The 72,089-nt window shown below is 41.6% G+C and overlaps 1 protein-coding gene and 2 pseudogenes across 1 annotated transcript; 2 read left to right on the top strand and 1 right to left on the bottom strand.

The window, feature by feature from the left end:
- The first annotated feature begins 7,545 nt into the window (after positions 1–7,545).
- On the top strand, positions 7,546–8,643 carry HTR1E (5-hydroxytryptamine receptor 1E). Its single transcript, XM_065889125.1, has one exon. The coding sequence runs from the start codon at positions 7,546–7,548 to the stop codon at positions 8,641–8,643; it is 1,098 nt and encodes a 365-aa protein (XP_065745197.1).
- A 27,850-nt stretch (positions 8,644–36,493) lies between these two features.
- Positions 36,494–43,001, top strand: LOC136131893 (N-alpha-acetyltransferase 40-like; annotated as a pseudogene).
- A 20,890-nt stretch (positions 43,002–63,891) lies between these two features.
- LOC136132114 (small ribosomal subunit protein uS5 pseudogene) lies at positions 63,892–64,775 on the bottom strand (annotated as a pseudogene).
- Positions 64,776–72,089: the final 7,314 nt, after the last annotated feature.

Raw genomic sequence — 72,089 nt, 5'->3', positions numbered from 1 at the left:
AGGAAAGCAACATCCTAACCTACCCCTTGATAGGAAGGGAAGTTCTTACTGTATACGCTGAGAGGTTCTACCTGGAGGAATGTGTATATTACTAGGAGCTCTTGCTCTATGGGGTTATATCGGGTTTCTGCCCCCTTTTAGAGCTGGGACAAATATCTTACGGGTATTCTGTTGTCTTTGCCACAGTGCCCAACGCATACCTTCCAGGGTTACAGGCACATCTAACACCAGTGGTAGCCCTGCTTGAGAGATGCCCAGAGCTTTAATCAGCTTCGCTAGTATTTTTGCCTTCTCAAAGGGGGGCTTGCTGCTCTGATCCATGTCCCACGCACGCCCTTTCTTTACCAGGCAGTATAGGGATGGCGGCACTGTGCCAGGTGGGGAGTAAAAACCTCCAAAACCTCCAAATCCCTATAAAAACTTGAATTCCTTTCATGTTCTTAGGGTTTGGATAGGTTTGTACATTATCAGTCAAAGCTTCTAGGACAATATACATCTTACCTAAACAAATGGCTCCCAAAAACTTGATGGCAGGGCCTGGGTCTTGAATTTTCTGTGGGTTCATTGTCCATCACCTCCACAGAGGTTCCAGCAAAGCCTGCAGAGTGTCCTGCAGCAAAGCCAAGTCCTCATGTGTTAACATTATATCATCAATGTAATGGGCCCATTCTGTTGATGTGGGGAGAACAACCAATCTGCAACGTCGAAGGGAACTTCCTGACTATAATGGTTTGCCCTCTGTAACCATCGGTGGGATCAGACAGCAGGGGCATTTCATCTATTTCAATGTCAATCACCATAACATCCTCTTCTTCATTCAAATTCCTTTCCCAGGGATTCCACCTCTTAGCATCCCAGTCCGGCTTTGTCCCACGCTTAGACCTTAATCGTAAGCAGCTTGTGCCCTCCTAGCTTTGCAAACCAGCACACTAAAGTCTCTAACTTCTTACTCTGCTCTCCCACTTTGTCTGCCAGCCCGGAAGCTAGCAGACTAGTGGACACTGCACACCCTTCTCCAACCTCAGCTCTTCTTCCAACTTCTACTTGAGCTTCCATCTCTAGCTGGGCATAGTGGCCAGTGAACTGCCCACAGTAGAGACTAGCCCACTGTCAGCCCTTCATTTCCCTTCTTTGGGGCAGTGCACCATGCAGAGTTCCTCAAACAAGCTCACTAAGCCAGCCAGGGTTCCAGGGTGTCCCCGGATTCATGTGGAGGACCACAAGCATCTAACATACAGGTCACCCTTCCCCACGTAGAGTCAATGGCCAATTCGGGATTTCCCCCACAGATGCCGCTTTCCCAAAACCCACTTCTCCAGTCTCCTGACTGGCTTACCAATTGTTGGTTTGCAAATTCAGGAACTTCCGGAGTGAAATCTGAAATTGGCCCCCATACACAGAGGGCAAGGAGAGGCCAAAGATAGAGGTAGACCACTCCAGATGGGTAGGTGGGAGGTTTACTAAGGAAGGGAACTTACATATGAGGCTGGTCTCAAGTGTTCACGATATGAATAGATCTCCACACCTGTCTACCAGAATCTTTAAAGTTTATATGGAGCCCTTAACTGGATCCAGTCATGTATACCGTCCAGATGGTCTCAATAACACCTTAATCTCTCAAGGCTGCATCCTTGAAAACAGCTCCCACTGTGGGAACTGTGAGCAGAACATGCATTCCAAGGATGAGGGATGGAGTGAGGAGCCTCCCATTGCTCTGGTCCAGCTCACGGGCAGTCATGTCCTCTGGATGACCTCTCCCAAGATAAACATAAAACCTAAAACTATTAAGCTTCTAAAGAAAATACAAAAAAAAGATCTTTGTGACTTTGAGGTTAGAAAAACCTTCTTTGGACACAGGAAGCTCTAATCGTAAAGAAAACATGGACCACAGACTTCATCAAAATTAAAGTTTTCTGCTTTATCAAAAGGCTACATAGAAAAATACAAAGGCAAACCACAGAGCAGAAGAAAATTTTCACAAAACACTGTTCTGACAAAAGAATTGTGTCCAGAATATATAAACATCTCCTGAAACTACGTACTCTATTTCACTTGAATTTTTACAATGATAATGTTTTCCTGTTATGAGTATAGTAACCTCATAATAACTACATGTCATGTCCCAGTCGTAATTAAAATAAATAAATAAGAAAAAGAGCATAAAGGACACCACACTCTGGAATCTCCTCTCCCTCTTCCTTTACGCCCACTGAAAGGTCAAATTGAGAAATGTACTACTATCCACCCTTCCTTTCCCCTGGACAGTAAAAGAAAAGTCTTTATGAAGGCTGAGGAAGTGGATTTAACAAACAGTTAGGGAGACAAAATTAGTAATATGAAGGCAAGTTGTCACACCTGAAATAACAAAAAGCAATTGGCACATACTGAGGGTTTTTTTTCATGATTTGAAGAAATTAGGGCAAAATGAAAACAATCAAAGAAGAGATGAAAGAATATTTATAGCAAGTTACCTAAAACCAATAGGAGACTAGATAAGAAGGTAAAATTAGAAAGGAGTTGAGTGTGCTCATAACTCTGGTGACTGGTGCTCTGACCATCACTGGGATAGTATAAATCAGAGGCTCTGAAGCATCTCGGTAAATGGAAGCAGCATACACTGAGCTGTTTGGTTTAGAGTGATTCTCTCCTATTCATAATCCTAATGAAAAAGTATTTAAATATGGCTTTGGACTGCATCGGTATTTTCCATGTCATAATTAGAGCAGAAACTGAAAGTTATAAACCCCCCAAGATGTTCCTGCATCAACTCCTGATAGGATATGACTGGTTTTAGCTACAATTACTGCAGTTAATTTTCCATTCCAGGGGACTAATGAAATTTGGTGTGTTGCTATCAGTATTTGCCTTGGTTCTACAGAATGTGTTTTGACTGAAGTGTTATTAGAGTCCCTCCCCCAGCACTATGTGAGAAGCTAAAGATGCTTAAGAGATTTTCAGGTGCTGTGTAACAAGCTCTGTTCTAATTAGAAATCATACTACCTCCTAAGGAGTTGGTAGTGATTATCAACTGTGTTATTTTCTTATAAAAGGAAGCCAAGACAATTGAGGTTGGGTCATTTCCTGAATATGGCTGTATCTCTGGCCCCTTCACCGCCCCCAGCATGATCCCTTAAATTGCTCAGGGAATTCTACTTACCTGGTGTCCCGAGGCCCCACTGACTGACTCGAGCCTCCTCCTTACGGCTTTCCTGCTTCCTCTTTTACATTTCACTCACTCCACAAATGCTCCCCATCCCAATACAAAGGATATTGAATGTAGCAGTAAAGAAAACTATGAACAGCCTGGTTTAAAAAGACAACCTCTCATCTTAAAAAGAAAACAACCCTGACTCCACATTTCCCTCCACATCCACCACCTTATTTTTCTGCTCCCCTTTTCAGTAAACTCCACCACGGCACCAGATGACTCTTGTCAAGGTCATGGATGTCACCCGGATTGCCCAGCCCATCCACAGTCTGTCAGCAGTGTTTACACAGTGGATCACGCTCTCTTACTTAATACACTTCCTTCACATGGTCGTGGCATGGAATTCTCTCTCCTCGTTCTCCTCCACCTCAGGAGCTTTTCTTGTCCTCTGATCTGCAGGTTCCTCCTTACCTACCTGATTTTTTTAAACAGTGAAGAGCTCCAAAGCCCAGTTACTCCACACTTGTTCAGTTTATCATCACCCCCCAGGGGATCTTACCCAGCCATCTGAAAGAATGTGTTACATGTGTTGCTATGGAACAAACTTCAAGATATATTGTTAAATGAAAACAGATGAAAGATGGCAAGTTGGATGTGTGCAGGAGTTTAGGGTGGCTGACAATACAAGGATAGAAAACTTCTACTCTGAGAGGCTCAGGCACAAATAAACCAGGAAGTCACATTAAAGAGCTGACAATGCAGTCCCCTCAAACCGTAATGTTTTTACTAATTTAACTAGAAATTAAATTTAATTTAAAGCTAAGAAGATGAATCAGGCATACATCCTACCCTCCAGAAATATACAGTCTGATGAGGGGAATGAAAAATAAATAGTTACAAAATAAGGAGCAAAATAGTGTCACCAGAGAAATTACAAGTAGGAGTTATGGGAGCTCAGCTAAATAGAGCAGCTTTTAAAAGCTCTATGAAGCTGAAATTATTCTGATTTTTTTTTACTGCACACTTTCAAAATTAATGCATTTCCTAATTGCCTCTATAATCAAATTGAAATTTCTAAAGTTTTCTGTCCCTTATTCATGCTACTGTATGCTCTTAATCTTACAATCGGAGTGGAAAAGCCTTTTTACTGAGAACTACTCAACCCCACAAACCTCAAGAACCCAAGAAACACATAGCTAAGGATTAATATTTGGAGAAAAAAACAACTTTATTTCATTTTATTAAACAGAAAGGGGTCAAAATGGAGAGATAAAGACATAAGACACCAGGAAAAATGTAGAGAAGTTGCCCCAAGCAGCTAGTAGATGGCTTAGCTGGGATCTGAACCCATGTCTGTCTGATTCCAGAGCCCATATTCTTTCAGTTTTATAGCCTGGTCTCAAATATACATGCACATTTAAACTGATTATAAAAGGAGGGAAAGGCACCAGCGGCGAAAAAAATATTCCATTTATAAGAAAGAAGGAATTGTTGATGGCACAAGTCCCCTGAAAGAACTAGAGAAACACAAGACATTCAAAAGTGGACTTCTGAAGTACATCCAGGGACTTCCCTGGCCATCCAGTGATTAAGACTCCGTGCTCCCACTGCAGGGGGCATGGATTCCATCCCTGGTTGGGGAAACTAAGATCCCACATGCAGTGCCATGCAGCCAAAAAAAGGAGGAAAAAAAGTAGGTACATCCACAGAAACACTGTAAAACATCATAGAAACAGGCAGAAGAAAGATACAGACTATCTTAAAAATAACTGCCTCATTTCTGATCTTTAGGGAAATCATCATTATTTTCTTTCATTTTCTGTGTCTAAAAGATAAATGATCCTCATTTACCCTCTTCTTGGTTTTTGCCCTATAAACAGGAGAAATTAAATTTAGAGCTAAATCTCATCCAGGCTGGAGATTTTGATTCCTGCCCACTGCCTTCCAATTTCCACTTTATCCAAAGACCTCTTACCCACCTTCACTCCCATTTCACATATGTCTCAGCTGCTCTTGCCCTCATCCTCCGCTGAAGTCAGTATGTCTGTTGGGCCTAATCCACAACAATCTATGTCCCTTCTTAAAACTGCTGAAACACCAGTATTTCTCTGAAGTTTTCCTGGACCTAATGTCATAGAGTCAAATCAGATTTGATCTGTGTTCTAACCAATAGTCATTAGCCATGAATATTCCTATGCAGATTTTGATTGACTTATTCTCATGAATATACATTTATATTTGACTTTATTTTTTTAAAATTCCTTACAGCTATGCATTCAGTAAATGTCACTGACTATCTCATTGACTGCCCAGCTTAATGACAGTGTTCCAGTAGACAGGTGACAAGACAGATAGGTAGTTAGAGAGATGATAGATAGATAGATGGATAGATAAACACAAATGTTAACCAAAACTAAACACATTTTAAAAAATATAGAGATCTTTGAGCTTGGTGATCATTCTGTTTCATAGTCAATTTACTGTATTACTCTGAGAACAATTTGCCATAAACATCAAAGTGACATTATATGCTTTTTTCTCTCTTTTCTCCAGAGAAAGGCACAGTGGGATACGTAAAATGTCAGAAATAATTAGACGAAATTGCACCATCCCATTGCGACACTAAAATATCTCTGAAGTTAAATATTTGCTGTGAAACTTTAAAATCTGGTTTGAAGGCTTCTTATTATAAACAATATAATTTTTCCTTTAATGTAATGGTCCCAGAATTTTTAAAGCGTGATATTATGTGAATATATGTTTCCAAGTGTAAAAAGCCTTATAAATTTAAATGAGGCAGTAATTTGGGTGGCAAGATAGAATTAAAATTTGATAATGTCTTCCTCATAAAGAGTTTGGGAATTTTTTTTTTTTTTCTTTTTTTTTTAACGCGGGCCTCTCACTGTTGTGGCCTCTTCCGTTGCGGAGCACAGGCTCCGGACGCGCAGCCTCAGCGGCCATGGCTCACGGGCCCAGCCGCTCCGCGGCATGTGGGATCTTCCCGGACCAGGGCACGAACCCGTGTCCCCTGCATCGGCAGGCGGACTGTCAACCACTGCACCACCAGGGAAGCCCGGGAATTTTTTTAAAATGTAGCATTTGAATAATAATGTAAAGATGAAGTTTATTAGTGAATATAACAAAAAAGAAACAGACTCACAGATATAGAGAACAAACTAGTGGTTACCAGTGGGGAGAGGGAAGGGAGGAGGGGCTGTATAGGGGTAGAGGATTAAGAAGTATACATAATAGATTGTATTACGTATAGAATCTATTATGTATAAAATAAGCTACAGGGCTTCCCTGGTGGCACAGCGGTTGAGAGTCCGCCTGCTGATGCAGGGGACACGGGTTCGTGCCCCGGTCCAGGAAGATCCCACATGCCACGGAGCGGCTGGGCCGGTGAGCCATGGCCGCTGAGCCTGCACCTCCGGAGCCTGTTGCTCCGCAGCGGGAGAGGCCACAACAGTGAGAGGCCCGCGTACCGCAAAAAAATAAAAATAAAATAAAATAAAAAATAAGCTACAAAGATATATTGTACAGCACAGGGACTATAGCCAATACTTTATAATAACAATAAATAGAGTATAACCTTTAAAAATTGTGACTCACGGGACTTCCCTGGAGGTCCAGTGGTTAAGACTCCACGCTTCCACTACAACGGGCACGGGTTCAATCCCTGGTCAGGGAAAAAAGATCCCACATGCCACACTGACAAAAAAAAAAAAAAAAATTGTGAATCACTATATTGTACACCTCTACATTATATAATATTGTATACCAGCTATACTTCAATTTTTAAAAAAGATGAAGATTACATTCAAATAATAAAAAAATTATATCAAAAATATGTAAAGATTTTATGAATACCAAAATACTGTCATTTTGTCTTCCAGGTAAAAGAATATGGCTTTTTAAAAAATATATCTTTATTGGAGTATAATTGCTTTACAATGGTGTGTTAGTTTCTGTTTTATAACAAAGTGAATCAGCTATACATATACATATATCCCCATATCTCCTCCTTCTTGCATCTCCCTCCCATCCTCCCTATCCCATCCCTCTAGGTGGTCACAAAGCACCAAGCTGATCTCCCTGTGCTATGTGGCTGCTTCCCACTAGCTATCTATTTTACATTTGCTAGTGTATGTATGTCCATGAAGAATATGGCTTTTTCATTCATTAACCAGTAGCATACTATTTTTCCAGGAAACCTCCATTCAGAAGAAATGCTGTGGTGCTTCCCTTTACCCACACGAAATGGAACCCAAGAGACTATGCAGCTGAAGAAAAAATTACCGCCTCCTTACAAATGAGAGATTTTCAAGTCTACATAGTTTCCAACTGCAGGAAAATAACCATCAGCTTCTCCACAGTGTAGATTAGAACAGGGGAAAATGAACATCACTAACTGTACCCCAGAAGCCAGTGTGGCTGTGAGACCCAAGACCATCACTGAGAAGATGCTCATTTCCATGACTCTGGTGATCATCACCGCCCTGACCATGCTGCTAAACTCAGCCGTGATCACGGCCATCTGCACCACCAAGAAGCTCCACCAGCCTGCCAACTACCTGATCTGTTCTCTGGCTGTGACGGACCTCCTGGTGGCCGTGCTCGTCATGCCCTTGAGCATCACATACATCGTCACGGACAGCTGGAAGCTGGGGTACTTCATCTGTGAGGTGTGGCTGAGTGTGGACATGACCTGCTGCACCTGCTCCATCCTTCATCTCTGTGTGATTGCCCTGGACAGGTACTGGGCCATCACCAACGCTATTGAGTATGCCAGGAAGAGGACCGCCAAGAGGGCCGGGCTGATGATCCTCACGGTCTGGACCATCTCCGTCTTCATCTCCATGCCCCCTCTGTTCTGGAGGAGCCACCGCCAACTCAGCCTGCCCCCTAGTCAGTGCACCATCCAGCACGACCACATCATCTACACCATTTACTCCACACTTGGGGCATTTTACATCCCCTTGACTTTGATACTGATTCTCTATTACCGGATTTACCATGCAGCCAAGAGCCTTTACCAGAAAAGAGGATCGAGCCGGCACTTAAGCAACAGAAGCACGGATAGCCAAAATTCGTTCGCCAGTTGTAAACTGACACAGACTTTCTGTGTGTCTGACTTCTCCACCTCAGACCCTCCCACAGAGTTTGAAAAGATCCACACCTCCATCAGGATCCCTCCCTTTGCCCATGACCTAGATACCCCGGGAGAACGCCAGCAAATCTCCAGTACCAGGGAGCGCAAGGCAGCACGCATCCTCGGACTGATTTTGGGTGCATTCATCTTGTCCTGGCTGCCATTCTTCATCAAAGAGCTGATTGTAGGTCTGAGCATCTACACCGTGTCCTCTGAAGTGGCCGATTTTTTGACATGGCTTGGTTATGTTAATTCTCTGATCAACCCTCTGCTCTACACAAGTTTTAATGAAGACTTCAAGCTGGCTTTTAAAAAGCTTATTCGGTGCCGAGAACATAGTTAGATTGTAAAAAGCTGGAAGGCATGACTTTTACCAGCCTCGTGAGTGCACAGGGGTAAGGGGTACAACTTATTAATTCTTGAACTTAGTTGGTTCAGGAGGTTTGTAAGTATGTGTGGTCTTGGTTTTTGTTTGTTTGTTTGTTTTCTGTTTTGTTTGAGGCTTGTTATTGGGTGTGCTGTTTTCTACCTCTGGTCTTATTTGTGGTATCTAATTGCAAATAAACACTATCATACAAAAACAGAAATTTCACAGCAGTAATAATAAGGTAAAATAGTAAATACTTTTCACTTTTTTAGCCATTTCAGTTAACCCTGCAATTAAAGAATACCAAAATAAATCTTCATTTGGAGAATTTCTTATTACTTATAAATCAAATATCTGATAACTTGCCCTGGTGTGTGGCATTAGTTCTGAGCATATGGATCCAAATGCTTACCAATTCCAGTGGAAACTGCATGACCACATAAAGCATTAAAAGAAAAAAAAGTGGTGTGCTGTCATCTACTGCTTGCAGACCTGATCTAAAGCCACTTATTATGATTACGTGGCCCACTCCTTTCCAACACAGATAGTACAGCTGGCATGTCTTCTTAGTTCATGATTAAATACACATCCTCATTCTCTAAACAGAACTTGGAATGAATGTACTGGCACTTTCCTAGGTCTTTGACTATGAATGTGAAACGTAAGCAAATAGTATTATAAAACAATCATGGAAATTGGTCATTTTGTTGCTATTTAACCTGACAGACATATTGGGCCTCCTCCAGTTCTAAGAAGTGTCCCAGCTAAGCCTCGAGTACACTCTCCCATTCTAGCAGGATTGAGGTGTGAGTACAAGTCAAATGTGGAGAACTTTTAAAGCAGTATTAAGCTGCTGAACCCATTAAGGGGTGCAGGGATCAAATGAGAGAATCCATTACCTGAAGAACTTTGTTGGAGACTGTTGCTCATTAAGTTACCAGCTGTGCACTTGGAAAAAAAATTAAAAATTGAAAATCTGTGTTTACAGCAAAGGCCATCCACTAGCAAATGAGTATGAAATTGTGTCTCCTGGAATCCAGGAGGCTGCAGGCGGGACCCAAGGCCACACAGTGCGTGGCCAACTTGGACTGATGGCTCTAGTCATATGGTGGAGCTCGTCACTAAGTCAAGAGTGATGACAGAAGGGACTGAAAGGGTGGAAGTTCTTGGACACTCCTCAGTAAGTGACTGTTCTAGACCTCTTCTCCTCATCTCCCATCCACAGCCTCTCCCACCTCTTCACTCCCCCCAGATCACGTCTCTTGTTTGTTTGTCAAGAAGACATTGCTTTGCCCCCTGCCCACTTCCACCTCCATGTTTTACCCCTTAGTTCTATCCCCTCTCAAATTTTCTGTAATCTTGCTACTTTCCTCTCTCTCTCTCTCTCTCTCTCCCTCCCTCCCACCATCCCTTCCTCTCCCCACTTTTCTTTAATCTCACCCATCAGTTTGCTCAAGTCTCTTAGACATTAGAACCAATGTCCTCCAGCCCTACTTCTCCTTCCGGCCCCTGCTCCATCTCTCTCCACACTCTCCCATCTGAGTCTCCCCAGTCATCAACCTGCTCGTTCTACCTCCACTTCTCCCCTTCCACTAACTTTTCTCTCCTTTGCCATCTGGGTATGCGCCCCCGCCAGTTCCCCCAAAACTGATCTCCCAAAGGGTATCGGTGACTTGCCAATGGGCAAATCCAGTGTCCTTTCCTCTGTCCTTATCTACTTCCCACTCTCATCAGTTAAAACAGCTAACTATCCCTTTCTTGTTTAAGCCCATGCCTTCCAGGATCCCTTTACTAACCTGGTTCTCCAGCTACCTTCTCATTCTTTGCCTCCTTTTCTTCATCCTAGGGGTTTATCCTCAGCTCTCACCTCCCATATATTCATACTCCACCCCAACCTCCATCATTTCCACAAATAGTTCCATGCCTGAGGCTCTAAAATGTGTGTCTCTAATTCTGATCTCTCTCTTTCTCAAACCCTAGACCCATGAATTATGTCTGGTGAACATCTCCCTACTAACACTCTATTGGTGCCTCAAACACAGCCTTTCTAAACTGAACTCATGGTAATTTCCCACACTCATACCTTCTCCTTTTCCACCTTCTCAATATCAGATAACAGGATTACCATGCTTTTTATCATTCACATTAGGTCAATGAGATTCTCTCTCTTTGTAGCTTGTCTCTCACATCCAGATAGTATAAAAGTCTTATCCATTTACCTCTGTAGCAATGTTTGTATATTCACCCCTCTTCTCCAATAACTTGGTCCTCTCCCCTGGACCAATCCTCTTATCTGATCCACCTACCTCTGGACCCCTCACCTGCAACTGTGCCCCTGCACACCTGCCACTCTGCCCCTGCACACCTGCCAGATACATTTTCCTAGAACAGTGGTTCTCAAAGCAACATCTCCAGACCAGCAGCGTCAGTATCACCTGGGAACTTGTTAGAAATGCAAAGTCTAGGGCCCCATTGAAGACCCACCATGTCAGAAATTCTAAGTGGGGGGGCATCCATCTCTATCTTAACAAGCCCTCTAGGAGATTCTGGTGCATGCTAAAGCCTGAGATTCAGTCTCCTAGAATGTCCTGTCGATTTCTAACTTCAGTGCACAAAATCCCTTAGTATTTTCCCACCAGTACAAAATAAATTAAAATTCCTAAATATAACATTCAAGGCTTCTTCACTATGTGGCCTCAAACCACATTTCCAGAATTAAGTCTCAGCACTTCTTCCCACCCACCTCATATTCCAGAAAACTCTGGAGATTTCCTGTGTTTTCTAAGCTCCTCTAACATTTGTCCCCACTGCTCCAGAAACCTGACCCCCTGGCTTCCCAGCTTTCTTCTCCCAGTCCTTCACCATGGAGTGCAAATGCAGTCTCTTCTGCGAAGCCTTCCTGAGGTCCTCCTTCCTTCTCTGTCATGTGAAAGTCCTCTCCCAGCTCTATGCTCCCGAAGAAGCTCACTGGGATCTCTATTGTTATATGCATACTATCTTGTAGTGCATTTGTTTGTATATTTCTTCTGTCTGCTATAGTAGATTGTGAGCTCCTTGAGGGCAGGAACTGTGTCTGTTTCATCTCTGTATCCCCAGGGCCTCCTACAGTGTTTTACACACAGTAGGCACTCAATAAATGTTCCCAGAAAAGAAATGTAAATGTGCAATGTTCTCTCAGTGAGAAAACCAAACTGTTAAAATCCTATGATGTAATAACACACTTCCTTTTTCTTTAAAACTTACCCTATCATTCCCATCTTTGTTCAAAAACTGCTAGGAATGCTTCCACATGGAAAGAAAATGGATTTCTCTCTCCACTGAATACATGAGTGTCCTTTACTGGTTAGGATTCAAGCTAAGCTGCTCTCAAAGGAGAGACCCCCAAGTATAGTAGTTCAAACAAGATAGTTTCTTTCTCTCTCACATGACATCAAGAGGTAGGAGGGCAGCCCAGAGTGAGCAGGAGACTCTGCTCCACGATGTCCTCCAGGGACTCAGGTCCTTCCATTTTGTGGCTCTGCCATCCCCTCAAGGCTTGTCCTCGTCTGCATGGCCAAAGCTGACTCACAATCACATCCACGTTCCAGTCCATAGAACGGAGGAGAAAGAAATGGAGAGCAAACAACTTCCTTTTAAGGAAGTCATGTGGAAATTGTACACATTTACCTCTCCTTATAGCCCATTGACAATAACTTGGTCACATGGCCACACCAAGCTGTAAAAGAGAATAAGGGGGTGAATCTCTAGTGGGCAACCATGTGCCTTGCTTAAAGTGAGAACTTTATAACAAAAGGAAGCAGGAGAGGATGGATACAAGGGGCTAATGAGCAGTCTTTTCCACAAGGGGATATTGGTTTCTGTATGTACAGCTCAAATATTACAAGGCAAGTCAGACAGCTGTCCAGCTAATGGTGATCTATGTACCAGGATGTTGAGATTTAAATTACAGGTGATTTAACTGAGATCGTGCCTATGCTGAAAATCTAGTATTTATCATAACTGTAATATCTATAATATCTAAAAACTATAAGGGCAACTCGCTTGCTTTCTTATCACCCCCCCATATGTCATTATTGAAAATTCTTGGCAATTATAAGAGTTTAAAATTTTTATTTTTTTTTATTTATTTATTTTATTATTATTTTTTTTTTTTGCGGTACGCGGGCCTCTCACTGTTGTGGCCTCTCCCGTTGCGAAGCACAGGCTCCGGACACGCAGGCTCAGCGGCCATGGCTCACGGGCCCAGCCACTCCGCGGCATGTGGGATCTTCCCGGACTGGGGCATGAACCTGTGTCCCCTGCATCGGCAGGCGGACTCTCAACCACTGCGCCACCAGGGAAGCCCAAGAGTTAAAAATTTTTAAGAGTCTAAAGAAATAAAAAACAAAGAAGCAGAAGCATAACTAATTTTCACTTACTCACTTTCACTAACTAGATAAATTTCATTCCTAATTTACTAGATAAATCTCATTTCTAATTTACTAGATAAATCCTAATTAAATATATTTTCTCATACCTACCCACCGCTGCCCTTAGCAAAGAATCTGCATATGTTTCCTAGTATAAATCAAACCTGTTGAAAAAAATTCTGTTGTTTGGTTTACTCATTTAACTGATAGGGCTAGCTGCTATTGACCACTATTGCCCCTTTAAATTAAAGCTTGAGTGAAGTAACAGTACCTTCCGATATGGTCAGTGTTTCTAGGGTAAACATTAGCAGATTAAAAGTAAAACCCAGGGGTGACATTTCAATCACCTCCATTAACTAATAAATTAGGACTTCCTGGTTTGTGTACTTGGTAAAAGAGTACTTGCACATGTCACTCCCTTGGAGACCTGGTAGAAGCTTTGGTTGTAACTGGTGTCAGTAAGTACCCCTAGTAGCATTGCTACTACTATCTGCTTTGAATAACTGTATAGGCCTTCCACACTTATGAACTTCAGTTTGCAAACTCTGATAATTGTGTACAAGGTCAGCTGCAGAGCAACATCCGGCAACTAACTCTGCTGGTTTCCTGTACAAGTCGTTTTAGTTTCGACCATCACGTTGGTCTTAGTCTACTCATGTGTGTTTGCTTATTTGCTTAATTTTTAAGGCCTTCTACACATAACTTCATTATGTACAGTATTTACAAAAACAGTGAGAACATTAGAAACAAAACAGCAAAAAGGAGTATATGACTACAACAGAAATACAAGTAAAGGTAATTTTTAAATTAAAAGTGATGAGACAGTGACAACCATTGTATACGAAATGGGATGAAATCTTTTTCAGTTTACAAGGGCCACCAAGAGCAACATGTGAAAAGGCACTGTGCCTAAAATTATCAACTATAATCAGCAGGAAATAAGGAAAAGTGATTAATGAGATGGGAACATGTCTGAGCATCACACAGTGGTTCTAAGAGGTATTTGGGAATGTCTGTGAGCACATTTAGTTATTTCAGTAGAGAACACCAGTGGCATTTTGTAGTAGGAGACAAGGAGGCTAAATCCTGCAATTAAAAAAAAGCCAGGACTTCCCTGGTGGTCCAGCGGTTAAGTCTCCACGCCCTCAGTGCAGGGGGCCTCCGTCCGATCCCTGGTCAGGGAACTAGATCCCACATGCTGCAACTAAAGATCCTGTGTGCTGCAACTAAGACCCGGTGCAGCCAAATAAATAAATAAATATTTTTTAAAAATAAAAGCCAGTCCCACTCAATAAAGAATTGCCCCACCCAGAATACCATTACCACCATTATCACCACCTGCTGAAAACCCCAGGTGTATCAGCATCAGCGTGGGGATACTCAGGGGTCTAATGTTAATTCCGGTGTTGGCTTGAGGATATTTGAGAACTTAAAGGCTATGCATGGTGAAAGTGCTGCCTATGAACTTTTATTGTAAACCATGGAGGGTTTCAAAGGCTCGAGACTAATTTGAATCTGCCAATATCAAAATGAGGGTCAGGCCAACACATACAGACACCACAATGGTTAGAGAGTTTCCTGTGACACTGGCAGAGGTCATTAAGAAAAGGGACCCAATAAAATGTCTATCATCAAAGAGGAGATATTGATGCTTCAAAGGACTAACTCATATCCTTACCTGCTGGAAATGTTTTTGAAAACTGAAGTCTCACCTAAGTCACCTCAGGCTTAGAATTAAAAGACAATCTTAGATACCTGTCAGTAGGAAGAAGAGCTATTTCAAATGGTAGAAAGGAAGATACTGGATGTTCCTGGGACCCTTAAATCATCCAGGATCCTTAAATTATCCTCCTTTTGCCCCATAAACCCTGGGGAATTCACAGCAGGCTTCAGCCTTGCCATAAAAAAGGGTTGAAATTATTCCCTTCATAACAGAAGGGAATCACTCTGAGGGGAGAATTGCTTCAGGAAAGTAATCTGTTGGCTCCCTGGAAGCTCCCAGCACCCAGCACAGAGGGTGGTACGTACTAGCATTCAATTTATATAATTTATATGTCTGCTGAATTTAATTGAAATGAACACACTGATTACAGACTTTAAGAAATTCAGAAGCAGAAGTATGTCCTGGGTAAGGAGGGTCCCTTCTCTATGCAGAAGAGGAATTGTCAAATATTTATAAAGAAAAGAAGGCATCAGGACAGTGATGATACGAAAGAAACAGCAACAAGAGGAGCTGGAAAATAATATCAGCAAAGTCTTAGGTACTCAAAGAATACTGACTGACCATCTGCCATGAGTGTGGGTAGATTATGGAAACTTTTCATTGAAAAAGAAAAAGGTATAACAGCAATGATATGAAGAAAGCAAGAATACAGCAATGGAAAGAGTAGAGGTCAGAAGATAATATTGGTGATGGTTTTGGGTCCACAAACACCAAGTGAGAATCTGGCATGAGTTTGGCATCTACTTAAGCACTGGGATCTCTGTAAGGAGAAAATAAAAGGGAAAAGAGGACAGAAAACCTAGGTGTAAGACTATGAGACCCTGGTCTTCAAGGCAGATTTGTAGTAAGCTGATTATATTTATTTTCTATTTGGATAAAATATAATTTTAGAGGGATTTATAAACATTGCCTTTGCTAAGAGGATGAGGGAAAAATGAGGCAGAGGAGAGCATTTTGCTCATCTGATTCTTGGGGAAAGTGAAGGTGATACCAGAAGCTCTGAAGAATGGAAAAGAATGAATGGTTCTTCAAAGAAAATGTATGAACAACATAGATACAAGAAACAAGGTCATATGGACATGTTTTTCCAGTTCATGTGGTATCAAATAGTCGTATGTCAAGGGATGATTTAGGAAATGCCAATTTATGAAGACATCCAAAGAAATGGCGATGGAAACAGTTCTCTGAGGAAAATTTAGACTTGTAAGCAGTCTAATAATAAACAGACCAGTGACCCCAAGTGTTTCTGTTTCATGGTTAAGCACTCAATAAGAAATTGTCGGAGGGGGGACCTTGAAGATGGCGGAAGAGTAAGACGCGGAGATCGCCTTCCTCCCCACGGATACACCAGAAATACATCTACACGTGGAACAACTCCTACAGAACACCTACTGAAGGCTGGCAGAAGACCTCAGACCTCCCAAAAGGCAAGAAACTCTCCACGTACCTGGGTAGGGCAAAAGAAAAAAAGAAAAAACAGAGACAAAAGAATAAGGACGGCACCTGCATCAGTGGGAGGGAGCAGTGAAGGAGGAAATGTTCCACACACTAGGAAGCACCTCCGCGGGCGGAGACTGCGGGAGGCGAAGGGGGGAGCTTCAGGACCGCGGAGTGGTGCACAGCGACGGGTGCGGAGGTCAAAGCGGGGAGACTCCCGCACAGAGGATCGGGGCCGACCGGCACTCACCAGCCCGAGAGGCTTGTCTGCTCGCCCGCCAGGGCGGGCAGGGCTGTGAGCTGAGGCTCGGGTTTAGGTTTCGGACGGAGTGCGGGGAGAGGACTGGGGTTGGCGGCTTGAACATAGCCTGAAGGGGTTAGTGCACCACGACTAGCCGGGAGGGAGTTCGGGGAAAAGCCTGCACCTGCCGAAGAGGCAAGAGACTTTTTCTTCCCTCTTTGTTTCCTGGTGCGCGAGGAGAGGGGTTTAAGAGCGCTGCTTAAAGGAACTCCAGAGACGGGCGCGAGCCGCGGCTAAAAGCGCGAACCCCAGAGACGGGCGCGAGCCGCGGCTGAAAGCGCGGACCCCAGAGAGGGGCGCGAGCCGCGGCTAAAAGCGCGAACCCCAGAGACGGTTGGGAGACGCTAAGGCTGCTGCTGCCGCCACCAAGGGGCCTGTGTGCGAGCACAGGTCACTCTCCGCGCCCCTATTCCGCGGAGCCTGTGCAGCCCGCCACTGCCAGGTTCCCGGGATCCAGGGACAACTTCCCCGGGAGAACTCACGGCGGGCCTCAGGCTGGTGCAACGTCACGCCGGCCTCTGCTGCAACGTCACGCCGCCTCTGACGCCGCAGGCCCGCCCCGCACGCAGTGCCCCTCCTTCCCCCCCCCCTCCCCGACCCCCGGCCTGAGTGAGCCGGAGCCCCCGAATCAGCGGCGCCTTTAACCCCGTCCTGTCTGAGCAAAAAACAGACGCCCTCCAGCGACCTACACGCAGAGGCAGGGCCAAATCCAAAGCTGGGCTCCTGTGAGCTGTGAGAACAAAGAAGAGAAAGGGAAATCTCTCCCAGCAGCCTCAGAAGCAGCGGATTAAAGCTCCACAATCAACTTGATGTACCTGCATCTGTGGAATACCTGAATAGACAAGGAATGATCCCAAATTGAAGAGGTGGAATTTAGGAGCGAGATCTGTGATTTTTTTCCCTTTTCCTCTTTTTGTCAATGTGTACGTGTATGCTTCTGTGTGAGATCTGGTCTGTATACTCTTGCTTCCACCATTTGTCCTAGGGCTCTATCCGTCCATGGTTTTTTTTTTTTTTCTTTAAATTTTTTTCTTAATAATTAATTTTAATTGTAATAACTTTATTATACTTTACCTTCATTCTTTCTTTCTTTCTTTCCTTCCTTCCTTCCCTCCTTTAGACAACGAATCAACCCAAATTGAGGAGGTGGTCTCTGAGAGCAAGATTTATGATTTTTCCCCCTTTACCTCTTTTTGTGAAGGTGTATGTGTATGCTTCTGTGTTAAGATTTTCTCTGTACAGCTTTGCTTCCAACATTTGTCCTAAGGTTCTATCCGTCCCTTTTTTTCTAAATATTTTTTAATTCAATAACTATATTATACTTTATTTTATTTTTACTGTATCTTCTTTCTTTCTGTCTTTTTTCCTTCTTTCCCTCATTCCTTCCTTCCTTCCTTCCTCCCTCCCTCCCCTCCTCCTTTCTTTCCCTCTTTGCTTCTTTCTTCCTTCCTTCCTTTCCTCCTTTCCTTCTTTCTTTACTCATACTTCTACTAATTCTCTCTACTTTTTCTCCCTTTTATTCTGAGCTGTGTGGATGAAAGGCTCTTGGTGCTCCAGCCAGAAGTCAGGGCTCTGCCTCTGAGGTAGGAGAGACAACTTCAGGACACTGGTCAACAAGAGACCTCCCAGCTCCACATAATATTAAATGGCAGAAATCTCCCAGAGACCTCCATCTTAACACCAGCACCCAGCTTCACTCAACGACCAGCAAGCCACAGTGCTGGACAACCTATGCCAAACAACTAGCAAAACAGGAACACAACCCCACCCATTAGCAGAGAGGCTGCCTAAAATCAGAATAAGGCCACAGACACCCCAGAACACACCACCAGACGTGAACCTGCCCATTAGAGAGACAAGATCCAGCCTCATCCACCACAACACAGGCACTAGTCCCCTCCACCAGGAAGCCTACACAGCCCACTGAAACAACCTTAGCCACTGGAGACAGACATCAAAAACAATGGGAACTACGAACGTGCAGCCTGCAAAAAGGAGACCCCAAACACAGTAAGATAAGCAAAATGAGAAGACAGAAAAACACACAGCAGATGAAGGAGCAAGATAAAAACGCACCAGACCTAACAAATGAAGAGGAAATAGGCAGTCTACCTGAAAAAGAATTCAGAATAATGATAGTAAGGATGATCCGAAATCTTGGAAGTAGAATGGACAAAATGCAAGAAACAGTTAACAAGGACCTAGAAGAAATAAAGATGAAACAAGCAACGATGAACAATGCAATAAATGAAATTAAAAGTACTCTAGATAGGATCAATAGCAGAAAAACTGAGGCAGAAGAACGGATAAGTGACCTGGAAGATAAAGTAGTGGAAATAACTACTGCAGAGCAGAATAAAGAAAAAAGAATGAAAAGAACTGAGAACAATCTCAGAGACCTCTGGGACAACATTAAACGCACCAACATTCGAATTATAGGGGTTCCAGAAGAAGAAGAGAAAAAGAAAGGGACTGAGAAAATATTTGAAGAGATTATAGTTGAAAACTTCCCTAATATGGGAAAGGAAATAGTTAATCAAGTCCAGGAAGCACAGAGAGTCCCATACAGGATAAATACAAGGAGAAATACGCCAAGACACATATTAATCAAACTGTCAAAAATTAAATACAAAGAAAGCATATTAAAAGCAGCAAGGGAAAAACAACAAATAACACACAAGGGAATCCCCATAAGGTTAACAGCTGATCTCTCAGCAGAAACCCTACAAGCCAGAAGGGAGTGGAAGGACATACTGAAAGTGATGAAGGAGAAAAACCTGCAACCAAGACTACTCTACCCAGCAAGGATCTCATTCAGATTTTGATGGAGAAATTAAAACCTTTACAGACAAGCAAAAGCTGAGAGAGTTCAGCACCACCAAACCAGCTTTACAACAAATGCTAAAGGAACTTCTCTAGACAAGAAACACAAGAGAAGGAAAAGACCTATAATAACGAACCCAAAACAATATAGAAAATGGGAATAGGAACATACATATCGATAATTACCTTAAATGTAAATGGACTAAATGCTCCCACCAAAAGACATAGATTGGCTGAATGGATACAAAAACAAGACCCTTATATATGCTGTCTACAAGAGACCCACTTCAGACCTAGAGACACATACAGACTGAAAGTAAGGGGATGGAAAAAGATATTCCATGCAAATGGAAGCCAAAAGAAAGCTGGAGTAGCAATTCTCATATCAGACAAAATAGACTTTAAAATAAGGACTACTAAAAGAGACAAAGAGGGACACTACATAATGATCAAGGGATCGATCCAAGAAGAAGATATAACAATTGTAAATATTTATGCACCCAACATAGGAGCACCTCAATACATAAGGCAAATACTAACAGCCATAAAAGGGGAGATCGACAGTAACACATTCATAGTAGGGGACTTTTAACACCCCATTTTCACCAATGGACAGATCATCCAAAATGAAAATAAATAAGGAAACACAAGCTTTAAATGATACATTAAACAAGATGGACTTAATTGATATTTATAGGACAGTCCATCCAAAAACAACAGAATACACATTTTTCTCAAGTGTTCATGGAACATTCTCCAGGATAGATCATATCTTGGGTCACAAATCAAGCCTTGGTAAATTTAAGAGAATTGAAATTGTATCAAGTATCTTTTCTGACCACAACGCCATGAGACTAGATATCAATTACAGGAAAAGATCTGTAAAATATACAAACACATGGAGGCTAAACAATACACTACTTAATAATGAAGTGATCACTGAAGAAATCAAAGAGGAAATAAAAAAATACCTAGAAACAAATGACAATGGAGACACAACGACCCAAAACCTATGGGATGCAGCAAAAGCAGTTCTAAGGGGGAATTTTATAGCAATACAAGCCCATCTTAAGAAGCAGGAAACATCTCGAATAAACAACCTAACCTAGCACCTCAAGCAATTAGAGAAAGAAGAACAAAAAAACCCCAAAGCTAGCAGAAGGAAAGAAATCATAAAAATCAGATCAGAAATAAATGAAAAAGAAATGAAGGAAACGATAGCAAAGATCAATAAAACTAAAAGCTGGTTCTTTGAGAAGATAAACAAAATAGATAAACCACTAGCCAGACTCACCAAGAAAAAAAGGGAGAAGACTCAAATTAATAGAATTAGAAATGAGAAAGGAGAAGTAACAACTGACACTGCAGAAATAAAAAGAACCATGAGAGATTACTACAAGCAACTCTATGCCAAAAAAATGGACAATCTGGAAGAAATGGACAAATTCTTAGAAATGCACAACCTGCCAAGACTGAATCAGGAAGAAATAGAAAATATGAACAGACCAATCACAAGCACTGAAATTGAAACTATGATTAAAAATCTTCCAACAAACAAAAGCCCAGGACCAGATGGCTTCACAGGTGAATTCTATCAAACGTTTAGAGGAGAGCTAACACCTATCCTTCTCGAACTCTTCCAAAATATAGCAGAGGGAGGAACACTCCCAAATTCCTTCTACGAGGCCACCATCACCTTGATACCAAAACCAGACAAGGATGTCACAAAGAAAGAAAACTACAGGCCAATATCACTGATGAACATAGATGCAAAAATCCTCAACAACATACTAGCAAACAGAATCCAACAGCACATTAAAAGGATCATACACCATGATCAAGTGGGGTTTATTCCAGGAACGCAAGGATTCTTCAATTTACGCAAATCTAACAATGTGATAAACCATATTAACAAATTGAAGGAGAAAAACCATATGATCATCTCAATAGATGCAGAGAAAGCTTTCGACAAAATTCAACACCCATTTATGATAAAAAACCCTGCAGAAAGTAGGCATAGAGGGAACTTTCCTCAACATAATAAAGGCCATATATGACAAGCCCACAGCAAACATCATCCTCAATGGTGAAAAACTGAAAGCATTTCCACTAAGATCAGGAGCAAGACAAGGTTGCCCACTCTCACCACTCTTATTCAACATAGTTTTGGAAGTTTTAGCCACAGCAATCAGAGAAGAAAAGGAAATAAAAGGAATCCAAATTGGAAAAGAAGAAGTAAAGCTGTCACTGTTTGCAGATGACATGATACTATACATAGAGAATCCTAAAGATGCTACCAGAAAACTACTAGAGCTAATCAATGAATTTGGTAAAGTAGCAGGATACAAAATTAATGCACAGAAATCTCTGGCATTCCTATATACTAATGATGAAATATCTGAAAGTGAAATCCAGAAAACACTCCCATTTACCACTGCAACAAACAGAATAAAATATCTAGGAATAAACCTACCTAAGGAGACCAAAGACCTGTATGCAGAAAATTATAAGACACTGATGAAAGAAATTAAAGATGATACAAATAGATGGAGAGATATACCATGTTCTTGGATGGGAAGAATCAACATTGTGAAAATGACTCTACTACCCAAAGCAGTCTACAGATTCAATGCAATCCCTATCAAACTACCACTGGCATTTTTCACAGAACTAGAACAAAAAATTTCGCAATTTGTATGGAAACACAAAAGACCCCGAATAGCCAAAGCAATCTTGAGAACGAAAAAAGGAGCTGGAGGAATCAGGCTCCCTGACTTCAGACTATACTACAAAGCTACAGTAATCAAGACAGTATGGTACTGGCACAAAAACAGAAAGATAGATCAATGGAACAGGATAGAAAGCCCAGAGATAAACCCACGCACATATGGACACCTTATCTTTGATAAAGGTGGCAGGAATGTACAGTGAAGAAAGGACAGCCTCTTCAATAAATGGTGCTGGGGAAACTGGACAGGTACCTGTAAAAGTATGAGATTAGATCACTCCCTAACACCATACACAAAAATAAGCTCAAAATGGATTAAAGACCTAAATGTAAGGCCAGACACCATCAAACTCTTAGAGGAAAACATAGGAAGAACACTCTATGACATAAATCACAGCAAGATCCTTTCTGACCCACCTCCTAGAGTAATGGAAATAAAAACAAAAATAAACAAATGGGACCTAATGAAACTTCAAAGCTTTTGCACAGCAAAGGAAACCATAATCAAGACCAAAAGACAACCCTCAAAATGGGAGAAAATATTTGCAGATGAAGCAACTGACAAAGGATTAATCTCCAAAATTTACAAGCAGCTCATGCAGCTCAATAACAGAAAAACAAACAACCCAATCCAAAAATGGGCAGAAGACCTAAATAGACATTTCTCCAAAGAAGATATACAGAATGCCAACAAACACATGAAAGAATGCTCAACATCATTAATCATTAGAGAAATGCAAATCAAAACTACAATGAGATATCATCTCACACCAGTCAGAATGGCCATCATCAAAAAATCTAGAAACAATAAATGCTGGAGAGGGTGTGGAGAAAAGGGAACACTCTTGCACTGCTGGTGGGAATGTGAATTGGTTCAGCCACTATGGAGAACAGTATGGAGGTTCCTTAAAAAACTACAAATAGAATTACCATGTGATCCAGCAATCCCACTACTGGGCATATACCCTGAGGAAACCAAAATTCAAAAAGAGTCATGTACCAAAATGTTCATTGCAGCTCTATTTACAATAGCCCGGAGATGGAAACAACCTAAGCGCCCATCATTGGATGAATGGATAAAGAAGATGTGGCACATATATACAATGGAATATTACTCAGCCTTAAAAAGAAATGAAATTGAGCTATTTGTAATGAGATGGATAGACCTAGAGTCTGTCATTCCGAGTGAAGTAAGTCAGAAAGAAAAAGACAAATACCGTATGCTAACACATATATATGGAATTTAAGGGGAAAAAAATGTCATGAAGAACCTAGGGGTAAGACAGGAATAAAGATGCAGACCTACTGGAGAACGGACTTGAGGATATGGGGAGGGGGAAGGGTGAGCTTTGACAGGGTGAGAGAGAGTCATGGACATATACACACTAACAAACGTAGTAAGGTAGATAGCTAGGGGGAAGCAGCCGCAAGGCACAGGATATTAGCTCGGTGCTTTGTGACAGCCTGGAGGGGTGGGATAGGGAGGGTGGGAGGGAGGGAGACGCAAGAGGGAAGACATATGGGAACATATGTATATGTATAACTGATTCACTTTGTTGTAAAGCAGAAACTAACACACCATTGTAAAGCAATTATACCCCAATAAAGATGTTTAGAAAAAAAAAAAGAAAAAAAAAAGAAATTGTCAAATGAATAAATCAATTACTCAGTTAAGCAATCAAGCCTGAGTTGGAATTTGGATAACAAAGGAGACCAAGTCGGGCAATATAACAAAAGTGTCTTTGCAGGTCAGTTAAAAAAAGGATGCTGATAAACTACACAGAGGCATGAAGCAGTGATATAAAAAAGCTAAGGCTGCAAGCTGAACCATCAGCCATCCTTTCTAGCTGTACTTTGCAGGTGGGGGAAAAAGAGGTGTTTTATAGAGAACAAGAAGAACATCCAGGGACTTCCCTGGTGGTGCGATGGTTAAGAATCCACCTGCCAATGCAGAGGACACGGGTTCAAGCCCTGGTCCAAGAAGATCCCACATGCCACAGAGCAACTAAGCCCATGCGCCACAACTACTAGCCTGCACTCTAGAGCCCACAAGCCACAACTACTGAGCCTGTGTGCCACAACTACTGAAGCCTGTGCACCTAGGGCCTGTGCTCCACAGCAAGAGAAGGCACTGCAATGAGAAGCCCACACACTGCAACGGAGAGTAACCCCTGCTCAACGCACCTAGAGAAAGCCCGCGCACAGCAACAAAGACCCAATGCAGCCAAAAAATAAAATAAATAAATTTATTTTAAAAAAGAACATCCATAAGGTAAATGGTGTTGACATAGACAATAAAACTTTTGAGGCAGCATGCGTCTTCTTACCTGACAACTTTACCTGAATACTTCTTATCAGTTTCTCACTAATGAAGAACTAAGGCCTGACTTCCCTTTCTAATCACACACACACACACAGACACACACACAGACACACACACACACACACACACACATACCCGGAGAAACAAAAACAATGTCCTCAAGCACAGTAAGGAAAGCAAAGGTACGTTTGATACAGGCAAGTGTCCTTGATTGAATGATTCCAATTAGAAATGCAACATCAGGTGTACCATGTATGCACATGTCATTTCATGTATGATTGCTGGATACAGTACAAACTGGAACAGGAGCCTATGGGGATCTCAGCCTCACTGGTAATACCTAGGAGAAATCATGATCAGAGTTTCCAAAATATGTCTATAGCCAAGACATCTTGCCTTAGAACACCTGACTTGCCCATAAACTCCTTCTAAATGGGTTAGGAGACACAGGCACAACAGAGTAAAGCATCTCTAGGTGGTTCTTGAACCACAATCCACCACGTGGTACCATGTGACACCCTCTCCCCTATCATCCATCAGCTGATTGGTCAGGGCAGCAGGCACCGGCCCCAAGAACAACTGTGTCTACAGGCTGGCTGTGTGCTATGGGGTAGCCTGGTACAAAAGCTCCCCCCAGACAGAAAGTGATAAGTTGCAACGATGACATTCTTACCTCTCAAAAATTTGAACGAAAAATATATGAAGAGACATTCCGCTGTCAAGGGAAGCAGGAGTAGAAAGATAAGCAAAGGGGAGTTGAAACAAAAAGAGTAGCCACCTCACATCCATGGCAAAGGGGTAGAATGAAGCTCAGTTAATTCCTGCTCCCAAGGAACTAACAGTGTCACCTGTCATCAAGAGCTGCCTCTTACAATTCCTGACAGCCTTCCGGTCCCCAAACTATGCTCCAGATCCTTGAGGTTTAGCTGTAAGAATGTTCCAGAGACTCCTGTCTCTCTTTTAACAGCAGTTACCATCACAGTCAATCACCACCACCTGCCATAACCTGCACTGTTCTCTCTTCCAACCACAGGAGCCCTGACACACAGAGCTCCAAGGCCTCTGAGCCAGGAGCTTTTGGAACAGCCACGCTGGCTCCATTTGGACAGTAAGTGCCGCTGGACCAGGTTCAAGTCTTTTCTTTCCAGTGACCTTTCTAGGGTGAAAACGTACACTGTTTCCTGACTCCCTGATACTCTTCAGTTACCCTCATGAAACTAAATTAGTTTTTACTCCATGGATTTCAATTCTATCCATTATAGGTTTTTTTCAATTGTTGTTGCTACTTGTCTTTTGTTTTGGTTCCTAGGATAAAGTGACCTACTCTTTGCCCAAGGAGCAAGTGATGTTGATTTCCTTAAGTCTTAGCTTTGGGAATGGACAGTAGTAAGGAAGGGCAGGGTGGGAGGGCCAGTGGGCAGAGTGATCAAAGTAATGTCTTAGTTCATCGGGGCTGCTACAACAGAAATGCCGTAGAAACAACAGAAATGTTTGACTTATAAACCACAGAACTTTACAGTTCTGGAGGATGGAAGTCTGGGATCAGCTGACTGACAGCATGGTCAGTTCTGGTGAGAGCCCTCTTCTGAGTTACAGACTGCAGATTTTTCCTTGAATCTTCATATGGCAGAGAGCAGAGAGAGAGACAGGAAGCAAGCTCTCTCATGACTCTCATAATGGCGCTAATCCCATTCGTGTGTGATCCATCCACCCTCCGATTTTCATCTAATCCAAATTACCTCGCAAAAGCCCCACCTCCCAATACCACTGCATTGTGCGGGAGAGGGTTTTGATATATGAATTTGGGGGAGATGCAATATTCAGTCCATGACAAGTACTAACAGGCATCTTTAAAGGGTTTGTGCACCAGGCTTCACTGATTCCACTTGTATCTTCTGTAAGTGTTTTGAGGGCTTTGGGGAGCAGAGTTATGATATTAACAACCACTATGTACTCAGCCAGGCTTAACAGTCACAACCATCCTAGAGGAACAGAATCACCTTCTTTCAACTTAAAAAATGTTGAAAGTCTGAATATGCTCCAGCAAATGGGCATATTTCCAGTGAGATGAGCCCTTTCTTAATGAAAATAACCAGGAGAAATTACTAAAGTCCAGCAAGGGTGGGTAGGGATTTACTCTACTAAAAAAAAATAATTTGGGCTTCCCTGGTGGCGCAGTGGTTGAGGGTCCGCCTGCCGATGCAAGGGACGCAGGTTCGTGCCCCGGTCCGGGAGGATCCCACGTGCCGCGGAGTGGCTGGGCCTGTGAGCCCTGGCTGCTGAGCCTGCACATCCAGGGCCTGTGCTCCGCGGCGGGAGAGGCCACAGCAGTGAGAGGCCTGCGTACTGCAAAAAATAATAATAATAATAATAATTTGAAGATTAAGTTTATTCAATCAACTAACTTTTATTAACATCTCTGTGTCAAGCTTTGCATCACATTGTGTTGTGAACAAGGCACAGTCCAGCCATTAAGGAAAATATGATATACTGGAAGAGGAAGTGAAGTAAACAAATAAGTGATTACAACAGAGTGTGATGCGTTGCATAATAGATACATGTACAGTGTGGTATGTGAGCAGAGAAAAGAAATAAACAGTTCTGTGGGAGATAGGGGAGGGGAGCCTTCCCTCCAGATTTGAACCAGAACATGATATGAGCTCACTAGGCTGACAATTTATTCAGAGACGCAGCATGAACAAAAGCATGGAGATGCAGAGATGCAGATGGTGTTTGGGGAATGAGATGTGGTGTGTGGTGGCCAGAGTGTGGGTTAGGAAGGAGAGTGACAGGAGAGGAGGCTGGCCGGGCAGCCAGGTCCATGAAGGGCCTCAAATCCCTCTCTGAGCACACTGGATCTCATCCTGCCAGCAGCAGAAAAATGCCTGAGGATTTTAACCAAAGGAGAACATGACCAGACCTGCAGTTTGCAAAGCATCTTTGAATGAAAGGGATTGGAAGAATGAAGACTAGGTAGACAGGTGTTGGAATAGCCAGAGAGTGGTATGGGGGAGTCTGTACCGAAGAAAAAAAGAAAGTGAGGGGGAAGAGAGGGTGGGGAGATTTTCAATTTCAGAGATAAAATTGGAAGAGAGACAAATCAGTAGATTTAACTGGAATATGACCTTTTTCAATTAAAAGAGAGCAAAGTTTCAGACTGCCAAGGGGCAGATCATCAATCTCACAATTTGAGGATACAGTAGTAGGAGAGAACAAGGGTCACCTTCTTTGCCAAATGGGCCAATCCTTTTCACACTTTGGAGATTGTCTACCTTCGCTTAATCACAGTCAACTGGGCAGAAAATCTATTCTGGGAAATAACAATAGGATCAGAGGTGCTAATTACACACCTCATTTGTCTGCACTGTTAGCATTACTCCTCAATTGAGCCCTTCTAAACACACTGGTTACTTAACAACTAGGTTAAGCAAACAACCATTACTCTGCAGATATCCATTCATTTATCACTCAGCAAACATTTACTGAGAACCTACTATCTGCCAAGAATTATGCTAGGTCCTAGATATTCAGCAGTGAGCTAGACAATACAGATTCCTTCCCTAACTGAAATTTAAGTATAATGGAAGAGAGAGACTTTAAGCAGCATTTTCAATACCGTGTGTTAAAATGCAGTAAAAGGCCGTTTTTCTCATATTTCTGATTTGGTAGGTCTGGAGTGAGTCCTGAGATTGTGCATTGCTAGATGTCGCTGGTCTAGGGACCACCCTCTGCATGATACAGAATAATATAACTCAGTCCAGAACATTCTCAACCAAAACCATTTGAAGAGAAACTGGCAGGAGGATGAAATCTCCTTCATTTCATACTTTGAGCAACAGCAATTGGTAACATAAAAAAGAAATAACAAGCACAGTACAAGCATACTTGCAGAACTCTGACGACACTGAAGCAGAAAGTCTGAGCTCATCCTCGAGCAAGTTGGAATAGAAAGACAGTGGAGATGAGTGTGCACACTTGGGACCTCAAGCAGATGTGGAACTAGTGCCATCAAAGTTTAGAGAACAAGGGCCAGGACAGAGCGCACACCTCATGTCTCAGGCTCTCTCTGTCTTTTTTGTTTGTTTGGTTTTTGCTTTTTGCCCACAGCACAGTGTAGAGGGATTAGATGGCCCCAAATTGTTACAATAGTATTTTCAAAATAATTTTTCTGTGTGTAGTTATGCTTGAGTTAACTGTTCTATCAATAGATGCACTTTACCCCATGGGTTCATAACTTTTCAACTAATCCTTTTGTTGTCCTAATAAAATCTGTAGATCTTAAAGATCCTCCTCAGGCAACATTAAAGAGAGTACCTGAGCATGAAGAATTTAACTAACCTGGATCCTGAGACCATGTAAACCACTGGGCCCTTTGTCTTTTCTTGTTTGTTTGTTCTTTTTGTTTTGTTTTTGGCCGTGCAACATGGGGGATCTTAGTTCTCTGACCAGGGATTGAACCCACGCCCCCCGCATTGGAAGCACAGAGTGTTAACCACTGGATGGCTGGGGAACTCCAGGCACTTTGTCTTTTTCAAGGAAATGAAACGGACAAGAGAAATGGAAAGGAAATGGGAAAAGGCAGAAAGTTGCTCCTGTTAATTTAGTCAGCTTCTCTCCCACCTGCCTGCATTGGACATTGCAAACCCAGAGTCCAACAGCAGGACACAAAAACATAAAGCAGGCCATAAGGAGACATTAAGAAAAGATGATTTCCCAAGGAAATGCTTTTCACTTTGCATTTTAATCTAGAAAATGTGCTTAAGTTCCAAAACTGACACCACCATTAACAGAAGAGATTTAAATGTGGGCCTAAGTCATCATTCTGAGAAATGGCTAACGTGGCTCCCTGCGCACCACCAGACCATGTTCTGTGAGCTTGGTACCCTCCAGGAAGCTGTGATTCCCAGCCCTGTGTGTCCTGTAAAAGCCTCAATACAGGGAGTAAGCCCCAGATGCGGAGGCACATCATCCCTCCTCACTGAGAGGACTGGCCCTACACTGTCAAGAAAAGCCAAGAATCTTAGTTTTGCTTGGTTGTGTTACATTGGTAGCCAAAAAGTATCTGATGGGATATTTCTGCAGTTCTACCCTTAACACTCCTAGACTCTTTGGGTCTTTCCTATGCTTGCTCTTGGTTACCTTCATTGGCTGGCCCCAGGAAAGGAGTTAGATAAGTGAAGTTTGTTTTCTGTGTTCCTCACTCCTTGGGTAACCATCAGACATCCAGGTCCTCCTGTTGTTCCGGGGCTGCTCACAGATCTTCCCTGAGGCACCCACCCTGGGCCAGCAGCCCGTGCTCAAACCACTTTCCTTCTCTTTTCTTCTGGAAACAGTTCCCTCAATAGCATGGAGAATTTCCCCTGGAACCCACTTCCTGTGGCTCCAGGGAGGCTTTCAACTACAGCAAGCACTGTAATACCACCCCCAGAGAGAAGCAGGCACATGACCAAGGCCTGGCCAAAGTCCTTCCCTGGGACTCATGCACGGTCCCTGGGGACTGTAAAAAGCGGAACCCGGTGACCATACGCTCTGCTATTTGAAGGAGCCTGAGCCAATGAGACCAACACAGGAGATGAGATGAAATAAAAGCTGGAGAGATGGAAAAAGCCCTAAGTGTTTTAGTTAATGGGGAATTAGAACAGCTAATTCCTCCCACCTCTAAAGGCTTATAATTCTTGAAAATATATCCATGAATAGTTACAGCTTAATAAATTACTCCTCTCAAGTAACATACCGGGAACTGAGTCAAAACTTACTCTGGTGGACCGAAAAGAGAATGTGGAGTAACAACCTAGATTTAAATTCCCACTCCAAAATTATTGCACGACATTGGGAAAAGTTGCTTAGTCTCTCAGAGCCTCAGTTTCTTCATCCATTAAAAAAATATATATATATATACATATATATATTTACTCCCCAGGTTGTTGTTAGACTTAAATGACATAAAACTCAAAAAGGTGCCTTGGTAAACTATAAAGCCAGAGAAAGAAAGAGATTGGAGCAGGTAGGAATTGAAATTAGAAAAATCTCTAAACCTGTGTAAGACAGTGCAATGCAAATAAGGGTTCTATTTCGATAAATAACGCTAAGAAATCAGTCATGCAAGGTCCAGAAACTGCATGGCACATTCAATCCAAGTTCCGGTTTGATGGAGGGAGCCCTCCAGTGGCTGAAAGACAGGACGCCTCTAAATTCTCTTCACGGTGGTATTCCCAGATGAAGAGACTCACTGTCACATTATGGTACTGTGTAACTAGAAAAGACCTTGGAGAGCATTTCCTCAATCTTCCACATTTGAGATGAGGAGACAGAGATGCTAGGAGGCTGTATATACATATTTCGAAAGTTAGAAACATACCATTTTTAAAAATATTTAACCCTTTATATTTTGCCGAAGAATGTCAAAATTCAACAATTTCCATTTCAACATAAGAGCTACTCTTATTTTCAAAATGTATACCTAAGGCATGTCTATAGTGACCAAGACACAAAATGATCACTGGATAATGTAACCATGGTGCTTTAAACACATTTACATCATGGAATTAGTTCCGTACAGATGCTTTGGCTGAAATTGTCCTGCAATTAGAACACCAATGTTTCTATCTCTTCAAAAGCTGTACTTGTGACCATTACTTGATGCCCTCTACTGGCATAATGTTATTATCCAATGTTCAATACAAATTATTTCCGTGTGCTCTACTAATCGACTTCATCATATGCCAGAACATCAGAAAAGTTAACTTTGGGGATAAACAAGTAAATAAAGGAACAACGGAATATACAAATTATAAGAATATATCAAAAAAATAGGTAATGAAATAAACCCAAAACAAATCATTACTGTAGTAAATTTTTGGAATGTTAAACAATTATGACATCAACTAGTTTCACCTAATATTTAAGCCTCAAAATATAACTGGGCTGTCAATTTTCTTCTCAGTGTAAAATTTTTCTATTCTGCCATTTTCTATAAGGATGTTCTATTGAATTATTTATTACTGAATTTGACACAGAACAACAGAATTGTTAAAATTCAGTTGTTAACTGTTCAGAGATGCCATGTTTAGAAGTGCAGGCAGGTCTTTTGTCTCCTTAGGTAGGTTTATTCCTAGGTATTTTATTCTTTTTGTTGCAATGGTAAATGAGAGTGTTTTCTTTTTCTTTTTCTTTTTTTTGTGGTACGTGGGCCTCTCACTATTGTGGCCTCTCCCGTTGCGGAGCACAGGCTCCGGATGCGCAGGCTCAGCGGCCATGGCTCACGGGCCCAGCCGCTCCACGGCATGTGGGATCTTCCCGGACCAGGGCACGAACCCGTGTCCCCTGCATCGGCAGGCGGACTCTCAACCACTGCGCCACCAGGGAAGCCCAATGGGAGTGTTTTCTTAATTTTACTTTCAGATTTTTCATCATTAGTGTATAGGAAAGCAAGAGATTTCTGTGCATTAATTTTGTATCCTGCTACTTTACCAAATTCATTGATTAGCTCTAGTAGTTTTCTGGTATCAAGTTTAGGAGACAAAAGACCTGTATTTAGAAAATTATAAGACACTGATGAAAGAAATTAAAGATGATACAAATAGATGGAGAGATATACCATGTTCTTGGATTGGAAGAATCAACATTGTGAAAAAGACTCTACTACCTAAAGCAAGCTACATATTCAATGCAATCCCTATGAAACTACCACTGGCATTTTTCACAGAACTAGAACAAAAAATTTCACAATTTGTATGGAAACACAAAAGACCCCGAATAGCCAAAACAATCTTGAGAAAGAAAAATGGAGCTGGAGGAATCAGGCTCCCTGACTTCAGACTATACTACAAAGCTACAGTAATCAAGACACTATGGTACTGGCACAAAAACAGAAATATAGATCAATGGAACAGGATAGAAAGCCCAGAGATAAACCCACACACATATGGTCACCTTATCTTTGATAAAGGAGGCAAGAATATACAATGGAGAAAAGACAGCCTCTTCAATAAGTAGTGCTGGGAAAACTGGACAGCTACATGTAAAAGAATGAAATTAGAACACTCCCTAACACCATACACAAAAATAAACTCAAAATGGATTAAACACCTAAATGTAAGGCCAGACACTATCAAACTCTTAGAAGAAAACATAGGCAGAACACTCTATGACATATATCACAGCAAGATCCTTTTTGACCCACCTCCTAAAGAAATGGAAATAAAAACAAAAATAAACAAATGGGACCTAATGAAACTTAAAAGCTTTTGCACAGCAAAGGAAACCATAAACAAGACGAAAAGACAGCCGTCAGAATGGGAGAAAATATTTGCAAATGAAGCAACTGACAAAGGATTAATTTCCAAAACATACAAGCAGCTCATGCAGCTCAATATCAAAAAAACAAACAACCCAATCCAAAAATGGGCAGTAGGCCTAAATAGACATTTCTCCAAAGAAGATATACAGATTGCCAACAAACACATGAAAGAATGCTCAACATCATTAATCATTAGAGAAATGCAAATCAATACTACAATGAGATATCATCTCACACTGGTCAGATGGCCATCATCAAAAAATCTACAAACTATAAATGCTGGAGAAAGTGTGGAGAAAAGGGAACCCTCTTGCACTGTTGGTGGGAATGTATATTGATATAGCCACCATGGAGAACAGTATGGAGGGTCCTTAAAAAACTAAAAATAGAACTACCATACGACCCAGCAATCCCACTACTGGGCATATACCCTGAGAAAACCATAATTCAAAAAGAGTCATGTACCACAATGTTCACTGCAGCTCTATTTACAATAGCCAGGACATGGAAGCAACCTAAGTGTCCATCAACAGGTGAACAGATAAAGAAGATGTGGCACATATATACAATGGAACATTACTCAGCCATAAAAAGAAACAAAATTGAGTTATTTGTAGTGAGGTGGATGAACCTAGAGTCTGTCATACAGAGTGAAGTAAGTCAGAAAGAGAAAAACAAATACCTTATGCTAACACATATATATGGAATCTAAAAAAAAAAAAAGCTCATGAAGAACCTAGGGGCAAGATGGGAATAAAGACACAGACCTACTAGAGAATGGACTTGAGGACACAGGGAGGGGAAGGGTAAGCTGGGACAAAGTGAGAGAGTGGCATGGACATATATACACCACCAAATGTAAAATAGATAGCTAGTGGGAAGTAGCCGCATAGCACAGGGAGATCAGCTCGGTGCTTTGTGACCACCTAGAGGGTTGGGATAGGGAGGGTGGGAGGGAGGGAGACGCAAGAGAGAAGAGATATGGAGATATATGTATATGTATAGCTGATTCACTTTGTTATAAAGCAGAAACTAACACACCATTGTAAAGCAATTATACTCCAATAAAGATGTTAAAAAAAAAAAAAAGAAGTGCAAGCAACGGAAAAACATGAGTGAATGCCCTATCTACTCAGATAGCCTTAAGACTGCAGTAAACTTAACTAAAATATATTCCTTAAATATATAGTTTTACACACAAACATGCACACTCCACACAGCATAAAATCATACTTTGACCCAAAGAAAAATCACAACCCCTAATAATAAACCAAATTATGCCATAAGCAGTTAAATCACTGATGATCCACTCCTACCTTCACCACCTCATCATCTATGGGGTCGCTGCCTTCCTTCTCCAGTCCCTCAGAGGTGAATCTATAAATACATTTCCCACATAGAGGCGTACCGGGCTCTACTTCTACCTCCTAAATAACTATTTTTGACCCCTCCCCAGTCCTGTTGCATATCCTAAGCGGGGCTGTGTTGCTCCCTGAGTCATCTTTGCCGCCTATGTTCCCAGCTCTTCTTGCCCCTGTGCACCTCAACTCCTAGCCCAGCCTCTTCTCTGGTTCTTACCTGTCAACCTTATTCTACTGTCCCCCATCCCAGCTCAATGTCTGCATTTGTTTCCAGGGCTGCCGTAACAAAGTGCCAAAGACTGGGTGTCTTAAACTACAGAAATTTATCTTCTCACAGTTCTGGAGGCTGGACGTCCAAGATCAAGGTGTCAGCAGACTTGCTTTCTCCTGCGGCCCCCCACCTTGGCTTGCAGATGGACACCTTATTGCTGTGTCCTCACATGGTCCTTCCCCTGGTGTCCCTGTGTGTGTTCAAATTTCCTCTTCTTGTTAGGACAAAGTGAAATTGAACTAGGGCCCATCCCAATTGCCTCATTTTAAGTTAATCTTCTCTTCAAAGGCCCTATCACCAAATACAGTCACATTCTGGGGTACTGGGAGTTAGGGCTTCAACATATGAATATTAAGAATGTACTGTATAGCACAGAGAACTCTACTCAATACTCTGTAATGCCTACATGGGAAGAGAGTCTAAAAAAGAGTGGATATATGTATAACTGATTCACCTTGCTGTACACCTGAAACTAACACAACATTGTAAATCAACTATATTCCAATAAAAATTTTTTTAAAAAATATGAATCTTGGGGCTTCCCTTGTGGTGCAGTGGTTGAGAGTCCGCCTGCCAATGCAGGGGACACGGGTTCGTGCCCCGGTCCGGGAAGATCCCACATGCCGCGGAGCGGCTGGGCCCATGAGCCATGGCCACTGAGCCTGCGTGTCCGGAGCCTGTGCTCCACGACGGGAGAGGCCACAACAGTGAGAGGCCCACGTACCTCAAAAAAAATATATATATATATGAATCTTGGAGGTGGGACACAATTTAGCCCATAACACGGATGGATGCTTAATAAGCCACAGGGAGCAAGATCTCATGCCCATGTGTGATTGAGGATCCCCAGCTCTGATGCTCTGCCCATAGACTGAGCCCTTCCTATCTGCCCACAGAGGCCAAGGTTCCAAATGTTGTCTGACTCTACCCAAGGAGTCTTATCAACCTTGGGAACATCTCCACAGTTCATGCTGACCATTATCTCAGTTACTCTAAACTACTGTGTCAGTCTCAGATGAATCACAGGTTCATCTACCTCCTCATCTATATCATGTTGCCAGAATATTACTACTATCACTTATAATAATAGTAGTTAAAACATTTATTGAGATCTAGCCATGTTCTAGGCACTTCTCATGCTTAATTCTCACTATAATCCTGTAAATTTGGTACAGAATACATGGGAACTAACTGTATTATCTTTGCAACTCTTTTGTAAATCTAAAGCTACTCTAAAATAAAAGTTTATTTTAAGAGAATAAAAAGAATAACTGCTAACGGTTCTATCAAATTTTCACTGTTATTTACAAAATTTTGGTGCATTTCCTTCACTCACTTATATACATACATATTTAAAGGTAAACTCAATTAACAATCTTATTATCTTAGATGTGACACAATAAACCTAAGAATCAAATGCTGCTTGATGGATGTGAATGCTTTGCTAAGCTGTACTCTTTAATATGTTCCCTGTAGTTTGGCACTTCATGTACATGTCCTATAAAAAGCTCTCAAAATAGGGGCCTAGGTAGCATATGGTGTATTTATTATCTGTGCTTAGCTGTCCCTAGTATCATGCATTGCAATGCTCACAATTATAAAACATATTTTTCTGTCCTGCTTTTCTACCTTGATTGTAAGTTGCTGATGGCTTATATTTAGATTTCATCGTGATTAGTCTTATGTCAATTCCCTCCGCTTCTCAATTCCAATCATTCTTCTTATAATAGAATGTTAAATGGGACTTTTCCTAATCTCAGCTGAAATGAATAGGTGTCATATGTCCCTACATTCTAAAGAGAAGTGCCAAATACACATTCAGGACTGGCTAAGAAGCATCCAAAAAACTGAAAACTATAATCCTTTACACCTCACCAGTCGCCAGGACATTGGAAAGGAAACTAAGAAATTACTTGAGGTTATTGGTGAGGTCTTTGAACAGAACTGTCAGTGTTATATTCCCACCCCAACCTGTTAGAGGAGTCCCCACTCCCACCCTCAGCCAAAGGACAGAGCTTCCAGAGAACTACTCAGACAGAATGGAGGATGAAGGGTGGACCTCAGAGGAGGGCGCCCCAGGGGGATGTTTGCTGAGAGGCAGGTGTGTGTTAGTCTGCTAGTCTGCCTGGCCCCTGGGAAAGAGTTTAACCCATGTCCTCTGTGGATGGAGAGTGCAGACACTGGGGCCTGCTCTTATCTGGAAGATCTTACAGAGAGAAGCTGGTTGGAATGCCTTTGGACTGCAGGGCAAGAAGAGAAGGCTGGGATGAAGAAAGCTGCGCTTGTACCCACAGTGGGTGGAGGGGACATGTTTCCTAAGGGCTAGAGTGGGCACAGCAGAAGATAGGCTTGAGTGACCTCTGAGGGACCCTGTCCCAGGGGATGGCTGGAGAGATGGGGTGAGCCATGCGGAAAGAGGCTGAAAGGGGTCAGCCAGGGCACACATAGCCAACTTCAGGAAATGTTGAAGCCTCTCGGCCAGGGAGCAGGAAGGCTGTCTGAAAAATCCATAAAATGCGCCATGAGATAAAGAACCAGCATTTAGGCATAATCTGATTATGACAGAGAACACCAGTTCCGGGCTGCAATCACACCGGGTGAGGCAGAACTGCTTCAGTTCCAAATGACCAGAACTGATCTTGAAACTACAGTAAGTATCCTACTAAAACAACATTTTTTATTTATTTATTTTTGGCTGCGTTGGGTCTTCCTCGCTGCGCGCAAGCTTTCTCTAGTCGCGGTGAGCAGGGGCTACTCTTCGTTGTGGTGTGCGGGCTTCTCATTGCAGTGGCTTCTCTTGTTGCAGAGCACGGGCTCTAGGCACATGGGCTTCAGTAGTTGTGGCACGAAGGCTCAGTAGTTGTGGCGCACGGGCTTAGTTGCTCCGTGGCATGTGGGATCTTCCCAGACCAGGGCTCGAACCCGTGTCCCCTGCATTGGCAGGCGGATTCTTAACCACTGCCCCACCAGGGAAGCCCCTAAAACAACATTTTTTTAAAAACTGAAAACAAGACATCTTAATAGGTTCTGTTTGAATTAACAGATTTTTTCCTATTACCAAGAGATTAAAACAGGTAGCATTTTGAAAGGGAGGGAGAGAGGCAATATTATTATTATGCCTCCTGTGGCACAAATAGTTTCTGGCAGAAAAGCTTTAACCTTAGAATCGCACAAATTGATTTTTAAGGGAATGGAAAACCTGAAAGACTGCTAGGAAATGTAGGTGAGAATCACCTTTCAAAATCATATTGATTCTCCCTAGAAACCAACTATTATACAAAATGCAAATTGCAACGCAGGTCTTTTCAGGAGAAAGGGCTTGTTGGCATAGTATCAAATAACGCCCATCAGCCAAATGGCAATCTACTCACTACACAAATAGATGTGTCAGTCCTGTATTGTCAAGAGATCAGTCACTCACCAACTTAAATTAGAACCCGTGAATCAATACTCTGTTTTAGGAAACATAACTACTCTCATCTGCACAAAAGTGCAGGCTTCCTCAGAGAAATTTTCTCATGAATTTCTCACCCATGATCAAAATTTACAATAGCCCTTGCTAAGGTTTTGTCAAGAAATGATCCCCTGACACTTGAGAGCTGTATGTACACGAGGATGACAAAGTCAAGATCTGGAACCTCACATTCTTTAAAGTAATTTTAATGGAAACCTGCAACCCTAGATGCTTACTATGCCTAGAAATCGGTTATGGACAACAAGGCATATTAAGCAGCTGTAAGCCCCAGCACACATGCCTAATGTCCTTCATTTTGAGGGTTACTGTCTGTATTAGTCTGCTCAGGGTGCCATAACAAAGAACCACAGACTGGGTGGCTTAAACAACAGAAATTTATTTTCCCACAGTTCTGTAGGCTAAAGGTCCAAGACCAGGCATTGGAAAATTCAGTTTCTGGTGAGATCTCGCTCCCTAACCTGTAGATGGCCCCCTTCTCACCCTGTCCTCAATGGCTTTCCTCTCTGCTCACACAGAGAGAGTTCTTAGGTGTCTCTTTCTCTTCTTATAAAGACATCGATCCTACCGGATCATGGCCCCACCCCTATGACCTCTTTTAACTTTAATTATCTCCCAAAAAGCCCTCCAAAATACAGTCACTTTAAGGGTTAGGGCTTCAACATATGAATTTGGGGGAGAGGAAAACACAATTCTGTCTATAACACTACCTTTTTGGTAATAACAGCACATTGATTAATGTTAAGACAGCCTGAGATCAAAATGCATAATTTCTATTGTCTAGCTCTTCAGAGTTCTAAGATAACCATTCAACATAAGTAATGGTTTATTGAGTTAGATACCACTAATTTGAAGTTGGCGTTATTTGAACTGGGGAATCTGAAGCTTCCAGTGGTACCATATATGCAAAAAATATTACTGAGGCAATTGCAAGTGTTAACAAGATTGCAGAATTGGGGAACCAATAGAGAAAATATTTCAGCTGCTGCCATTGGTATATAAATAATGAGCTGGTTACTAATTACCGTTATCTGGTCGTAAAAGCAGTTTGTGGGCTCCCCCTTCAGGCACTCTTTGCCCATCTTCAGTCAAATAACTATAAGTTCAGTGCTCTAATACTAAATAAATATTTAACATTAAATATATATATATTTCTTTTCAAACATTTCTGAGTCTCTAATGTATACAAATCACACTCAAGATCCTCATTTGGATAATCAAGGCCCTCCTTAATCCAGCTCTATTTATGCCAGCACTGGCTCCAATTATTCCCTAGTATAACCTCTTCTTCAGTCAGGCTACTCTTCTTCTGGCCCTTGGACATCCCATGCTAGTTTGACCCTGGCTTGCAGGGCTGGCTTGCCCCTTCTGTCCTTGGTGCTTCAGGATCTTGGAATGAATTCTAAAAGCAGAATCTAGGAAACAGAGATGCTTCCCAACCTTAGGGCTCCAACAGCTACGATTTAGGGTCTCAATTCCTCACTTTCATTTTGAGAATTTCCACTTCCTATAAGTTTCACTCAAGTCCCGCTTCCTTTAAGAAAGACTAATTTTCCTAGTAATTTTTATGGAGTTGCTCATCTCTGAATTTCAAGATCCATTCCACCCACTCTAGCTATGCAGTACAGCTTTCCTTCCTAGTCTCTTTTTTTTTCATAAGCAGGTTTTGAAATGGAGCGCCAATTCCTTCAAGTCAGGTACCGCTGACTTTCACTGTTGTTTTAAACATCCAAAGAGCTCAACAGAGTGTGGAAACATCATTCGATAAATTTTCTTTTCTTCAGAGTAGCTTGAGTTCAAACCTTTCACTGCTTCAAATCAATCCTCCGAAGTAATGCTAATTACTGAGGCTGTGCTGCATCTAGCATTCTATTCATGCTTGATATCACAAACCAATTCTGGAGCAACAGGTATGTGACAGCAAGAAAGAAACATAAAAAGAGGGTTGAAAATTGACAAATTCCTTAAAAGAGATGGAAAGAGTCACTGGGCAGTAGTCAAAGAGAGTCACTTAAGGAAGTTTTAATGCAGAAAAGAAAGCTCTTATTTGACATACTAAGCGGGAAAACAGTTTAACTTTAGTTTATGTACATTGGTGCTAATTATTTAGATGATAAGAACTAAATCAGTTTCTTTTCTTAAAACCAAATAAATTCAAACCTCCTGAACTTCCCGAAATACTAAAGCAAAGTTTTGGGTAGAGTGGGCTAGAATAGATGGGGTGGGGAATATAATTGTATTTTATTTTTTAGATGAATCCTATCACCTAGGAGCAGTTTCTGCCCCTTTCCAAAAGTGAGTGATAGGGGTCACAGTCTGGCCTCACCCTAATATTAGGCAGTGATGGGAAAATGCCTCTTTCAGCTCTCTGAATCAATAATTCTCAACCCTTGAGAACTGCAATATTGTATTGTAACTTGCCTTTACGACTACTGCTTCACTAAAACTCATCTGTGCTATAATTATACACACATTAAGCATATAAGCTAAAAATACATACTTTTACTAAAATTCTACACACAAAAGGATAGGATGGGTTGCACTGAATTATCTAAGATAGCCATTCTAGAACCCAAGCAGCAATTCTCAGCATTTTCTAATACAGACTACAGTGATTCTGAGCAGAGAGAGCTCATAACCCCTTCGGACTGAATTTCATGATGTCTGATCAGCCAAACGACGTTCCCAAAAGTTTTTGGACAAAGTATTAATTTTAGCTGAACATATCCTGTCTTTGACCAAATCTCCAAAACATTTTTTCACATGACAGATTTTGAGTTGTGCCAAAATTATACAGTCAGGATTCCCCACGTAATTCAATGGTTTATCTTACTCAATAAACCATATGCAGTAGGTTGGAAAAATGGCCACACATGCTTCATCTCTTTGTATTCATACCCTCTTTGTCATGGAAGTTTGAGCGCCCTCAAACTTGACTCTGAACTTGGCCATGAGACATGTTTAACCAATGGGATGCTAGCAAACATGATGCAAGGACTGAAAAACACTTGTGCTTTGGGGCTTCCCCTCAGACCACCACCACCACCACCACCACCACCACCACCACCACCACCACCACCACCACCATATGAAGAAGCCCAAACGAGCCTATCGATGACTAAAGGCATGTGGTCCAGTCAGCCTTGCCACCCAAGCCAAGAGCTACCCCCACCCCCGGAAGCAGAGCTGACCAACAGCTAACTGCAGTCTTTTATCTGCCGGTAAATAAGAGCCAGCCTAAACCAGAAGAATCACCCTGTGCATTCCAACTCCTGATGCAAAGAAACAAGAATCAAATAAATGGCTGTTGTCTTAAACCACTAAGTTTTGGGGTGCTTTGTTATTCACTAAGAGCTAACTGACACACCATGAGATTTCAAATAATAGCCTACCATTTTCCTCACCCCTTGCCTTTAACTCCAATGATCCCTTTTTTAAATTGGCCATTGCTAGATCTTTCATTTTTTCCTAAACACAATGGGATTATGGGATTGCAGTCTGGAAACCAATTCAGAGATTTAAGAAATTGTCTCATAAATGGGAGAATGGGAGTGCAATAATTTTCACCAGCTGGGTTTTACTAATATTCAGCTATCCTATCTCTGCAATGTATTCCTAATGGTTGAAATACAAGCACCAAAGTCCAGCATCTTTTATTCGCAAAGTTACTTGAAATGTAGTGAAACAATGAAAGCTTTCAAGCAGAACAAGAGTTCTTCTCTTTTTTTTTTAATACACCAAGCAGGTGGCATACTATAGCCACAAAATAGTATTCAAATTTCAATCCATCTCAACAGAAATTGGACAGTTATTTGGTTTCATCATGGATCAAAGCCCCCAGATCTCTGTAGTTTTTGTACTAGAGATTCCAAAATTGAATAAGGGAGAACCATAAAACTAAGTTGTAGCCCATCCAAAATAAACCATTGGTTTATGTCACTGATAAAAATCATTGTTTTAATGCTATTATAGCTATAATTATTATGGCATCTATTTTTTTCTGATTCCTATCACATGATATTTTTATTTTTGCATATTTAATGACTATTCTTGCTTAACTTTAGGACATTTGGATAGACTTCCCAATAAATTTCCAGACTGAAATCCACCTTCATACCAAAACTCGTACTGAATTATTTTTCTCATCAATCAGTGAGGAAGCAAAAACTGACAACTGATAAATTATACTTAAATTTAAAAACTGGTTAAAACCAAAAAAAGACGGTTAAAATTAAAAAAAAAAATAAGATTCTTGGATGTTAAAAACACTGACAACTACAGTGGAGACTCATTGCAAACAGGCTGGGGGAGGATTCTTTTAACATTTTCAGAGTAAAATCTTCAGATGGTGCTATTTCTAAGTTTTCCTTCCTGCCGTTTTTATGCTTGTTGCATTTGGGGGAATTAAAAGACAAAAGAGCTTTAAGAGACTAGGCTTGGAGACCCTTTAGAGGCTTTCCCAGTGTTCAAGAAATATGATGGGAATGGGTTAAATGTCTTCATTGAACGTAAGCGAGTGTCTGGCCTGGAGCCAGTCACTGTTTGGGCCTTCAACCTGACCAACATGTAAACCATGTATGAGCGACACGACTGGGACTGGAAGGACCGAGAGAAACACAAGGAAATGATGGATTACCTCCCATCGCTCGGGAAAAACAGTTCGGTCCATGTCGCCCTTCCTCTCTTCCGGTTTGACGTGGTGTGCAGGGACGAAGTCCTGTACCACTACGAAGTCCAGATGGAGAGCAAGATGTGGCGGAAAGGCCTGGGCAAGCTCCTCATACAATCCAGCAGATCACGGCCAGCAGCACACAGAGGAAGAGAGTTATGTTAGCTGTATGTAAGCACAATCGTGGCGCCTACAGGTTCTTCAGAGAAGCGCTGCAATGTGAAATCGACGACTCTCCCCCAAGCGTGTCCGGATGCTGCTCCAATGGGGTCCCGAGCCGGAGGACGAAGTCTGGGGACAGCCAGCACTCCCACGCGGGCGGGTACTCTGGTGGCTGCTGTCCCTGCACTCCCAAGCCAGAACACTTCTCTCAGGCCTGTCCTCTCCCTGGCCTCGTGCCGCTTACCAGGTGCCCTCAGAGCTGTGGCCTCCTTAGCCCTCCCCGTGCCAGGTTGCACCCTGAGAGCACAGAACCTTGGGGAGGAGAGGGCCACGCTGCCCCTCCCGCTCTCTCCTAGAAGAGCAGGAGGCCAGGACGGAGCAGAGGGGACAGGATGCTGTGGGAAGAGCCGGCAGATGCCTCGGCACAAGGCGCGTGCTCTCATAGTGGCCGCCCACTCACTCGGCTCTCGGCTCTCGCGAGAGTGAGAACCCTTCCGCGTAGGGTTCCTCAACTTTCCTCCAGCGGAATGCCTGAGAAGCCCGCCGGCGCCACCACCACCAGCACATGCTCACAGTTGGACAATGGAGTGTTTATACCCACCTTTCTGAAAGTTCTGGACCCCTGGGTCAGGGTCTGGCTGCTTCCCAAAGAGGAATGGACTCGGTGTAGATTTGGGCTTTTAGGCGTAGAGAGAGGCTTCGGAAAGCCTCCCGTTTCATGGGATGCTCGGATGGAGACCTTGGGAAGGTCTTTGGTGCCGCGACACAAAGAAGCGAGAGAGCTCCTTATGGCTGTGCTTTTATGGATCCACAGTTAGAGCAGTGCTGTGCCAGGGGACCAGATGACTCAGGGAGGAAGGCTGTCTCCCTCACTCCATTGCTGCCAGTGAGGGGCTGAGAGGACCAGGAACAGGTGTGAATGGGGCCTACCACGGGGACTATGGCTTCTCCGGGCTTTTGGACTTGGCTACATCCTGACCTTAATCTCTTGATCTCATGGCAGTGACGAGTTTTTCTTTCATAGAAAACAGCCGGAGGCTCTGCCTGCTCTTCTCCGTCACCTCTCACCACTCTTTCTGCTTCTGCCTCTCACGCCACCCCAGATACCCAAGTTCTTACTCTCAAGGGGAGAATAACATCAGGGAGCCCCTCGTCTTCCCCCAAAATGGCCCCTCTTTCCTGGCATATTTAGTGCCGCTTCCTCTCCTGTCTTGGCGCTGATAGCTCTCTGAAGGTGGGTATCCCTCCCCACCGCCCCGCGCATCCCCCCGCCTGCTTAGAGAGCCCCCAGCCAGCAGCGGGCCCCTCTGCCCGCACTCCCCGGCCTGGCCCCTCGCTGCCACACAGAGCCACCAGTGCCACTGCCCTGGCTGGCAGCGCAGGCTGCAGCAGGAACGCCTCTCTTTGGCCAAACAGCTCCTTTTCTTTCCGGTATCACCTGTGGCAGCAGGTGGGAGCCAGGAGAAGGTCTTCCTCTCCTCTCGTGGGATAGAGAGAGTTTAAACCCGCCCTGATCTCTAGGGCGATCTCTTCCCTTGTTCCCCTTCCAGGGAAGAAAATGACCAAATCCTTATCCAGGAAGAAGCACCTAACTCCTTCCCTTGGGCAACCTTGAGCTCTGCTTTAGGGAGTGTCCCAAAGGTTCTGCCTTCGTGAGGTTGCTCGCGAGGAGGCCTGTCCGTCCTTCTGACCGCTGTCTGCTCACGCTGTCCCACCCTCTGCCCTCTTTCGGGCCGCCCATGCTGGCAGATCTCCCGGGAGCTGTTCCTGCTTCTCCCCCGCTCCGCCCCCCGCCTCGCCTCCTCCACACCCACCCCCGTTCCCGCCTGTGCAGGGGGGCCCTGTACACACGGCCTCCTTCCCCCGGCCCAGCCCTGCGCTGTGCGTTGCTCTTGACCAGCCAGCAGTGGACGTGGCCTTGCAGCTTTACACAGGAATAAGCCCACCTTTGCCCCTACCCTGCTGGCTCCCAGGGGATTTTACCCAAGGGTAAGAATTTTAATGACTGGGAGGGGATGGGAGGGCTCATTCCAAGAATCATGGAGCGACAGAAGCATATTTAGGAAAAGATTTTCCTCTGATCCCTGCTGTCTCTCAAAGGACACAGGATGATAAATATTTACTGTATTAGATCATGGATTTCTTTTCTTTTTTTCCATTAAAAACCAAAACAAGTTTATTAAAGTAAACTTTTTTTTTTTTTTAGAGATCATGGATTTCTGATGCCTCCCACTAAAGGTGTCCGAAAGGGAACCCAGCATAAATCCCACATAAGGTGAGTTCAGTGTACGTTCTCTCTTTCTGCTCCCTAGGTACCTGGCAGCAAGCCCACTGGTAGATGGGTGCTTTGTGCTGGGCCCTGCTGATCCAGCTGCCTCCAAGGGCTGCTGTCGGGGGAGGGGCTGCCTGAGACCTGCAGGTCACCCTGTTGTTGGTTTTGAGCCCATTCAGTTCTCAACTATCAATCTTTCTCCATTTCCCCAATGTCTTGGTTTTGAGAAACATAGCAGACCTTTTGTACCAGAATTTTTTGTTTGTTTCTTTGGGGGATGTTAAAATATTAATTTTGAGATTTTTTTTTTTAGCTGTATCTACCATATTTCAGGTTATTTTCATTGATGTCAGATGTGTGTATGACATGTTTATGGTTCTTTTTTTAACCCTTCCTGGTTTGTTTTTTTTAGAGGACACTTTGAATATAAACTCCTTCTTGATATATATATTTTTTTCCTTTAGCAACTTGTTATCACTGGAAGAAAAGGGGGGAAATGACCTCTTTTTGCATTGGTTGTATTTGTTTTTTGTTTGTTTTCATCTATTTATTTATTTATTTTTGGCTGCATTGGGTCTTCGTTGCTGCTCGTGGGCTTTCTCTAGTTGCAGTGAGCAGGGGCTACTCTTCGATGCGGTGCGCAGGCTTCTCATTGCGGTGGCTTCTACTGTTGCGGAGCATGGGCTGTAGAGCACAGGCTCAGCAGTTGTGGCACATGGGCTTAGTTGCTCCGTGGCATGTGGGATCTTCCCAGACCAGGCCTTGAACCCGTGTCCCCTGCATTGGTAGGCAGATTCTTAACCACTGCGCCACTAGGGAAGTCCTGTATTTGGTTTTTGGGGTTTTTTGTTTTTGTTTTCCTGGGCTGTTTTTTGTTTTGTTTTTTCTTTGTTTGTTTGTTTGTTTGTTTTGGCTGCCCCGTGTGGCTTGTGGGATTTTAGTTAGTTCCCTAACCAGGGATTGAACCCGAGCTCTCAGCAGTGAGAGCATGGAGTCTTAACCACTGGATTGCCAGGAATTCCCTCGTTGGTTGTACTTGTATGTCACAAATAAAAGATACTTTGTTCAGCTGAAAAAAAAAATTTAATATTCTCAGTGGAATCTGGAGTGAAATACTGGACCTCTCCTCTGAAGGATATATTTCCACTAGGGTTTCAGAAACTATTCATGTAATGCCAAAATGAATTGAAGTAAGAAACACTCCCTTTAAAAAGCAGGTGTCTCATAGGCAGGTCAGTTAGATATAAGTAGTTTCTGACTACAAGCCAGTCATTTGTTTATTTTGAAAACTAGAAGCTTGGTGGAGTAAATACAGAATTGACATTCTCAAGTTGAACAGACTCAAATCTTTATATTAAAACAGTAATTATCTTGCTTGTGTGCTGGATGATGAAAGGTCATTGAGGAAAAAATAGAGGGAATATTGAAGGGCATGTGCTTAATAAAAATGCTCACCACATCATCTAATGATTAGATATTATTTAATATTTAATGATTAAATATTATTTAATATTATTTAAATAATTATTTATTATTTATTGAATTTTTTCTTCAGATGAGGACTATTAGGATCTACTCTCTTAGCAACCCTCAAATATGCTACACAAAATTTTTTTTTTACTATTTTTTTAATAGATCTTCATTGGAGTATAATTGCTTCACAATACTATACTAGTTTCTGTTGCACGACAAGGCAAATCAGCCATATGCATACACATGTCCCCATATCCCCTCCCTCTTGAGCCTCCCTCCCACCCTCCCTATCCCACCCCTCTAGGTCATCGCAAAGCACCCAGCTGATCTCCCTGTGCTATGCGGCTACTTCCCACCAGCCAACTATTTTACATTCGTTAGTGTATATATGTCAGTGCTACTCTCATTTGCCCCAGCTTCGCCCTCCCACCCCATGTCATCAAGTCCATTCTCTATGTCTACCTCTTGATTCCTGCCCTGCAAATAGACTCATCAGTACCATTTTTTTTTTTTTAGATTCCATATATGTGTGTTAGCATACAGTATTTGTTTTTCTCTTTCTGACTTACTTCACTCTGTATGACAGACTCTAGGGCCATCCACCTCACTACAAATAACTCAGTTTTGTTTCTTTTTATGGCTGAGTAATATTCCATTGTATATAGGTGCCACATCTTTATCCATTCACCAGTCGATGGACACTTAGGTTGCTTCCATGACCTGGCTATTGTAAACAGTGCTGAAATGAATATTGTGGTGTATGTTTCTTTTTGAATTATGGTTTTCTCAGGGTATATGCCCAGTAGTGGGATTGCTGGGTCATATGGTAGTTCTATTTGTAGTTTTTTAAGAAACCTCCATACTGTTTTCCATAGTGGCTGTATCAATTTACATTCCCACCAACAATGCAAGATGGTTCCCTTTTCTCCACACCCTCTCCAGCATTTCTTGTTTCTAGATTTTTTGATGATGGCCATTCTGACCGGCGTGAGGTGATATCTCATTGTAGTTCTGATTTGCATTTCTCTAATAATTAGTGATGTTGAGCAGCTTTTCATGTGCCTCTTGGCCATCTGTATGTCTTCCTTGGTGAAATGTCTGTGTAGGTTTTCCTACACATTTTTTAACTGGATTGTTTGTAATTTTGATATTGAGCTCCATGAGCAGTTTGTATATTTTGGAGATTAATCCTTTGTCTATTGTTTCATTTGCAAAGACTTTCTCCCATTCTGAGGGTTGTCCTTTTGTCTTGTTTATGGTTTCCTTTGCTGTGCAAAAGCTTTTAAGTTTAATTAAGTCCCATTTGTTTATTTTTGTTTTTATTTCTGTTGCTCTAGAAGGCGGGTCAAAAAAGATCTTCCTGAGATTTATGTCAAAGAGTGTTTTCCTATGTTTTACTCTAAAAGTTTTATAGTGTTTGGTATTACATTTAAGTCTTTAATCCATTTGGAGTTTATTTTTGTGTATGGTGTTAAGTAGTATTCTTTTTTTTTTCTCTCTCTCTCATGTTTACTTGGCACAAATTATTTAATGTAATTCTGGGTGCAATTTACACCATGTTAACACTTATTTTTTTAATTAATTAATTAATTTATTTATTTTAACATCTTTATTAGAGTATAATTGCTCCACAATGGTGTTTCAGCCTCTGCTCTATAACAAAGTCAATTAGCCACACACAGACACATGTCCCCACATCTCCTCCCTCCCACATCTCCCTCCCTCCCCCCCTCCCTATACCACCCCTCTAGGTGGTTACAAAGCACCAAGCTGATCTCCCTGTGCTATGTGGCTGCTTCCCACTAGCTATCTATTTTACGTTTGGTAATGTATATATATCCATGCCACTGTCTCACTTTGTTCCAGCCTACCCTTTCCCCTCTCCGTATCCTCAAGCCCATTCTCTAGTAGGTCTGCATCTTTATTCCTGCCTAGCCCCTAGGTTCTTCTGACCGTTTTCTTTTTTTGTTTTTGATTCCATATATATGTGTTAGCATATGATATTTGTTTTGCTCTTTCTAACTTACTTCACTCTGTATGACAGATTCTAGGTCCATCCACCTCACTACAAATAGCTCAGTTTCGTTCCTTTTTATGGCTGAGTAATATTCCATTGTATATATGTGCCACATCTTCTTTATCCATTCATCTGTTGATGGACACTTACGTTGCTTCCATGTCCTGGCTATTGTAAATAGAGCTGCAATGAACATTTTGGTACATGACACTTTTTGAATTATGGTTTTCTCAGGTATATACCAAGTAGTGGGTATATGGTACTTCTATTTTTAGTTTTTTAAGGAACCTCCATACTGTTGTCCATAGTGGCTGTATCAATTTACATTCCCACCAACAGTGCAAGAGGGTTCCCTTTTCTCCACACCCACTCCAGCATTTATTGTTTGTAGATTTTTTGATGATGGCCATTCTGACTGGTGTGAGATGATATCTCATTGTAGTATTGATTTGCATTTCTCTAATGATTAATGATGTTGAGCATTTCATGTTTTTGTTGGCAATCTGTATATCTTCTTTGGAGAAATGTCTATTTAGGTCTACTGCCCATTTTTGGATTGGGTTGTTTGTTTTTTTGATATTGAGATGCATGAGCTGCTTATAAATTTTGGAAATTAATCCTTTGTCAGTTGCTTCATTTGCAAATATATTCTCCCATTCTGAGGATTGTCTTTTTGTCTTTTTTATGGTTTCTTTTGCTGTGCAAAAGCTTTTAAGTTTCATTAGGTCCCATTTGTTTATTTTTGTTTTTATTTCCATTTCTCTAGGAGGTGGGTCAAAAAGGATCTTGCTATGATTTATGTCATAGAGTGTTCTGCCTATATTTTCCTCTAAGAGTTTGATGGTGTCTGGCCTTACATTTAGGTCTTTAATCCATTTTGAGTTTATTTTTGTGTATGGTGTTAGGAAGTGTTCTAATTTCATTCTTTTACATGTACCTGTCCAGTTTTCCCAGCACCACTTATTGAAGAGGCTGTCTTTTCTCCATTGTATATTCTTGCCTCCTTTATCAAAGATAAGGTGACACTATGTGCGTGGGTTTATCTCTGGGCTTTCTATCCTGTTCCATTGATCTCTATTTCTGTTTTCTGTTATCTCTGGGCTTTCTATCCTGTTCCATTGATCTATATTTCAGTATGCCAGTACCATACTGTCTTGATTACTGTAGCTTTGTAGTATAGTCTGAAGTCCGGGAGCCTGATTCCTCCAGCTCCATTTTTCTTTCTCCAGATTGCTTTGGCTATTCAGGGTCTTTTGTGTTTCCATACAAATTGTGAACTTTTTTGTTCTAGTTCTGTTGAAAATGCTAGTGGTAGTTTCATAGGGATTGCATTGAATATGTAGATTGCTTTGGGTAGTAGAGTCATTTTCACAATGTTGATTCTTCCAATCCAAGAACATGGTATATCTCTCCATCTATTTGTATCATCTTTAATTTCTTTCATCAGTGTCTTATAATTTTCTGCATACAGGTCTTTTGTCTCCTTAGGTAGGCTTATTCCTAGATATTTTATTCTTTTTCTTGCAGTGGTAAATGGGAGTGTGTTCTTAATTTCACTTTCATATTTTTCATCATTAGCGTATAGGAATGCAATAGATTTCTGTGCATTAATTTTGTATCCTGCTACTTTACCAAATTTATTGATTAGCTCTTGTAGTTTTCTGGTAGCATCTTTAGGATTCTCTATGTATAGTATCATGTCATCTACAAACAGTGACAGCTTTGCTTCTTCTTTTCCAATTTGGATTCCTTTTATTTCTTTTTCTTCTCTGATTGCTATGGCTAAAACTTACAAAACTAGGTTGAATAATAGTGGTAAGAGTGCACAACCTTGTCTTGTTCCTGATCTTAGTGGAAATGGTTTCAGTTTTTCACCATTGAGGACGATTTTGGCTGTGGATTTGTCATATATGGCCTTTATTATGTTGAGGCTAGTTCCCTATATGCCTACTTTCTGGAGAGTTTTTTTCATAAATGGGTGTTGAATTTGGTCAAAAGCTTTCTCTGCATCTATTGTGATAATCATATGGTTTTTCTCCTTCAATTTTTTAATATGGTGTATCATGTTGATTGATTTGCATATCTTGAAGAATCCTTGCATTCCTGGAATAAACCCCACTTGATCATAATGTATGATCCTTTTAATGTGCTGTTGGATTCTGTTTGCTAGTATTTTGTTGAGGATTTTTGCATCTATGTTCATCAGCGATATTAACCTGTAGTTTTCTTTGTGACATCTTTGTCTGTTTTTGGTATCAGGGTGATGGTGGCCTCGTAGAATGAGTTTGGGAGTGTTCCTCCCTCTGCTACATTTTGGAAGAGTTTGAGAAGGATAGGTGTTAGCTCTTCTCTAAATGTTTGATAGAATTCGCCTGTGAAGCCATCTGGTCCTGGGCTTTTGTTTGTTGGAAGATTTTTAATCATAGTTTCGATTTCAGTGCTTGTGATTGGTCTGTTCATATTTTCTATTTCTTCCTGGTTCAGTCTCGGAAGGTTGTGAATTTCTAAGAATTTGTTTATTTCTTCCAAGTTTACCATTTTATTGGCATAGAGTTGCTTGTAGTAATCTCTCATGATCCTTTCTATTTCTGCAGTGTCAGTTGTTACTTCTCCTTTTTCATTTCTAATTCTATTGATTTGAGTCTTCTCCCTTTTTTTCTTGATAAGTCTGGCTAATGGTTTATCAGTTTTGTTTATTTTCTCAAGAAACCAGCTTTTGGTTTTATTGATCTTTGCTATCGTTTCCTTCATTTCTTTTTCATTTATTTCTGATCTGATCTTTATGATTTCTTTCCTTCTGCTAACTTTGGGGGCTTTTGTTCTGCTTTCTCTAATTGCTTTAGGTGTAAGGTTAGGTTGTTTATTTGAGGTGTTTCTTGTTTCTTAAGGTAGGCTTGTATAGCTATAAACTTCCCTCTTAGAACTGCTTTTGCTGCATCCCATAGGTTTTGGGTCGTTGTGTTTTCATTGTCATTTGTTTCTAGGTAGTTTTTCATTTCCTCTTTGATTTCTTCAGTGATCTCTTGGTTATTAAGTAGTGTGTTGTTTAGCCTCCATGTGTTTGTGTTTCTTACAGATTTTTTCCTGTAATTGATATCTAGTCTTATAGCGTTGTAGTCAGAAAAGATACTTGATACAATTTCAATTTTCTTAAATTTACCAAGGCTTGAATTGTGACCCAAGGTATGATCTATCCTGGAGAATGTTCCATGAGCACTTGAGAAGAATGTGTATTCTGTTCTTTTTGGATAGAATGTCCTATAAATATCAATTAAGTCCATCTTGTTTAATGTATCATTTAAAGCTTGTGTTTCCTTATTTATTTTCATTTTGGATGATCTGTCCATTGGTGAAAGCGGGGTGTTAAAGTCCCCTACTATGATTGTGTTGATACTATATCGATTTCCCCTTTTATGGCTGTTAGCATTTGCCTTATGTATTCAGGTGCTCCTATGTTGGGTGCATAAATATTTACAATTCTTATATCTTCTTCTTGGATTGATCCCTTGATCATTTTGTAGTGTCCTTCTTTGTCTTTTGTAATAGTCTTTGTTTTAAAGTCTATTTTGTCTGATATGAGAATTGCTACTGCAGCTTTCTTTTGATTTCCATTTACATGGAATACCTTTTTCCATCCCCTCACTTTCAGTCTGTATGTGTCCCTAGGTCTGAAGCATGTCTCTTGTAGACAGCATATATATGGGTCTTGGTTTTTATTTTTTTTTGTGGTACACAGGCCTCTCACTGCTGTGGCCTCTCCCACCGCGGAGCACAGGCTCCAGACGCGCAGGCTCAGCGGCCATGGCTCACGGGCCCAGCTGCTCCGTGGCATGCAGGATCCTCCCGGACCAGGGCACGAACCTGTGTCCCCTGCATCGGCAGGTGGGCTCTCAACAACTGCGCCACCAGGAAAGCCCTGGGTGTCGTTTTTTGTATCCATTCAGCCAGTCTGTGTCTTTTGGTGGGAGCATTTAATCCATTTACATTTAAGGTAATTATCGATATGTATGTTCTATTACCATTTTCTTAATTGTTTTGGGTTTATTATTGTAGGTCTTTTCCTTCTCTTGTGTTTCCTGCCTAGAGAAGTTCCTTTAGCATTTGTTGTAAAGCTGGTTTGGTGGTGCTGAATTCTCTTAGCTTTTGCTTGTCTGTAAAAGTTTTAATTTCTCCATCAAATCTGAATGAGATCCTTGCTGGGTAGAGTAATCTTGGTTGTAGGTTTTTGTCTTTCATCACTTTAAATATGTCCTACCACCCCCTTCTGGCTTACAGAGTATCTGCTGAAAGATCAGCTGTTAACACATAAGGGGATTCCCTTATGTGTTACATGTTGGTTTTCCCTTGCTACTTTTAATATTTGCTCTTTGTATTTAATTTTTTATAGTTTGATTAATATGTGTCTTGGCATGTTTCTCCTTGTATTTATCCTGTATGGGACTCTCTGTGCTTCCTGGACTTGATTAACTATTTCCTTTTCCATTAGGGAAGTTTTCCAGTATAATCTCTTCAAATAGTTTCTTAGTCCCTTTCTTTTTCTCTTTGTCTTCTGGGACCCCTATAATTCGAATGTTGATGCATTTAATGTTGTCCCAGAGGTCTCTGAGACTGTCCTCAATTCTTTTCATTCTTTTTTCTTTATTATTTTCTGCAGTAGTTATTTCCACTATTTTATCTTCCAGGTCACTTATCCGTTCTTCTGCCTCAGTTATTCTGCTATTGATCCCTTCTAGAGAATTTTTAATTTCATTTATTGTGTTATTCATCTCTGTTTGTTTGATCTTTAGTTCTTCTAGGTCCTTGTTAAACGTTTCTTGTATTTTCTCCATTTTATATCCAAGATTTTGGATCATCTTTACTATCATTATTCTGAATTCTTTTTCAGGTAGACTGCCTATTTCCTCTTTCTTTGTTAGGTCTGGTGGGTTTTTATCTTGCTCCTTCTTCTGCTGTATGTTTCTCTGTCTTCTCATTTTGCTTAACTTACTGTGTTTGGGGTCTTCTTTTCTCAGGCTGCATGTTCGTAGTTTCCATTGTTTTTGGTGTCTTTTCCCAGTGGCTAGGGTTCGTTCAGTGGGTTGTGTAGGCTTCCTGGTGAAGGGGACTAGTGCTTGTGTTCTGGTGGATGAGGCTGGATCTTGTCTTTCTGGTGGGCAGGTCTACATCTGGTGGTGTGTTTTGGGGTGTCTGTGACCTTATTATGATTTTAGGCAGCCTCTCTGCTAATGGATGGGGTTTTCTTCCTCTCTTGCTAGTTGTTTGGCATAGGTTGTCCTGCTCTGTAGCTTGCTGGTCATTGAGTGGAGCTGGGTCTTAGCATTAAGATGGAGTTCTCTGGGAGATTTTTGCCATTTGATATTATGTGGAGCTGGGAGGTCTCTTGTGGACCAGTGCCCTTAACTTGGCTCTCCCATCTCAGTGGCACAGCCCTGACGCCTGGCTGGAGCACCAAGAGCCTGTCCTCCACACGGCTCAGAATAAAAGGGAGAAAAAAAAGAAAGAAAGAGGAAGATTCAATAAAATAATATTATCAAACTAAAAAATAATTGTTAAGAAAATAAATTTTAAGTAATAAAAAAAATCGGTCAGACAGAACCCTAGGACAAATGGCAAAAGGAGAGCTATACAGACAATATCACACACAGAAGCATACACATACACACAAGAAGAGAAAAAGGCAAAAAAATATATATATCGTTGCTCCCAAAGTCCACCTCCTCAATTTGGGATGATTCGTTCTCTATTCAGATATTCCACAGATGCAGGGTACATCAAGTTGACTGTGGAGATTTAATCCGCTGCTCCTGAGGCTGCTGGGAAGGATTTCCTTTCCTCTTCTTTGTTCTCAGAGCTCCCGGAGCTCAGCTTTGGATTTGGCCCCGCCTCTGCCTGTAGGTCGCCTGAGAGCATCTCTTCTTCGCTCAGACAGGACGGGGTTAAAGGAGCAGCTGATTCGGGGACTCTGGCTCACTAAGGCCAGGGGGAGGGAGGGGTACGGATGTGGGGCGAGCCTGCGGCGGCAGAGGCCAGCGTGATGTTGCACCAGCCTGAGGCGCGCCATGCGTTCTCCTGGGGAAATTGTCCCTGGATCACGGGACCCTGGCGGTGGCGGGCTGCACAGGCTCCTGGGAGGGGAGGTGTGGAGAGTGACCTGTGCTTGCACACAGGCTTCTTGGTGGCTGCAGCAGCAGCCTTAGCGTCCCATGCCCGTCTCTGGGGTCTGCGCTGATAGCTGTGGCTCGCGCCCGTCTCTGGAGCTCCTTTAAGTGGCCCTCTTAATCCCGTATCCTCGCGCACCAGGAAGCAAAGAGATAAGAAGAAGTCTCTTGTCTCTTTGGCAGCTTCAGACTTTTTCCCGGGCTCCCTCCCGGGTAGCCGTGGCTCACTAGCCCCCTTCAGGCTGTGTTCACGCAGCCAACCCCAGTCCTTTCCCTGCAGTCTTACCTCCGAAGCCCGAGCCTCAGCTCGCAGGCCCCGTCCGCCCCGATGGGTGAGCAGACAAGCCTCTTGGTCTGGTGAATGCTGGTCGGCACCGATCCTCTGTGCAGGAATCTCTCCACTTTGCCCTCGGCACCCCTGTTGCTGTGCTCTCTTCGTGGCTCCGAAGCTTACCCGCTCTGCCACCAGCAGTCTCTGCCCACGAAGGAGCTTCCAGTGTGTGGAAACCTTTCCTCCTTCACAGCTCCTTCCCACTGGTGCAGGTCCCATCCCTATTCTTTGTCTCTGTTTTTTCTTTTTTCTTTTACCCTACCCAGGTACGTGGGGAGTTTCTTGCCTTTTGGGAGGTCTGAGGTCTTCTGCCAGCATTCAGTAGTTGTTCCATAGGAGTTGTTCCACATGTAGATGTATTTCTGATGTATTTGTGGGGAGGAAGGTGATCTCCGCCTCTTACTCTTCTGCCATCTTGAAGCTCCTCCCATTAGGTAGTGTTCTAATTGCATTCTTTTACATGTAGCTGTCCAGTTTTCCCAGCACCACTTATTGAAGAGGTTGTCTTTTCTCCATTGTATGTTCTTGCCTCCTTTGTCATTGATTAGGTGCCCATATGTGTGTGGGTTTATCTCTGGACATTCTATCCTATAACATTGAGCTGTGTTTCTCTTTTTGTGTCAGTACCATACTGTCTTGATTACTGTAGGTTTGTGGTATAGTTTGAAGTCGGGGAGCCTGATTCCTCCAACTCTGTTTTTCTTTCTCAAGATTGCTTTGGCTATTTGGGGTCTTTTGTGTTTCCAAACAAATTGTAAAATTTTTTGTTATAATTCTGTGAAGAATGCCATTGGTAATTTGATAGGGATTACATTGAATCTGTAGATTGCTTTGGGTAGTATAGTCATTTTCACAATATTGATTCTTCCAATCCAAGAACATAGTATATTTCTCCATCTGTTTATGTCTTCCTCAATTTCTTTCATCAGTGTTTTATAGTTTTCTGAGTGCAAGTCTTTTGCCTCCTTAGGCAGGTTTATTCCTAGGTATTTTATCCTTTTTGTTGAAATGGTTAATGGGAGTGTGTCCTTAATTTCTCTTTCTGATTTTTCGTTGTTGGTGTATAGGAATGCCAGAGATTTCTGTGCATTAATTTTGTATCCTGCAACCTTACCAAATTCATTGATTAGTTCTAGTAGCTTTCTAGTGGGCATCTTTAGGATTTTCTATGTATAGTATCATGTCACCTGCAAATAGTGACAGTTTTACTTCTTCTTTTCCAATTTGTATTCCTTTTTATTTCTTTTTCTTCTCTGATTGCTGTGGCTAGGACTTCCAAAACTATGTTGAATAAGAGTGGTGGGAGTGGACATCGTTGTCTTGTTCCTGATCTTAGTGGAAATGCTTTCAGTTTTTCACTATTGAGTATGGTGCTTGCTGTGGGTTTGTCATATATGGCCTTTATTCTGTTGAGGTAGGTTCCCTCTATGCCCATTTTCTGGAGAGTTTTGGGTTTTTTTTTTTTTTTTTTTTTTTTTTTTGCCGTACACGGGCCTCTCACTGTTGTGGCCTCTCCCGTCGTGGAGCACAGGCTCCAGACGCGCAGGCCCAGCAGCCATGGCTCACGGGCCCAGCCGCTCCATGGCATGTGGGATCTTCCCAGTCCGGGGCATGAACCTGTGTCCCCTGCATCAGCAGGCGGACTCTCACCCACTGTGCCACCAAGGAAGCCCTCTGGAGAGTTTTTTATCATAAATCGGTGTTGAATTTTGTCAAAAGCTTTTTCTGCATCTACTGAGATGATCATATAGTTTTTATTCTTCATTTTGTTGTTATGGTGTATCACATTGTTGACTTGTGTATATTGAAGAATCCTTGCATCCCTGGGATAAATCCCACTTGATCATGGTATATGATCCTTTTAATGTGCTGTTGGATTCTGTCTGCTAGTATTTTATTCAGGATTTTTGCATCTATGTTCATCAGTGATATTGGTTTATAATGTCTATTTTTGTGATATCTTTTTCTGGCTTTGGTATCAGGGTGATGGTGGCTTTGTAGAATGAATTTGGGAGTGTTTCTCCTTCTGCAATATTTTGGAAGAGTTTGAGAAGGATTGGTGTTAGTTCTTCTCTATATGTTTGATATCATTCACCTGTGAAGGCATCTGGTCCTGGACTTTTGTTTGTTGCAACATTTTTAATTATGGCTTCAATTTCATTACTTGTGATAGGTCTGTTTATATTTTCTAATTCTTCCTGGTTCAGTATTGGAAAATTGTACCTTTCCAAGAATTTGTCCATTTCTTCATGGTTGTTCATTTTATTGGCATGTAGTTGTTTGTATTAGTCTCTTATAATCGTTTGTATTTCTGCAGTGTCAGATGTGATTTCTCCTTTTTCATTTCTAATTGTTTTGATTTGCCTCCTCTCCTTTTTTTTCTTGGTGAGTCTGGCTAAGGGTTTATCAATTTTGTTTATCTTCTCAAAGAACCAGCTTTTAGTTTTATTGATCTTCGCTAGTGTTTCTTTGTTTCTATTTATTTCTGCTCTGATCTTTATGATTTCTTTCCTTCTACTGACTTTGGGTTTTCTTTGTTCTTCTTTCTCGAGTTGTTTTAAGTGTAGGCTTAGATTGTTTATTTGAGATTTTTCTTGTTTCTTGAGGTGAGATTGAATTGCTATAAACTTCCCTCTTAGAACTGCTTTTGCTGCATCCCATAGGTTTTGGGTTGTAGTGTTTTCATTGTCATTTGTTTCTATGTATTTTTATATTTCTTTCTTCAGTGATCTCTTGGTTATTTAGTAGCACACTGTTTAGCCTCTGTGTATTTGTGTTTTTTACAGTTTTTTTCCTGTAATTGATTTCCAGTCTCATAGCCTCATGGTCGGAAAAGATCCTTAATATGGTTTCAATTTTCTTAAGTTTTCCGAGGCTTGATTTGTGACCCAAGATGTGATCTATCCTGGAGAATGCTCCATGTTCACTTGAGAAGAAAGTGTATTCTGCCACTTTTGGGTGGAATGTTCTATAAATATCAATTAAATCTATCTGATCTATTGTGTCATTTAAAACTTGTGGTTTTTTATTTATTTTCTGTTTGGATGATCTGTCCATTTGTGTAAGTAGGGTGTTAAAGTCCCCTACTATTGTTGTGTTAATCTCGATTCCTTCTTTCATGGCTGTTAACATTTGCCTTATGTATTGAGGTACTCCTACGTTGGGTGCATAAACATTTATAATTGTTATATCTTCTTCTTGGGTTGATCCTTTGATCATTATGTGGTGTCCCTCCTTATCTCTTGTAACAGTCTTTATTTTAAAGTCTATTTTGTCTTATATGAGTATTGCCACTCCAGCTTTCTTTTGATTTCCATTTGCATGGAATATCTTTTTCCATCCCTTCACTTTCAGTCTGTATGTGTCCCTAGGTCTGAAGCATGTCTCTTGTAGACAGCATATATATGGGTCTTGTTTTTATATCCATTCAGCTAGTCTGTGTCTTTTGGTTGGGACATTTAATCAATTTACAGTCAAGGTTATTATTGATATTTATGTTCCTATTACCATTTTCTTAATTGTTTTGGGTTTGTTTTTGTGGGTCTTTTTCTTCTCTTGTGTTTCCCGCTTAGAGAAGTTTCTTTAGCATTTGTAAAGCTGGTTTGGTGGTGCTGAAATCTCTTAGCTTCTGCTTGTCTGAAAAGCTTTTGACTTTTCCATTGAATCTGAATGAGATCCTTGCTGCGTAGAGTAATCTTCGTTGTAGGTTTTTCTCTTTCATCACTTTAAGTATATCCTGCCACTCCCTTTTGGCCTGCAGAGTTTCCACTGAAAAATCACCTGATAACCTTATGGGGATTCCTTTGTATGTTATTTTTTGGTTTTCCCTGGCTGCTTTTAATATTTTTTCTTTGAATTTAATTTTTGTTAGTTTGATTAATATGTGTGTTTATGTGTTTTTCCTAGGGTTTATCCTGTATGGGATTCTCTGTGCTTCCTGGACTTGGGTGACTGTTTCCTTTCCCATGTTGGGGAAGTCTTCCACTATAATCTCTTCAAATATTTTCTCAGACCCTTTCTTTTTCTCTGTTTGTTCTGGGACCCCTGTGATTCAAATGTTGGTGCATTTAGTGTTGTTCCAGAGGTCTCTGAGATTGTCTTCAATTTTCTTCATTCTTTTTTCTTTATTCTGCTTCTTGGCAGTTATTTCCACCATATTATCTTCCGCCTCACTTGTTCGTTCTTCTGTCTCAGTTATTCTGTTATTGATTCCTTCTAGTGTACTTTTCATTTCAGTTATTGTGTTGTTCATCTCTGTTTGTTTGTTCTTTAGTTCTTCTAGATCTTTGATAAACATTTCTTGTATTTTCTCAATCTGTGCTTCCATTCTATTTCCAAGATTCTGGAATCTTTATTATCATTATTATCATCTTTATTATCATCTTTATTATCATTACTCTGAATTGTTTTTCAGGTAGATTGCCTATTTCCTCTTCATTTATTTGGTCTTGTAGGTTTTTACCTTGCTCCTTCATCTGTGACATATATTTTTGCTGTTTCTTTTTTTTTTTTTTCTTTTATGAGTGGGATTGTGTTCCTGTTTTACTGGTTGTTTGGCTTGAGGCTTCCAACACTGCAGTCTGTAGGCTATTGGGTAGAGCTGGGTCTTGGTGCTGAGATGAGGACCTCCATGAGACCTCACTCTGATGAATATTCCCTGGGGTCTGAGGTTCTCTGTTAGTCCAGTGGTTCGGACTCAGATTCCCACTGCAGGACCTTCGGCCTGACCCCGGGCTCACAAACCCAGATCCCGCAAGCTGTGTAGGGTGGCAAAAAAAAAAAAAAACAAAGTAAAAAGTAAAATTAGACTAGGAAACTAGCAGATATGTTAGAAAGAATGTAAAAATAAAAATATAGATGAATCAACAACTGTAAGGTACCTCAGTACCACAATAGTAAAAAAGAAGAGGAGGGAAAAGAAAAAAAAAAGGTGGGGGGGAGGCTGTGTCTGTGGAGGGCAAGACCTAAGCAAGGGTGAGGTTTGGGCAGTGGGTAGGGCCAATGCTCAGGACCCACAGGGCTGGAAAAAGCCCTGGAGGCTGTGGGAGGTGGGGCTTAGGCTCAAGGAACATAAGGGGCCCAGGCGTGGCCCCCACCCCTGGTCTCAGAGGGCAGGGGACCTCACCTGGGAGTCCAGCAGGCTTCCTGGGCTTGAGTGGGCAGGGCAATCACCCTCCACTCCTCTCCTGCTCCTCTTGGATGGTCCCTCCTGCCTGCCTCTCCTGATCTCCCCGGCCTCAGGAGCGCCAATCCTGTCTGGCCTCCACTTCTCCTCCCCGCTCAGTCCCCCTACATCCTACTGGTTCACTTTGGGGTTCCTCCCGTCTTCTTGGGCATCAGAGTCCCCCACCAGTGGCAGGCAGGTGCCCTAGTTGTGGGGAGATGCTAACTCTACATCTTTCCACACTACCATCTTGACTCTGCTGGGTGCTGGGATATATATTTTTAAACGCTGGGATATATATTTTTAGATATATATTTTTAAATGCTGGGATATATATTTTTAGATTCTGTTCTGCTCTATTCTGTCCCATGAGTCTATTTGTGTATCTCTAGGTCAATAGCGTTTGATATCTATTAGGTCAAGTCCTCCCTTACTAGTCTCTCTTTTTTTTCCAAAATATGTATTTTTTTGAGTTGGAGCATTTATTCTTTCATTAAAATGTTTAAATCATTTAATTCAATTTCCCAATTCTCCCTTACCATAACATTCCTTTGGAATTCTATTTAGGATTGCATCAAATGCATTTATTAATTTTGTGAGAATTGACATTTTCTGATATTGTTTTTCAAGCCAATAAAAAGGTATTCATTTCCATTTTTTCCAACGTTATTTAACTCCCTGACCCTTGACTTCTGCCAGTAAGATGAGACCTTTAAAATACTTTTGCTTCCTCCTTCAGTTCATCCTCAACCCTAGATGACACCTTGGAATATGTTTTAATTTTTCTAAAAAAATAAATATTTTTTATTTTTAGACTATTATTAGCACTTACCTTGCCATATTCATTCATACGTTCAACTAAACATTTACTGAGAACCTATGCTATGCACAGTTTGAGGCACTAGGGGTATATCAAGCCAAAAAACCCACAAAACTGCTGTCAGAATTTATGTATGGGGAGACAGATACTAGACAAAATAAATGAGTAAGTTATATACTATACAGCATAGTATTTAACACTTTTAATAGGTGATAAATGTTTTGGAGAAAACCAGAGCATGAATGTAGGATGGAAGGTCACAGCACTGAGCAGAGAGTGCATTAAAATGTTAAATAGTGTAATCAGGGAAGGTCTGAAGGAGAATGGGGCACTGGAGAAAAAACTTGAAAGATGTGAGAGAGAGAGCCATGTGGATGTCTGAAGAAAGCCAATCCAGGCAGAGGAACAAATAAGAATACACTGAGGAGGGATCATGCCCAACCTATTCAGGAACAACAAAGAGATGAGAGTGATGGAGATGGGGTAGAGGGGTGGGGTGGTCAGAATATTAGGAGATGAGGTCTTAGAGATTACAGGAGTTAGGTCACATAGGACCTTGCTACCTATTACAAAGACTTCAACTTGTTTATGGCTGAGCAGTGTTACTCAACCATAAAGAAGAATGAAGTATTGCCATTTGCAGCAACATGGATGGACCTAGAGGCTACCATATTAAGTGAAGTAAGTCAGACAGAAAAAAACAAATACCATATGATATCACTTATACATAGAATCTAAATATGACGCAGATGAACTTATGTACGAAACAGAAACAGACTCACAGACATAGAGAACATATTTGTGGTTGCCAAGGGAGAGGGGGCTGGGGGAGGTTGAATTGGGAGTTTTGGATTAGCAGATGCAAACTATTATATATAGCATGGCTAAACAATAAGGTCCTACTATGCAGCACAGGGAAATATATTCAATATACTGTGATTAATCATAATGAAAAAAATATGAAAAGAATGTATATATGTGGAATCTAGAAAAATGTGTAGATGATCTTATTTGCAAAGAAGAAATAGAGACACAGACATAGGGAACAAACGTATGGATACCAAGGGGGAAGGGGTGGGAGGATGAGATGAATTGGGGGATTGGGATTGACATATATACACTACTATGTATAAAATGGATAACTAATGAGAACCTACTGTATAGCACAGGAAACTCTACTCAGTGCTCTGTGGTGACCTAAATGGGAAGGAAATCCAAGAAAGAGGGAATATATGTATACATATGGCTTATTCACTTTGCTGTACAGCAGAAATTGACACAGCAGTGTAAAGAAACTATACTCCAATTAAAAAAAGAATATATATATATATAACTGAATCACTTTGCTGTACAGTAGAAATGAACACAACATTTTAATTCAACTATACTTCAATAAAATAAAATTTTTAAAAACCCATTTGAAAAAAAAGACTTCAACTTTCACTCTCAGAGAAATGGAATAAACCCTTGGACAGTTCTTAAAAAGAGCACCATGTTCTGAGTTAATGCATCAACAGATTGATCAGTCTGACTGCTTTGTTAAGAGTAAAGTGGAAAAGAACAAGATGAGTTAGGAAACTGTAGGAATAATCTAAGCAAGAAATAATAGTCTTATGGACCAGGGGACTAGTGGTGACAAGTGGTCAAAAAAGGTTATATTTTTAAGATAGTAGAACCAATAGGAGTTGCTGAGGGATTAGATGTGGGGTGTATGAGAAAGAAAGAGGTCAAGGATAACTCTAAGGATTTTTGCCTGAGCAACTGGAAAGATTGAATTCCATTAACTGAGACAGAACATCACCAGAGGAACCAGGTGGGGTGGGGAGTAGAGGTAGTGAATCAGGAGTTTGATTTTTGACATGGCTATTAGACTTCCAAGTAGCTGAGACAGAGTTGGATGCACCAGATTGGTATTCAGGAGAGAGAGCCAGACTGGAGATCTACATTAGGAGGTGTTAGTGTATGATTGGTATTTGAAACTCTGTACCTGGGTAACATTATCAATGAGGAGATAATGAAAAGAAGAAACCCAAGGATTTTACCAAAGTGAAAAGATGAAGATAGGAGGAGCCAGCAAAAGAAAACAGAGAAAAAATGGCTAGTGAGGTAGGAAGAAAACCAGGAGAATGTGGTATCTTGTAAGCCAAATGAAGAAAGTATTTCTAGAATAGGGGATGATCAACTCTGCCAAATGCTGCTGATGAGACAAGATGAAGGTATCAGTATAATTGCCCAGTGAAGTAAGCAACATGTGGAGGTCATTGCTGACCTCAAGAAGAGAAGCTTTTTCATGTGGATGACGTAAAAGAAGGTTTAAAAATTTAAATAGCACAAACTTTTGGATAGCATCTAAAAAAGGAAGTGATAAATTTATTAAAATTGGCATTATATTTACACTTGGATTGTTAACTATAATTTTATTTGTTTATATCTATTTTTTCATTGTCAATTAGCAAGAGATTATTTTATTTATCTCAATTTTTTTCATTGTCAATTAGCAAGAGATAAAAGGCATCTTCATCTCATATTGAACACTTTGTGGTTCTCAGTAGGTGTTTGTTGAATAAGTAGGTATGCATTTCTCATTCTAACTAGCAAGGGATACCCTCATTGAGTCAACATACTCACAGAATGACAGAAGTCAAGACCACCAATGGTCTCCTTAAATGAAAAAAGTATTCTTTTACAGTAGTACCTACAAGATCTCAGTTGATGGCTGTACTAAATGGTAAAGTGAAATAACAATAATTCTACTCCAGAGTCCTAACCCCAACTTAAATAATATTTGAAGGTTCCTAGTTAGGCTGTGAAGGGGAAAAAAATGTCACCTATAACAGATGGCTCTACTATATGCCATTTAATCAAAGAACCAACTGTCCTTTAAAGCTTGATTTTCAAAATTGATCTATATATTTAAAAAATAAGTAGCAGGAGAAATAATAGCCTAGGGAAACAATGTAATCCATTTTTTTAAAAACTGGCTTCATTCACTTTATTTTTCTCATAGAAAATTAAGTGGTGGTTACAGCTAGAGCCTGGGTCCTCTGCACGGAAACTCTGGTGTGGGTCTTTACAGGATGGTCGATGAATTCCTGATACGAAGACTTGGTGAACACCGTCTATTTCCAGAGATCAGGAGTGAGATAACTGTAGGTCTTGGAAATGGCACCAAAAGTGGTCTTGGCAAAGTTGCCCAGGATGGCAGCACAGCCCCTGGCAGAGGTGTAGCAGTTGTCAATTCCAGCCATCATCAGTAGCTTCTTGGGCACAGGGGCTGAGATGATTCCAGTGCCCCTGGGGGCAGGGATGAGGCACACCAGCATAGTCAGTGGCCAGTCACCTTGCAAGGGACGGTACAGGGCTTGCCAATCTTGTTCCCCCAGTATACTTGCCACACAGGGACGATGGAGAGCTTGTCCAGAATGATGGCCCTACTGATAGCAATGGCTACCTCCTTAGAACACTTGACACCCAAACCAACATGTCTGTTGTAATCCCTGATGGTGACAAATACCTTGAACCTGGTCCGCTGGCCAGCACATGTCTGCTTTTGCACAGACATGAGCTTCAAAACCTCATCCTTGAGGGATGCCCCTAAGACAATGTCAATGATCTCAGATTCCATGATGGGGAGAGAGAAGAGGTAGATCTCCTCCAGGGACTTGATCTTCATGTCCTTGACCAGGCGGCCTAGCTTGGTGACAGGGAGTCACTTCTTGTCCTTGGCCTTGCCTCTGTGAGCTCTGTGGCCTCGGCCCCCGCCCCGGCCCCAACCACAATGCTGGCCTTGGCCCCAGACATCGCTGCCGAAGCCTCTGTGGAAGCCACCACGGCCTCCCATTCCAGGGCCCCCGGGGCCTCTGGGCCCTCCCATAGCACTGGCATCATCCGCCATTTGGTGTTTTTACAGAAAAGGTTTTGGTAAAAAGTGTCTTCATGTGAGAATTGCATATTAGATAGAGATCAAACATGAAAGAAAAAGAGGCAGAAGAAAATATTGTAAGAGATAATATTCATAGTTCCACTTCAGTGGACTTGGTGAATAAAGAAGCAACTGTGGGGGTGGAGTCAAGATGGCAGACTAGGAGGACGTGGAATTCACATCTCCTCACAATGAGGGCACCTACCAGGCACCGGTGGGGGACCACGGACACCTAAGGGGATGGGAGGAACCCCCAGTGACCGGGTAGGACATGGGGCATGAGGGGAGTGAGGGGGGAGGAGAAGTGGAGGTGGGACAGGACTGGCACCCCTCAGGGACAGCTGGGGGAGGGGAAGGGATCCCACGCCCAAAGGGGGAAATTGGGGGACCATTGGGAGAGCAGAGGATCAAAAAGGAGCGTGGCCAGGTTTTCCCTGCCCACTTGGGCCCCCAGGAACCTGCTGAGATCCCAGGCCTGATCCTCTGCCCACCTAGGCCCCCTCTAGCTGCACGGGTCCTGAGGGAGTGGGAGGGAGGGAAGGGGGAGCAAAAGTAAAGGCCGGACCTCCAGGACCGGCACCCCTGAGGGGTGCCTGGGGGAGGGGAGGAGTTTCTACACCCAGTGGGACCCACCCATGGTTAGGGGTCTAGCGGCAATGGGGGAGACCCTGGGGGACACGATGGGGAGGGGCGCGAAGGAAGGGAAGGGAACGTGACCAGTGCTTTCCCTGTCCACTTAGGCATGGGGGAGCCTGTTGGGCTCCCGGGCCTAATCCTCTGCCCTCGGAGCCTCCCTCCTGCTGCGCAGAGCCCAAGCCCCGCCCCTGCACTCCCACCCAGGGTCACACCTCTACACTTGGAGACCCCCTCCAACGCGCTGGGCCTAAACACCACCCACACACCCTCACTCAGGGCATTACCTCCAAACTCCAGAACTCCACACTCCAGAGGCCCTCCTTTCAAGGTGCTGCCTCACCCCTTAAGCAGGTCCTAAGCAGAGGCCCTGCCCATGCTTGAACGTCACCCTGCCTAGGCCCTGCCCCATGCTCAAACGTCACCCCCCGACCTGCCTAGGTCCCACCCCACCCTAAACACTGCCCCTGCCTAAGTTCCACCCCTCACCTAAACTCCTCCCCCATAGCCAAGCCTATTTTTTTTCCTTTTTCCTCTTTTAGATTGGGGTTCTGTTTTACCTTGTTTATTCATTATTGTTTTCTATTTTTATTTTTCCTAATAAATCTTTTAGTGTTCTAATTTTATTCTTTATACCTTGCTCTGTCCTTTTGGCTTGTTCCCCCCGCCCCCCGCCATTTTTTTTCTTTTCTTTTTTCTGTTGTGGTTTTATTTTACCTAGTTACAGTTGTTTCAATTATAGTTTTATTGTTCCTAATATATCTTTCTTTCTTTCTTTCTTTCTTTATTTTTGGCTGCGTTGGGTCTTCGTTTCTGTGTGAGGGCTTTCTCTAGTTGCGGCAAGCGGGGTCCACTCTTCATCGAGGTGCACGGGCCTCTCACTACCATGCCTCTCTTCTTGCGGAGCACAGGCTCCAGACGTGCAGGCTCAGTAGTTGTGGCTCACGGGCCTAGTTGCTCCGCGGCATGTGGGATCTTCCCAGACCAGGGCTCGAACCCATGTCCCCTGCATTAGCAGGCAGATTCTCAACCACTGAGCCACCAGGGAAGCCCCTATTTTTTATCTTTCCAATATTATTTTCTTTTTTATTCTTTGATATTGTACTGCTCCTTATTTTCTTTCTTTCTTTCTTATTTTTTTTTTTCACTGTGCCACAAGCTTGTGGGATCTTTGTTCCCAGGCTGGAGGTCATCCCCAGGCTCCTGTGTTGGGAGCTCTGAATCCAAACTGTTGGACTAAAAGTGAACCTCAGGCACCAGGGAATACCAACTGGAGTGAGGCCTCCTGGAGGTCCTCATCTCAGCACCAAGACCTGGCTCTATGCAACTGCCTGCAAACACCAATGCTGGACATTTCAGGCCAAACAACCAGCAAGACAGGAATACAGCACCACCCATCAAAAAAAAAAACAAAAAAAAAAAACAATGAAACAACAAAAAATGTGTTACAGACGAAGGAGCAAGGTAAAAACCTACAAGACCAAATAAATGAAGATGAAATAGGCAAATTACCTGAAAAAGAATTCAGCATAATGATAGTAAAGATGATCCCAAATCTTGGAAACAGAATGGAGAAAGTACAGGAAACATTTAACAAGGATCTAGAAGAACTAAGGAGCAAACAAACAGTGATGAACAACACAATTATTGAAATTAAAAATACTGTAGAAGGAGTCAATACCAGAATAACTGAGGCAGAAGAATGAATAAATGAGCTGGAAGGTAAAATGGTGGAAATAACTGCCAGGGAGCAGAATAAAGAAAAAGGATAAAAGAATTAAGGACAGTCTCAGAGACCTCTGGGACAACATTAAATGCACCAACATTTGAATTATAGGGGTCCCAGAAGAAGAAGAGAAAAAGAAAAGGACTGAGAAAATATTTGAAGATATTATAGTTGAAACCTTCCCTAACATGGGAAAGAAAATAGTCAGTCAAGTCCAAGAAGCACAGAGAGTCCCATACAGGATAAACCCAAACTGAAACATGCCAAGACACATATTAATCAAACTATTAAAAATTAAATACATAGAAAAAATATTAAAAGCAGCAAGGGAAAAGCAAGAAATAACATACAAGGGAATCCCAATAAGGTTAACAGCTGATTTTTCAGCAGAAACTCTGCAAGCCAGAAGGGAGTGGCAGGACATATTTAAAGTGATGAAAGGGAAAAACCTACAGCCAAGATTACTCTACCCAGCCAGGATCTCATTCAGATTCAATGGAGAAATTAAAACCTTTCCAGATAAACAAAAGCTAAGAGAATTCACCAACAAACCAGCTTTACACCAAATGCTAAAGGAACTTCTCTAGGCAGGAAACACAAGAGAAGGAAAAGACCTACAAAAACAAGCCCAAACAATTAAGAAAATGGTAATAGGAACATACATATTGATAATTACCTTAAATGTAAATGGATTAAATGCTCCAACCAAAAGACACAAACTGGCTGAATGGATACAAAAACAAGACCCGTATATATGCTGTCTACAAGAGACCCACTTCAGACCTAGGGACACATACAGACTGAAAGTGAGGGGATGGAAAAAGATATTCCATGCAAATGGGAATCAAAAGAAAGCTGAAGTAGCAATTGTCATATCAGACAAAATAGACTTTAAAATAAAGACTATTACCAGAGACAAAGCAGGAAACTACATAATGATCAAAGGATCAATCCAAGAAGAAGATATAACAATTGTAATTATTTATACACCCAACAAAGGAGCACCTCAGTACATAAGGCAAATGCTAATAGCCATAAAAGGGCAAATTGACAGTGACAGAATAATAGTAGAGGACTTTAACACCCCACTTTCACCAATGGACAGATCATCCAAAATGAAAATAAATAAGGAAACACAGGCTTTAAATAACACATTAAACAAGATGGATTTAATTGATATTTATAGGACATTCCATCCAAAAAGAACAGAATACACTTTCTTCTCAAGTGCTCATAGAACATTCTCCAGGATAGACCATATCTTGGGTCACAAATCAAGCCTTGGTAAATTTAAGAAAATTGAAATCATATCAAGTATCTTTTCCAACCACAATGCTATGAGACTAGATGTCAATTACAGGAAAACAAACTGTAAAAAATACAAACACATGGAGGCTAAACAATATGCTACTTAATAACCAAGAGATCACTGAAGAAATCAAAGGGGAAATCAAAAAATACCTAGAAGTAAATAACAATGAAAACACGATGAGCAAAACCTATGGGATGCAGCAAAAGCAGTTGTAGGAGGAAAGTTTATAGCAATACAATCCTACCTCAAGAAACAAGAAACATCTCAAATAAACAACCTAACCTTACACCTAAAGCTATTAGAGAAAGAAGAAGAACAACAACAAAAAAAAACCAAGGTAGCAAAAGGAAAGAAATCATAAAGATCAGATCAGAAATAAATGAAAAAGAAATGAAGAAAACAATACCAAATATCAATAAGACTAAAAGCTGGTTCTTTGAGAAGCTAAACAAAATTGATAAACCTTTAGCCAGACTCATAAATAAAAAGAGGGAGAGGACTCAAATCAATAAAATTAGAAATGAAAAAGGAGAAGTTACAACACACTGCAGAAATACAAAGCATCCTAAGAGACTACTACAAGCAACTCTATGCCAATAAAATGGTAAACCTGGAAGAAATGGACAAATTCTTAAAAAGGTATGACCTTCCGAGACTGAACCAGGAAGAAATAGAAAATATGAACAGACCTATCACAAGTAACGAAATTGAAACTGTGATTAAAAGTCTTCCAATTAACAAAAGCCCAGGACCAGATGGCTTCACCGGAGAATTCTGTCAAACATTTAGAGAAGAGATAACACCTATCCTTCTCAAACTCTTCCAAAATATAGCAGAGGGAGGAACACTCCCAAACACATTCTACAAGGCCACCATTACGCTGATACCAAAACCAGACAAAGATGTCACAAAAAAAGAAAACTACAGCCCAATATCTCTGATGAACATAGATGCAAAAATCCTCAACAAAATGCTAGCAAACAGAATCCAACAACACATTAAAAGGGTCCTACACCATGATCAAATGGGGTTTATCCCAGGAATGCAAGGATTTTTCAGTATATGCAAATCATTCAATGTGATACACCATATTAACAAATTGAAAGTTAAAAACCGTATAATAATCTCAGTAGATGCAGAAAAAGCTGTTGGCAAAATTCAACACCCATTTATGATAAAAACTCTCCAGAAAGTAGGCATAGAGGGAACTTTCCTCAACATAATAAAGACCATATATGACAAACCCACAGCCAACATCGTCCTCAATGGTGAAAAACTGAAACCATTTCCTCTAAGATCAGGAACAAGACAAGGTTGCCCACTCTCACCACTATTATTCAACCTAGTTTTGGAAGTTTTAGCCACAGCAATCAGAGAAGAAAAAGAAATAAAAGGCATCCAAATGGGAAAAGAAGAAGTAAACCTGTCACGGTTTGCAGATGACATGATACTATACATAGAGAACCCTAAAGATGTGTTACCAGAGAACTACTAGAGCTAATCAACGAATTTGGTAGATTAGCAGAACACAAAATTAATGCACAGAAATCTCTGGCATTGCTATGCACTAATGATTAAAAATCTGAAAGAGGAATTAAGGAAACACTCCCATTTACCACTGCAACAAAAAGTGTAAAACACCTAGGCATAAAACCTACCAAAGGAGGCAAAAGACCTGTGTGCAGAAAACTGTAAGACATTGATAAAAGAAATTAAAGATGATACAAACAGATGGAGAGATATATCATGTTCTTGGATTGGAAGAATCAACATTGTGAAAATGTCTATACTACCCAAAGCAATCTACCGATTCAGTGTAATCCCTGTCAAACTACCAATGGCATTTTTCACAGAACTAGAACAAAAAATTTCACAATTTGTATGGAAACACAAAAGACCCCAAATAGCCAAAGCAATCTTGAGAAAGAAAAACAGAGCTGGAGGAATAAGGCTCCCAGACTTCATACTATGCTACAAAGCTACAGTAATCAAGACAGTATGGTACTGGCACAAAAACAGATCAGTGGAACAGGATAGAAAGCCCAGAGATAAAGCCACTTACCTATGGTCACCTTATCTTTGATAAAGGAGGCAAGAATATACAATGGAGAAAAGACAGCCTCTTCAATAAGTGGTGCTGGGAAAACTGGACAGCTACATGTAAAAGAATGAAATTAGAACACTCCCTAACACCATACACAAAAATAAACTCAAAATGGATTAAACACCTAAATGTAAGGCCAGACACTATCAAACTCTTAGAGGAAAACATAGGCAGAACACTCTACGACATAAATCACAGCAAGATCCTTTCTGACCCACCTCCTAGAGAAATGGAAATAAAAACAAAAATAAACAAATGGGACCTATTGAAACTTAAAAGCTTTTGCACAGCAAAGGAAACCATAAACAAGATGAAAAGACAACCAACGGGAGAAAATATTTGCAAATGAAGCAACTGACAGAGGATTAATCTCCAAAATATACAAGCCTCTCATGCAGCTCAATATCAAAAAAACAAACAACCCAATCCAAAAATGGGCAGAAGACTTAAATAGACATTTCTCCAAAGAAGGTATACAGACTGCCAACAAACACATGAAAATATGCTCAACATGACTAATCATTAGGGAAATGCAAATTAAAACTACAATGAGGTATCACCTCACACCGGTCAGAATGGCCATCATCAAAAAATCTACAAACAATAAATGCTGGAGGGAGTTGGAGAAAAGGGAACCCTCTTGCACTGTTAGTGGGAATGTAAATTGATACAGCCACTATGGAAAACAGTATGGAGGTTCCTTAAAAAACTAAAAATAGAACTACCATATGACCCAGCAATCCCACTACTGGGCATATACCCTGAGAAAACTATAATTCAAAAAGAGACATACACTACAATGTTCGTTTCAGCACTATTTACAATAGCCAGGACATGGAAGCAACCAATGTATCCATCAACAGGTGAATGGATAAAGAAGATGTGACACATATATACAATGGAATATTACTCAGCCATAAAAAGAAGTGAAATTGAGTTATTTGTAGTGAGGTGGATGCACCTAGAGTCTATCATACAGAGTGAAGTAAGTCTGAAATAGAAAAACAAATACCATATGTAATTACATATATATGGAATCTAAAAAAAAAAATGGTTCTGAAGAACCTAGGGGCCAGACAGGAATAAAGACACAGGCATAGAGAATGGATATGAGGACAAGGGAAGGGGGAAGGATAAGCTGGGACGAAGTGAGAGTAACATTGACGTATATACACTACCAAATGTAAAACAGATAGCTAGTGGGAAGCAGCCACATAGCACAGGGGATAAGCTCTGTTCTTTGCAACCACCTAGAGGGGTGGGCTAAGTAGGGTGGGAGGGAGACACAGGAGGGAGGGGATATGGGGTATACTTATGCATGTAGCTGATTCACTTTGTTATACAGCAGAAACTAACACACTGTCGTAAAGCAATTATACTCCAATAAAGATGTTTAAAAAATGAAAAAGAAACAATTGTGAATTCTCTTGAAGCATCTCATGCCTCAAGCCATTGTGAAGGACTTGCAGTACTCCTTTTGCAAAAGGGAGAATTAAGTTAGATTCTCAAAGC

This window comes from Phocoena phocoena, chromosome 12 (assembly GCF_963924675.1).
Source record: "Phocoena phocoena chromosome 12, mPhoPho1.1, whole genome shotgun sequence".
Taxonomy (NCBI): Eukaryota; Metazoa; Chordata; class Mammalia; order Artiodactyla; family Phocoenidae; genus Phocoena; species Phocoena phocoena.
This window is presented reverse-complemented; position numbering and strand designations above follow the sequence as displayed.

What these genes read in the sequence shown, in the direction of transcription:
- HTR1E (XM_065889125.1), top strand. Translation starts at nt 7,546, where the DNA reads ATGAACATCACTAACTGTACCCCAGAAGCCAGTGTGGCTGTGAGACCC.